Consider the following 55,649-nt stretch of genomic DNA (forward strand, 5'->3'; position numbering starts at 1 on the left):
ATACCTGGGCCTCACATATTTGGAATTGCCACTTCCATTTTTACTTTTCTTGTTCCATTTTGTTTTTACCTAGTACTGTAGTTTTTATGTTGGTAGCAGCTGTTTCTGTTGTTAAAACCCTTGTTATTTTGTTGTTGATAAATATATATTGTTGATATTTTAACATAGGATAGGATGATTTTATCCTGAAAGGCAGAATCTGGTAATTGCGGGAAAGTTTAGCTATTGGCTCAAACAAGACAGCACGAAAAACTAATTTCTTTCCAAAAACAAACATAGGCCTGTTACAGACTGCCAAAATAAAGCTGCTTCGGGTTTCTTTGGAGGTATGCTATTTAAATGATGCATGCATCCTAAGAATCCGGAAGCTGCACCAAAGCTGCACTCCAGTGCTTAGGAATGGATTGTGGCTTTGGTGCGACCTCTGGACTCTTAGGACCCATGCATCATTTAAATAGCATACCTCCAAAGAGACCTGAAGCAGCTTTATTTTGGCAGTCTGTAACAGGCCATACTCTCCATTTCCACCATGCATGGTAGTTTACATGCACTACCCTTTACCAAAGAACAGAACACAGAATCTGACAAATATTTGTGCAGGTTTTATTACATGTACAAGAATTACCAGGCACAAAATCTAAAGTGCAGGCTCCTATGGAAGCACTGCTGCACACAGTACAAAACAAGGAAGACAGCCAGTAAGGTTCTTCAGAAGAATCAGGAATTCTTTCTTGTGTTTACACACTCAAGGCCCTGCACTATCCTGAGCTCAGGAATCATGTGGGCTTTGCGCCAGAGTGGAAAGGGCTACTGTGATCTTCCATCAAAGTTGTATCCCAGCATAGAGATGTAGCCAAAGGGACTAGGAGCTCAAGAAGGTTCAATACTTTGGTCTCTTCACCTCAACCCTGAAATTAGAGAAATGTACGAGACACAATATATGGACGAGCACACTAGAGAACACAAAATACAGGGTGCAAAGAATGCTAAGATCTCTTCAAAGTCAGACAAACATAAACACTGTTTTTAACTCTCTGAGTTGCACTCACAAATCACAGATAGTGACATGCACTTAAAGGCAAATATATCTGCCAACGCTAGAAGCACAGAATGTGTACAATAGTGTTTCATATATAAGTTTTTAGAGTCACGTGAAGAAGCCAAGAGAATAAAATATGGCATTGTTTACTCTCAAAGATAGTAGCTTGAAGTGTTCCTAGGTATTATCTATTCAGATAAAAACTTCATGGAGTCAATGGAACTGGTTGCATGTGAGATTTTAGCAATTTAAGGCAGCAAGAGTTTTCTTGGTAAATGCCAAGACACAAATATTTTATTTTGACTAACAATTTGAGAAGAGAATGCATTTGCTAGAATCCACATGCCACCATGGTATATAAATTAAAGGACCTGGTGTAAGCAACAGTCTTTATACTAGACTGACAAACTCAAGCTTGAATATACAAGTTAAATGGGAATCACAGCTTCCACCAAGACTCAGATATTGCCAGTAAAAAGCGTGTAGATAGGAAACAAACTAGGAACAAGTACTTTGGGCTAAAGTGTGTAAGGCAGGTACCTAAATGTTTTGAATGTTGAAAGCAGATGGAATAAAAGTAAATCCTAATTTAACTGTATCTGTATCGTAAAGAAAGTCCCTAATATTGCTTTAACTGTTCATTGGTGTATAGTCAACTATATATCTATACATTCAAAGATTTAAGCTACCATGTGACAAACTGCTTACCAGACAGAAAAAGAAATTTAATATAGGATGGCAATATTTTTCAACCAAGACTCATCCTTCAATTATGAAACGATAAAAATGTCTAGCTGCATAGTTTTGAAGACACACAAGAACATACTACACACTGCAAAGAACAGAATCAAAGGCATCTTTCAAACAACAACTTCTCAAGTAAAAGCAATTCTACTAACCCATCAGCCTCCATCTTCTTCCTTTTCTCAATTATCTGCAGAGAAAGTACAATTACTATATTGTAGATATAACAATTTCCTGTGTTAGGATAGCATTTACCCTCAATAAAGGAGTATGCAAACTGCACAGACTGAATAGACCAATTGGCTTTCTGCCACGTTTGGTCAGCATTCAATCCATTCCATTTCCAGAGGGAAAACAGAGTCTTTCTTGGCTATTTCAGAATTGGAGTCCTGATTGGCATATGGGTCAATCTAAGAATGTCCAAGACTAATTCAGAATCCTTGAGGGTTGTACAGAAATGCTAAGCAATTGGTTTATGTATTCTCCTTTAAATACCCCCCAAATAACTCTAGAAAATATCTGTGGAAAGTTCCAGAGAAAATTGCAATCCTTAGAAGATCACGGGGTTATAACTGAAGAATAGTTATTTTCAGGAAACTCACTGCACTGATCTTCTTCCACTGGCGATCCAATTCAGCCTTATCATTGGTCTCCTTGAAACGGCGTGTCTTACGGCCTTCAGACATCTTGATTCCATACTGGAATGCCGCTCTAGGATAATACAAACAGAAATATAGATGGGGAAACTGTACCTTTACATTTGGGCAGAGAGGAGTTGGATGCTCTCTCACAGTCAAGATCTGTGCACTCAGCTCTGGTATAGCAGGGCAGGCAGATAATCTGGGTGGGTCCCCAACCATAATGGATTGTAATACAAGTCACACCATAAACCAGCTAGCAAAGACACACACACTTTCAGGACAAGCTACACACTCACTTGGGCAAAGCCTCTTTGTTATTCATATATTCGCTGTATTCTTCTTGTGTGTCAAAGTCCCAACGACCAAGGGGTCCTTTTTTGTTTCCCTTGAGGAGAAAAAGAACAGGGAAAAGCTTGGTGTACCCATGCATTAAAATGGTCTGAACTATACACTTTATACTGCACATCTTGTGTTTTAATGCTCATTATCTCTACTGAATAATTGAACATCCAAATTTATCTGGAAGTATTAAAACTCATCATGTGAAACAGAAAGGTTTGCTCTTAATATTATTTTTAATTTATTTTTAATTTTAAAGTTGAGAGGGTCTTTAAAAATGTCAATCCCATACATGCAGTCTGAAATGAGGCTGATAGCCACAAGCTGACAGACATTCTGTCACCTCATACTGATGCAAACCAGGCCAAGATTCCAGTGGGAACTGGGAGCAATATGATATCTCCAATGACCCAGGACTTATACCCTGAGAAACTAGAGAAATCATGCCAAGGAAATATTTTCCCACAGTAAAAATGGTTATGTTGAAGCTGTAAACAATTGAAAATATACCTGATCCATTTTGCTATAGTCTACTTCTTCATCACTATCCACAGCCATGTCATCCATTCTAGAAAGAAAACAAACACTTGAGAGCTCTCATTCTTCTACCCCAGTTCTGGAGGCAGTAGAATACAGGCAGCCACCACTGACAGTAGGCTTATCTAATCACAAATACTACAAGCTGATTTAGTATCAAGTAATGATAAATAATGATAGTAATGATAAGAATACACAAGGAAGAAGAACTGTTCATAAAGACACCATAAGGAACAACTGAGGGATTTCAGCAGAACTTCCCAAAACAACTCCAAATCTTTGATATTTTTAGACCACTATGGAACACATCAAGGCCAGTATGATGCATAAAGGTTATCTGGATATAATGAGGATACAGCTAATCTACGGCCTGTTACAGACTGCCAAAATAAAGCTGCTTCAGGTATCTTTGGAGGTATGCTATTTAAATGATGCTTGGGTCCTAAGAATCCGGAAGCTGCACCAAAGCTGCACTCCAGTGCTTAGGAATGGAGTGTGGCTTTGGCGCGACCTCCGGACTCTTAGGACCCATGCATCATTTAAATAGCATACCTCCAAAGAGACCCGAAGCAGCTTTATTTTGGCAGTCTGTAACAGGCCTATATTACATTGTGAATATAGGGCCCTAAATGAGGCTATTAGCCAGTATATAATGAGGGCTTCAAACTGCCACTGGAAACTCAAAAAGGCACATTTAACTTCCCTCCCTGCTACTCACAATCTTCTGCTAAAACAAGACTTGCTGGGGCAAGTGAAGACTTCCTCTGACTATGTTCTATATCTATAATTTATGGCAGAAGAATATCTTTGGTAAACCAATGTATGAGTTTTCTGTACTAAAACTCCTTCAAACAAACTTTAAAGTCCACAAGCCCACTACCTAGCCTACTTGCATTTCTTAAAATAGAAGGGCTCAAATCTAGAGAATGTTTTCTATGCTATAGGAATGTTTACCTGTCTTGAACTAGGTGAATAATTATATACAGCTTTATTTCAGTCATTCAGATGCTACAGTTCAATGCTTTCAGCCTACCAAGAGGCCTTTTGGTAAGAACAATAGAATCTGAAGTAACAACAGAAAGGTAAACATCTACTTTGTTATGTTATGTGTATAGCAAGCATTTCAGAAGCTATTTAACACTTATTTTTGTTGTAAGCTAAGAAGCACTGCTGATATAAATGTTCCGTGATCTGCAATTTATGCTCCAGTTGAAGAGCAAGCCAAAACCTCTGCTAATTCTATACTTTCAATCCGTCCGGTTAAGCCTAGAAGACTGGAAAACTGATATTTGTAATCCAATAATTCCAGCATGCTTCCCTAATCCAAAATTCAAACACAAGTGAATAACAATTTGATTAATGCAGATAATCTTCTTACTTTAGAGCAGCAGAAGGAAAGCTATCCCACCATGACACTACCTTTGTTTACTGGTGCAACTGCATGCTCCTATGAGGCAAGAGGCTATGCTGATAGTAACAGTTAAGACTCTCCCATGTCAGACACAGGCTTTTTGCTGAGGAGCTAACTAAATGGGTCAAACAACTATAGGGCAACAGCAGTGTGTATGTGTGTGAGTGATACTGGCAGAGGATCTCTCACAGACAATGGTAGTGGCACCATACCTTATACTTGTTAGTACTATGAAGAATGCACAGTAAATCTAATTTGAATGTCTTTTACCACACTTTATGATAAGACAATCCAAAATTATACAAGGATAGATGAGAGTCCCAGCAGCAAGGCAATCAACAATCTACTGGGGTTTAGTAGAGGACATGAGTACACTGTGGCTAACAAAGCAGCAGGACTCAAGCTGAAAGTACATTCAACTATTGACATGCTCAGAAGTGAAAGGAAAGTCTGAAGCTGCACAACACATTTTATAGGAACCCAGAATGTGAAAATGAGTCATGGGAAGCTAGACATAGCAAAACAAGAAATGGAATGTATAAAAGTTTAAATACTTTGCGTGAGTCAGCTGAAGTGGACAGAAATGGAACACTTTGAGTTAGACTATTACACACTGTGTTTTACTCAAGAAATGAAAATCTAAGGAGAAATGGAGTGGCATTAAAAGTGAAAAGTGATGTAGCAAAATAAGTCAAAGGATATAATGCAAAGTAAGATTTCAAGAAAAGCCCATTAATATATTCATAGTTCAAGTTATTCTCCAAGCACTGAGGCAAAAGCAGAAGAAATTGAAATATTCTCCAGAGATGTACAAGAGGAAATATCACACACCAAACAAGACCTCTTGTTAATCAAAGGTGATTGTAAATCAGGCTTGTAAATTAAATTATATGGAGTCTACTTTTGTTCTGTACAATATGACTATTACTCAAAATGGCAGTGGCTACTAACTGTTTCCACACAACCACCTAAAAGGGATGGGTCACTGAAAATCAGGTTAAGGCAAATTATTATTCAGCTCTGAGTGATCTACAACCTACCCATTCACCCACCCATTATAAGCAATACAGCACTCTTACGTTGCAGGGTAGCATTCAGCATAGCTGTTCGACATTCCAAAGAAGTCACCCAGTTGCTTTTTGTCTTCGGCCTTTTTTAATGTGCAAGATGTTAAGGAAAACAAATTACGTTACTAGGAACTAAACCCACCTAACCAAAGTGGCTGCTCTTTCAAAATAATTAGACTGCATGCATTTACATGGAGTGGCAGAGGAACACTGTGTTAACTTCAACCACTAACAAGCCATTATTAACTAGCTAATGGCTCATACATTTGATGGGAAAAGATGAAGCTTTCTCTCCCAGGCGGCCATATCCTTCAAGTACAAAATATGTCTCTTCTCAGTGTAGGTATGTATGTATACCCTCTCAACATGCAAAACAAGTATCCTCTTCAAATCAATGTCTGAAACTAGAGTGGGAGAAAGCTTTCCTTCTGAAGAGGAGACAACCAGAGCTTCACCAAATAGACTGGTTCAGCTGATACACCCAATACAAACTCACAGGCTTAGTGCACGCATATAAAGGATATGATTCTGTCCCGTCCCAGCCACCTGCGCCAGCAAACTTCTCATTGATTGATTTAATTAATTCTTTGGCTGAGCCAGGTCCTGGAAACAAGATATAAAAACAAATTCATCATTGTTCTTACTGAAAAGCAATTCTCCTCGCTTGTGCAATGTTCAAAACAGACTAAAACAGGTACTTAAAAATAATTTATGATTATTAATTTAATTTCACTTTATTACTCAAATATCAGTGCTATAAGCTACTGGCCTGTGGTATACTGTATATACTCATCTATAGGTTGAGAAATTTATGCCCCAAAATTGACCCTAAAATTTTGGGTAGACTTATATAAGGATCTGTACATCAGTAGTGCTTAGAAAGGTCCTAAAGCAAGCAAACCTGATGCCCTAATCTCCATTGAACACCGATTCCTTTCCCCACCAGTCCTTTTTGCAAGCCTTTATTTCCTATCAGAAAAACTCCCCATTTAAATGCACTTGCTTCTCTCTCTGGTCTGTTTTGCAAGCCCTGGCTTCCTATGGGGAAAACTCCCCATTTAAATCCACTTGCTTCTCTCTCTGGTCCGTTTTACAAACTCTGGCTTCCTATGGGAAAAACTCCCCATTTAAATCCACTTGCTTCTCTCTCTGGTCCCTTTTGCAAGACCTGGCTTCTTATGGAAAAAAACTCTTCACTTAAATCCACTTGCTTCTGTCTCCAGTCCATTTTGAAAGTCCTGGCTTCCCATGGAAACAACTCTCCATTTAGAATCACTTGCTTCCTTTCTCAATCCGATGTTAAAACCTCTCCTCCAGCACCTAGGAATCGGATGGGAGAGGTCCGGAGAAGGAGGGACGGAAATGGTATTTCCCCCTTTCCATTCTTCCTTATAGCCTCCTAATTTTTACCCTAGACTTATCCACAGGTCATATCAAAACCAAGGATTTTGACCATGAAACCTTCCCTCGACTTATACGTGAGGTCGACTTGTACACAAGTACATACGGTAAATACATTATCCTCTTGTCCACCTCAACAGCTAACAACAAAGCAGAAGACAGTGCTTGACTCATGTAATATTCCTCCGCCACCATTCAGTGAGGCAATAGTCCGGTAACTAGAAAAGTAACTTTAAATGTAAGTTACAACTGTTATGTAAACTAACATTTTTGTTACTAAGTAAGATAATTAAATATAAATAACTAATTATATGCAATGACTCCAAGCTCTGCCTAAATTACTCTGCTGAAATGAGCACTAAATGGAACACATTATACTCAACTCAGTTCTATTGCTTAAAACAAAATTTTAGGGCTCAAATAATATTACATTTGAGCATATTTCTTTTTTCCCCAGGCAAATGTTGATGCTTCTAGTAAAAAAGCAAAGGTGATTCCATAAAACTGAAGCCTGCCACACCTACTCTATGGGCTAAAATATTTAATAATATGGTATATCAGAACTGTGTAACATAGAGTTTTGAAAATAGTAAGTGCTAAGTATAGCCTAAGAAACCTTAATATATCAATTAAGAAATACTGAACCCTCATCTTCAAGTCAGGGCTAGTCAAATAATTTTGTGCCCAAATTGGTTTAAATTCTAGGCAATATGATTAGCAATGAGTCCTGCTGGCTGCAACTAGGATTTTAAATCAACGATAGAAGCAGAACTTACCTTTATCAATGTCAACAGGCTAAAAAGGGGGAAAAGAAAGAAAAACACATTACCACAAGACCAACAAGAAAGATTGGCGCTTTCCCAGCTTTTGTAGTTTTTTCCCCATTATAAAAAAACCCTGAAATGTTCTCCTTAAGGCTTAGTAACTGGCAATGAGAGCTTTAAGCTGAAATACACTAGATGTTTTTAGTGCCAATCTATTCCCTTTGGTCTCAGCCACCAACAGAACGTGGCTCCCCAGGAATGTGTGAGTGTGGCCCTCACAATTCTCCCACTTTTTAGCCAACTACAGCCCTAGAAGACTTTAGAGGATGCAACTGGCGAATCTGAGCCACAGTAATTTCCTCCCAAACTGTTTTAGTTGTGGCGGGTGGAGGGTATTTCTTCTTTTTATGAAAAGCAGAAGGCGAACAAAAGTGGCCAATTTCACTCCTAAAGGGAATGGTTGTGGAACAGTGAGGGCCTGAAGTGGGGATGACTGTAGGTCTCCCAATGCCTGGAAGTTCCCATTTATGCAGCAATGACAAGACTGTACCACAGTTTCAAGGCTAAAGATACTTTCTTCTTACCTCATCATCAGGTTTGGGTTTCTCAAAGTAGCTGTGCCTCTTCTTCTCCTCCTCACGTTCACGTTCCCTCTCCCGATCTCGTTCACGATCTCGCTCATGCTCCCTGTCTCTCTCTCGTTCCCGCTCACGGTCACGTTCCCTATATCTCTCTCGCTCCTTCTCTCGAGGCACCTTTGCCGCAGTTGGCACATAATCTCCAATGTCCTCAAAAATACTATTTGTTAAACAGACACAAGTTTAAAAGTCGGTAGATGGAAATACATGAATTACATAAAAGAATTCTACAATGTTCCCTAAAAGCTTCACAAACATATATCATTCTTTTGTCAAACAGTTTCACCACCAATCCTGTCCTCGCACCAAGTAATGAGGTGCCTGATTCTTGCTAAAACAAAAAAGTGACTCCTGAACTCTGAAAAAAGGTAAACCAAGCTACAAACTCTGAAAGAGCCATAAGTCAAAACATATTTCTTTCCAAGATCTTGTGGAGGACCAACTAATAAGGTAGCAGAATCTTGGAAAGAGTCCCAAATGTAATGAGACCACTCTAGCTAAATCTCCAGAAAATAATTTGCTCCAAGAATATAGTTTACTTACTTCATATCTGCCTCTGGTGGTTTTTTCTCATCCAGTTTTCCTTTAAAAAAATATAGAGCAATCAGAGACATAGTTCTGTAGCCTTGTTATGTTGTTTTTGTTCTCTTAGGTGATAAAGGAAATACTATAAAGCCACACAAATTCCTGCAGATGTTTCTAGTTCTTGTACATCATGGTGTACAAAACTGCATATGCTTGACAGTTCAGAATGGCCTATCCCCCTTTGCTCTTACAGCTCTCTGCCTTTTCTTCAGTCTTTCAAATGAAGCAGATTAAATAGGACTTGAAATAATGTCCTATAACTCAGCAGGGAAAAAGGCCACAAGAACCCAAATTCTGGTGTCTCCTCATTACAATCTTATACAGTTTTTCTACATTTTCACGGAATTTTACTTTCTGATGCACTTAATTATGGAATGGGCTTTTTGGGAAGAAAAGGGGAAGAAAAATATGTATGTCTACATCAACCCTGAACACATGCTCACCTTTGTCTTTCTTCTTGAGCTTTTTGTTGCGAGTGCCTTGCCTTAAGTAGGAAAGAATCTGGGTCAGTTTGCTGATGACAATGTCATTTGTAGTCAATGTGGTCTGAGCCTAACAAGAAAAATCAAAAGAATAACACTTCTAGATCCTATTATTTGCATAGCATTTAACAAAACTGCTAACTCAGCAAAAGCAGTCAGGATGGTTACCTCCATTGTAGGGCAATCAGCTTTGCTTCTGATCAAGGTTGTAGGGATGTCTGTATCTGCATATTCATCATCAAGATCTACCACATAGGCCATTCTCCCTGGCAGGAACAGCTCATTTCGCTCATATGCCTTACCCTTGAACAGCATCCGGTATATGTTGCGACCTAGCAAGAAGATAGATTCAAACAGAGGCACCCAAAGACAGTAGGACATTTCAGTTAGTATTCTAATGAGTAGTTCTTCAAATCACATAAAACCAAAGCCACAGTATCCAAAGAATGCTTACTTCCACCCTCTGGTTACGTACCATAATATCACAACCTAGTCCTGGGTTAGCTGCACATATTAGCAAGCGTTTGAATAGTCTTACCTAAACGAGTCTTGAATTCAATTTTGTGTTCTGGATCTTCATCTTTTCTTTAAAAAAAGGAAACATAAAAACATAAGATTCTCTGCTATTTCCTCCTTTAGTCAAAATACTTACAGATCAGAATTCTACTTGTGAAAGAAACGCACTTAGTTTCTTTCTGAGGCTTTTCCATTAGTTCCTCTTCTTCCTTTTCTTTGCTGGCAATCTCAGCACGGACCTGAGAAAAGAGATTTTCTTCATAAGATCACTTAAAGACATAATGAGCAAAATGTCCCAACAAATCAGAAAGGCAATTACAGGAATACGAATAAAGAAAAGAAAAACCTTGCTACAGTTCTCATTAAAAAATAAATAAAAGATGTGTTTAAAAAGGTAGTATATTTCACATCTGTTAAAAAGATTATTCTCCAAACTTTAAAAATAATTTGTAAGATTCTAACTAGATAAGAAACCATCACAGATAAGCCAAACTATAAACAGTCTTTGTGAACAAAATGGAAGCTCCTAAATATAAGTCTTTCCTTCCTCATGATATGAAAAAACATGATCAGCAGCTAAATTGGCAGAGTGAGCATCAGCTTACTTGTTCTGTACAAAGTGGTCAACTTACAACCATATAATTTTAATAACTTGGGGGGGGGGGGGTGGAGACGCCGCCCCTTTCTGCCCCGGATGGAGTCTGCAGCAAACAAACGCTGCGGCCTCTGCAAGGCCTAAAAAGAACCTGCTCCTGGCAGGTTCTTTTTGTACCATGCGCCACTGGCACCCTCACGCACAACAATGAGGTCCATTCGACACTATTTGGGCACTGCACCATGCGGACATCATCGTTGTGTGCCATGTATGGACGTACGCACGCAACCATGGTGCCCGCGCGCCGATTGTAGGGCTGGGCACGTGCGGATCTCAGCCCTACAAAATCCTAATTTCGGCCCCAGACTGACACAAAGTGCCAGTCTTTACAGGGCCCAAGTCTCTAGTAAATAATGCACAATATCAAAGAATGGTAAAAGATATTCCGAGAGTGCTTTTACACGGTAGAAGTAATGCAGTTTGACACCATTTTAAGCGCTGTAACTTCATCCTATGGAATCCAGGGATTTTTAGTTTTACAAGGTCTTTAGCCTTCTCTGCCAAAGAGTGCTGGCACCTGACAAAAGTACAAATCCCAGGATTCTGTTATTAAACTAAAATCATTGGAACAAATGCAATCTGAAAAAATAGTTAATGATTGGTTTACATATAGACAAATAACAGAGCGGTTCAAAATGGATACCAGGAACACCGGAATAAGTGTGAAAAATGGATGAAATCAAATTTGATAGAAAAAAGAAACACATATCCAAATATTATAGGTTATTAAAAAGGAGAGACCTTGAAAATGAAACGATCAAACATACCATGATAAAATGGTTGCTGGATCTAGGGAAAGTTATAGAGTTGGAAAAATGGGAAAAAACCTGCTTGATCTCTAATAATTTCACACTCTGTCAAAACTATAAAGAAAACTTCCTAAAAATGCTGCATCGGTGGCACATTTTTCCTCATAAGATCAACTTGGTATATAAAAAACAAGATGCGGCATGTTGGGAATGTAACAAAAAAGATGCAAACTTCCTCCATTTGTGGTGGACGTGTAGGGAAATGGAAAGATATTGGGGAAAAATCCATCAAGCAATGTGTGAGATTCTAATTCAAAATATCCCCTTTGACCTATGCCTATTTTTGTTAAACATGACCTCGGATCTAAATACAGTAACAGAGAGGAAATTTAAACGTATTATCCTATATAGGGTAACGACAGCAAGGATTATTTTTGCTAAGTCATGGAAGAATTCAGCGGTACCCAATTTAGAAGATTGGCTCTCAAACCTTTATGATGCTATGGAGATGGACATATTGACAGCTTTGATGAAAGGAAGAACAAAAGAAAAAATTGAAAAGGATTGGTTATGTGTAATAAAATACAGAGAAAACAAGAAAACAAAATAAGAATGAGAAATGGAGATAAGGAGATTTATACTGCTCCTCTATCCTTCCTGTCCCTCCCTCCTCTGCTATATGTAATATATACAATATAAGAGTATAATTTTAATAGACTTGGTGTACTGCTATCCCGACTATAATTTTGCAACAATATAGAAATAGTCTCAATTTAAACCAGGGGTAGGCAACCTGCGGCCTGTGAGCCAGATGTGGCCCGGCGAGGTCTTGGGATTGGCCCCAGCCCGGTCCTGCCGCCGATTGCCGCTGGGGCCTTTGGCGTCTCGCGCAAGGGGCATGGTGGGGCAATTGTCTATAGATGCCTCAGAAACATGCATTTATCTTAACATTTTTTAAAAAATCAGCAAATTTTTCGCGTGTCCTCCATCTTTTATTTAAAAAGTGCCCTCCATTTGAAAATTTTGTCCTACATTTGTCCCGGTTTATTTATTTATTTATTTAAAAATTATTGAATTATTTGCTTTTTGGCTTCGGCCCCCCAGTTGTCTGAGGGACAGCAACCCGGCCCCCGGCTCAAAAGGGTTGCCTACCCCTGATTTAAACTCTTAATAAAATGTGTATAAAATAATATGATAAGCTTTTTAGGCTAATAGGAAGTATATTTGCATAAAACTTCATTAAATTATATGGGAAATTATTTAGAAGTTACAGGGGAAAGTTAGAGATTTTATCTCGGAAGTACTGAGAAATATTTAGTAAATATAATTCAAAAGGCATTACATGTTACTGCTACTATGGTATAGTGGCGATGTATGTTTTTGTATACGTGTTGGTACGTTTTAATGTTGTTATTTGTATATAGATGTCTTTTCTATGTTCAATTAAAAAAAAAAGTACAAATCCCAAGATTCTGTAGGATGGAGCCAAGCCATTAAAATGGCGTCAAACTGCTTTATTTCTACAGTGTAAATACATCCTTAGAAACAAGTAGAGCAGAAATCCATTCTTAAAGCAAGCAGAAATTAATCAAAAATCAAGGTGAATTAAGCACTGAACCTGTTATCACGGTGTTCTTGATTAAACAACAATTTTAATGTTTTGCCTGTTTCAAACAAGTTACAAACAGGTTCTGCAGGTCCATAAAATCTGAAAGAGACTGATATTACAAGCTTATGATGGAATAGTGCCACAGGTAATAGTAACTCAGATATAAGTGTTATTTATTAGTCAAGTATATTAGTCCATACAAATAGAGAAAATATTCCCTAAAGTGGATTGCTTTTGTGCTACTGCATTATCTGACTTACCTTTTGCAGCAAAGCAAAATCCAGACCCTTCACCAAGTGAGTGTGTTCCATGTCACCACCCAAGAACTTGGACTCCTGAATTAACTGTCGCCTCTTTTCTGCAGCTGACTTATCCCTAACATAACAAAAAAGAAACCATCAAATCAAAGTCTCATTGTATCTTAAGCAAAAAAGGCAGCTTTTATGACTGTACTCACGCCTCTGCAGTGGGTCCCACTGCCCTGTAGTTGGCAGTTGTGCTGATCAGCTCTGTTTCCTCATAGTCCTTGTTGACACCATCTCTTCTCTCCTTGGCACGATCCCTATATTTCTCAGCCAGTTCTCTTTCTCGCTCAATCTCTTGCTGGCGTAGCTTTGCATAATAGCTGGCATCAAAAAAAATTAGTTACTATTAAAACACAAAAGTTATGATATTGTATGAAAATTCCAATTTCCCTTAACACATATATCAATCATCACTGGTTTTCTGTGGAACTGTTACATCAGTTCCACTATTCATCAGTTCTTGTCCTACCTTGTCCATCTAGAAGGCCCAGAATATTTATAATCTGATTTGCCCGCATCTTAAACACACGAATCAAGACAATACTTCATCTAGCTCCATGTAATCTAAGAATGTGAAGAATTTACAGTGCTTCTGGAAAATTTTCTAGTCTAAGTCTTAACAAGCCTTCAGCTGGAGGGACATCCATAGGCACTATCTCTCCACATACCTTTACTGTTTATTCTTAAGTGACAGAATCAAGAATATGTACTTAGGAAGGGAGACAGGCACCAGACACAGCCCACTGATGGTAATGGTCACCATCTTGAATTGTGGCAAAAAATCTAAAGGGAACTCATGCACACACAGGAATCACATGGAAAGGGAACACAACCTGGGCATCAAGCATATCTTCTACAGGAAGAAGGCCACTGGTTCAATCTGTGGCATCAATATTTAATGGCCTTAATAGCATATGTACTCAGCAACCAATCCAGAGGCAGTGGTAACCTGCATTGGCTTTAAATTCCATAAGTATGTTGCCAATACTTCATGTACAATGATAGCAAAAAACCCCCAAAGGATCTCACAAGATCAAAAGGTATTGCTCTCTTTCAATCTCTGGATGAATAATTAATAAAGGCAAAACTGCAAACTCAGTACCAGGATAAAAGACAACTAGCCTAAGCCAGGAAAACAAGAATATTCAGGTATGACTGAAAATGCCCATCACCACATTCACAAACACATATAATGGCCCTTCCTCAAAAGAAGAGCAAAAAAGTGCATACATGAGTCTTCATGTAGCTTTTCACACGAAGACTGGATAACCAAAGTTAATAATCTTCCTGTAAAGAACAGGCAGCATCTCCTAGACAACTTTTTATTGGAAATTTTCTTCCATGTTAAGAAAAGCTTGGCTCTTTAGGAAAGCCCTCTCTCTTACCTTTTCTTCTTCCTCCTACGAGCAGCTGGATCTTCATCTTCATTGTACTCTCTTGGCATTCTAAAGAGGGCAAGAAAATCCAAACTCATGACAATAGCAGCTGTTAAAATGCAATACAAGAGAAAGCCAAGTTTCAAGGAAGAACTAACAATGATTTTGTACTAGGTAATATAATTCTTCATGAAACTGACTGATACTTCTTAAGAAATCCCACTCAAGGGGTGTGAAAGGTAGCTGTGAAAGTCTTCGGAACAAAAACTTTTCAAGATTGTAAAAGCTAGGTAAATTGTGATATGTGAAATCTCAATTAAAGTCTTGCCTCAGTCATAACCTCACTAAGTGGTTGTTAGCAATACAGTGCTCTCGCAGCCTCCTCAATTCAAATACTAAGGTAATACTATCTTATTTAGTTGCTGTAACGATTGTTCTGATAATGTAGATGAAATATTGTGAACATTCTAAAGCACCATATGAACACTAAGCATTACTACTCTTTCAAATTCAGTTTAATAGCTTCAATTACCATATGGTTCTCAATGTAGCACTTTCTTGTACATATATACAGTCTGAGATCCGCGACCTCAAAAGTTCACAGAGGGGTGACCTCTGCTATTAATGGGCCGCACACCTAGCGCATACACATGGGCATGCACCCATTCAAGTCTATGGGGCTTGAATATGCGCGAGCCTTCGTTTTCACGAGGGGGACCGATCCGCTGCGAAAACGGAGGGCCAACTGTATACATAAAATGAGACCATGCTAGAACCGGATATCAAATAAATATGCAAAATCTAGGGGATTGGTAGAGGAAAGGAGTTCTATTGTGTTCTTTTAAAATGACAGAAAATGCATGCTTACTCATGATGGCGAGATTTAGAAGGTGGTGCAGATGTTGGTGCTGCCCGTGGGGTCATAAGAAGCTTCCGGAAGTCTTCATTGGTCAGCTTAGATCTATGAGAAAAACAATAGTTTGATTGTAAGAAACACTTTACTCTTGCATTCAACACATACTACAACAAGGGTTGGTTAAGTGCAAACTGCTAGTGGTGTGGGATTCCCCAAACATCAATTTTATAGTTTACAAAGCTTCCTGCCAATACCATGAAGCCTCCTAAGTTTTGTCGAATTAGGAAGGGGTTGCCTTAAAACTGTGAAAAACTGCATGGAATTGTAGTTTGCCTTTTCCCCCTTCTCCAGAACATCTCAAGAGTTTTTGGGGGCTGGATTTCAGCTAAAAATACTAACTAAAAATGAACTATCATTACTCTCAATGCGCTCCAATGCAGCTCACAGTGGCTGCAGATGAAAATCCATTACTCCCCACCCCTAAGCTGTCTATCCCTGTACTACAAGATGTAATGTGTAACAAATCAAAATGTTATTTTATGAAATCCATATACTATATCACTAGTAATGGGACTGAAAAAGCTGTGGTACTGCTTCAAGAAACTTGAACTGAGTGGCTTTCTTGCACTGCTCCACACAGATGAAAATGCCACGGAAGGACATATCATTGCTCCAATATGAACTGTGTACTGGTTCATTTAGTTCTCTCAGCTCTACTCATGAATCCTTGCATAGTGCTCTATGGTTTTTCACCGGAGACAAATGTTGAGACTGCCAGAACCCTCTGTCCTTGACTTTCCACAGTGTAAGGTTAAGGGCAGTGCCCACCTCTAGCTCCAAGTCTGGAGCAAGAGAGAAGGATAGGGACCATCCCTGCAGGAGTGCTGGGATTCTGCAGCTCAATATGGCAGCAAGGATTATTTGGGCCTCTCCCCCAACTCTAAGAGAAAGGGAGGGTTTGGGATTCTGAACACGCTCCGTGATGAATGGCTCCACAGAGCCCTGGGAAGCTATAATGACCTCTTTGGAAACATTTAAAAAGAGATTGAAAACCGTACTCTTTTACCAAGCGATGTCTACATGACCAATAAGCCTGCCAACAATGATATTCCGTCTTACCCCTGGATGTTGGATGCTGTTGGATTGTTGTATTTTACTGATGTTTGCATAGATGTACCATTTTGTGTTTTTATAGTGTATTGTATTGCAGTGTATGTATTGATTTTACTAGTCTGTAACCCCGCTTCGATCCTTTGGGAGAGGCGTGGAAACGCAAATGAATTATTATTATGATGATATAATGTCAAATACCAAACACTTTGCCTACTTCGAAATACACTAAAGCGTCTCTACTTACTGGTGGAATGAGTGGGAATCCTCTATCTCATGGCCATCTGGGGCCAGAGGGTTGGAAAACGGCTCACCTAGAAAGGAGAGAGAGAAATGAGGACAAGCCAACACAATACGCATGTCACACTCAGAGGCATGTGTGAACAACACTGACCCAACTAAGGGATTTATTGAAGAGAAACTGAACATCCAGGAAGAATAACAGAGTAAGAGAGAGAGAGAAGCTAATGGTGGTTCTGGGGACACAGGGGATCACTAACAACCCTGTCATTGACTGCTCTGAATATCCAATGTTTACCAGCCCTCCCTTGCACTCAATGGAGAACCATAGCAGGTTACTGCTTGTGTTGAGGCATGCATTAGGGCCACATGATGAGGCAGCAGTGAAGCCCAACAGCAAGGCTAGCTTTCTGGGAGAGATAAATGGACTTCCCTTTCATAGGGCCAGGGCTACATTCCTTATAGGTCCACTTCTCCCATGCCCTCCTCATTCCGCAACCCCTATAGCCCCCCAAGGCATTTCACACTGACAAGCCAGAGAGCATACTTAGGGCATCTTTGACCGTTAAGTGCTCCGCTCTGGGCCCCACAACAAACTCCAGCTCCCAGAATTCCATAGCAAGGAGCCAGAAAAAGAGCTAAAGCGTTACCATGAGCCTTACAAGGCCTTGCTGCATCTACACTGGAGAAATAACCCACTTTGGCAGCACTTTAACGTTGTCTGGCTCTCTGCTATGGAATTCTGGGAGTTGGAGCTATGGAATCCCAGAATTCCATAGCAGAGAGCCAGACAACGTTAAAGCGCTGCCAAAGTGGGTTATTTCTCCAGTGTAGATGCAGCAAGGCCTTGTATATGCTCCGCTCTGGGCCCACAACAAACTCCAACTCCCAGAATTCCATAGCAGAGAGTCAGAAAGAGAGTTAAAGCGGTGCCAAACTGGGTTATTTCCCCTAAGGAGAGAAGGGCCGCACTTACTCTCTCGTTCCGGCATTTTGGCTCCTGTCGGCTCCCGTTCCGAAGAAGGAAAACAAACAACAACACTGCGGCCTAGGCCTTCCTTTTTCCCACAAGACACCGCGGCAGAAAAGGGGGCGTGGCCTTAAACCAGAGCCCTCGAACTTTTGAGGCGACAGGCGTTTTCTGTAGCCCCGCCTCCTGTCCGGGAGCGGTGTTCTGATTGGCCCCTAGATCCTAACCGCGTTCGATACTTTGCATAGCCCCGCCTCCCGCGGGGATTGGTTGAGGAACGCCCACATGCTCCGTGATTGACACTTGGGCTGAAGAGCTAAAATGGCGGCCGCCTCTGTAAGGGTCATTGGGAGCAGCCTGGGTCGGAACCTGAAGGAAGTGCGGCTCCACCTTTGCCAGCGCTCGCCGGGCAGCCAAGGAGTCAGGTAGGCGGGAGGAGAAGGGGCCCCTGTCCTCGCTTGAGGCGGCCTTTAAAGGTCCCAGCCTCGGTTAGAAGCAGGGAGGGGAGCTTCTTGGGCTTCAGTGCGGTGGAACTCTGGGATTTGTAGTTTTGCGAGAGTCAGCCTTCCTTGTCAGAGAGAGCTCTGGGGCGACAAAAGACTACAACTCCCATAATTCCATAGCACCCAGCCATGGGAATTAAAATGGTGCCAAACTGGATTATTTCTGCAGTGCAGATTAGTCCCTGCCTTCACTCCCCACCTTTTCCCTCTCAGTCTGAAAAACCTGAGAAGCACAATACCAAAAGCCTGACTCTTCTGTTCAAGGGCAGGGGAAACTGTGGCCCTCCAGATCTCACATGGCATTTCTGGGTTTACTTACAGTGGTACTTAGTGATTTATAGTATGCCTACCAGTTGATTTGAGATTTGTCTTGACAGCTGAGACGATGGGAATTGCAGTCCGACATCTGGAGGACCATCTATTCCACATCGCTACCCCACTTCCACGCCCCTCTCACCCACCCTGCACCCCAGACATGGCTGCAACAGCAGTTTGTGTTGATGCCAATGTGTTTGATGTGGTACCTCACTGCGAAGGGCCTTCACTGTGGCCAAATCCTCTGTTTGGAGGGAGAGTTAATGGGTGTCATTTTGTATTATTGTATTATTATTATTATTATTGTTATTATTCATATGACCAGGTTTGCCACAAAACCAAGCGCAAAGCGTGTGGCACTGCCATCCCGACACACACAAAGCCACACATGTAGCTTTCCGGATCCTGAGGTAGTTTTAACCAAGTACAGCAAAGAAGAAACATGCAGGAACTCAAAGGATCAGGTTGGATCATCAGAGGCCATGCTTCCCGCCTTCCTTCTCTCTTTTTGCTGGGAGGCACATGATCCATGCCCCCTTTTATACTCACAAGGCTGTGTGATAGGTTCAGTGGTTCCCAAACTTTGTTCCTCTAGATGTTTTGGACTTCCAGCTCCCAAAAGCCCCCAAATTGTCAGGTATTCTGGAAGCTGAAGTCAAAAATACCAGGACGACCAAAGTTTGGGAACTACCGGGTTAGGCTTTGTCTGATGAAGCCCAAGTCCATTGAGGTCAGTGGTTCCCAACCTTTGGCCCTCCATTTTTTGGACTTCATGTCCCATAATGCCTTACTACTGGCTAAACTGGCTGGGGCCTCTGGGAGGTGAAGTCTAAAACACCTGGAGGACCAAAGGTTGGGAACCACTGATTTAGGGGTAATGAGGTTCTCAATATGTTGCTCACAACCCCTTTGGGGGTCAAACGTCACCCAAGACCATCGGAAAACACATATTTCCAATGGTCTTAGGAACCAAGACACCACTCCTCTGTGGGTTTTTTGGGGGGGAGTCACCACAGTATGAGGAACTGTATTAAAGGGCATTACTTAGAGAACCACTGATCTAAATGTTCTTTCTCTAGCCATGCTAAATTACAGGATCTGATGGATCTGGAGATATGGGTCACAGTGAGATTCAGCTTCCCTCGCTCATAGACCCCTTTGACGTTAACATTGGATGTTCCTGCTGAATGGTGCATAAACTTGTACTTAAAATGTTGCACCTGCGATCACAACTAAATTGACTGTATCCCTTGGAACCCAAGAGTAACCTGGATGCAGCCTCATTGTTTCGTGGCAAGATTTGCTCAGAGTGTGTTTTTCCTTTGCCTCCCTCTGAGGCTGAGAGTGTGTGACTTACCCAAGATCACTCAGTGGGTTTCCATGGCACAGCAGGGATTTGAACCCTGGTCTCCAGAATCCTAGTCCACTGCTCAAACCATGCACCACACTGGCTCTTATGCTCTGTGCTGTGAGTGAATGATTGTCTTGCAGTCGACTAATATATCAGAAGAGAAACTTCAGGGAGCCAATTTGTGCTTCCATGGTGCTTAAAAGTTATGGCAAGTATAAACATTAAGGCTGGGGAGCAACACAGTGGTTTTCCATCTAGAAATAAAGACTTGGAACATGCAACACTCCTCACAGTCTTCAGTCTCGCTATTTCCAGGAATATACACTACAGGAGTGCTGTAGTGGTATTGGTGCTTAACCTGAATACAAATGCGCAGGTTTAAGGCAAAGTACATGAAGCAGTGGTTCCATGAAGCTGCAATTGCTAAAGGCAATTTTTGCTGCTTCAGTTCTAGTAAAAGGGAGCAGGAAACATTTTGGCCTGAACAGACAGGGCAAAATAAAGCTGTTTCGGGTCACTTTGGAGGTATGTTGTTTAAATGACACATGCATCTTAAGACACCAGAAGCTGTGCCAATGCTGTGTTTTAGTCCCTAGGACTGGAGTGTGGCTTTTGCATGGCTTTCGGCCTCTTAGGAGCATTTAAACAGCATACCTCCAAAGGGACCTGAAGCAGCTTTATTTTGGCCTGTCTGTTTGGGCCCGTTTGTCTTGGGGCCACATGTGACACTGCAAGTCTGTTTTTGTGGCCTTAACTCCTTCCAGAAGCTCTTAATTGGTTCTAGTGGAGGTTTGCAGGAATAGCAGTTCACATTTTAAAATATTTCAGGGTCTCCCTGTTCTGTTAAGCATTTGGAAATGTCTGTTTTTCAAAACAAATAAGTATATAGAGTATAATACTGCCTTGGTTTCTGTTCATGTATTGTCACTTAAGACTTAATGCTTTAGCACAGATCTTAAACCTTATTCAAGGGGACACTGACACTCTTCAGAAAGTATAGCATTCTTCAGTAGAAAATAGTAACTTTGGCCAAGTGTCCACAAAAATAATGTTCTGCTGAATGCTTCTAAAGTGTATTCTCACTTGATATAGGAAAACTTTAGAGCTATTAGGAGATCCCCCAAACCTTCAACAGCAGAAAAACTGATGTTAAAAGTGTTCTCTGCAGATGTAGTATATAGAAACCATTATGCTGGAGATATATCTTATTGAATTGCTCTGAAGGTCACAGGGCTAACAGCCTTATTTGTGCAAAGCTGCTGACTTGAAAGATCTTCACTCTGATACATGTTAGTATGTGGGGGCTTCTTTTTGCAGAGACTTCATTGAACAGCACTATGTCAGTTTAAAGAAGACAAATCCAGACTTCCCTATCCTGATCAGAGAATGCTCAGATGTGCAACCCAAACTGTGGGCTAGATATGGTGAGTTGGGAAGGGCTTGTCAATCTGCTATTGTAAATTCAGTGGCATCAATGGCATCAATGTTTGGGTATCTCACACTTGGCTTCCAAAATAACCAAAACTTAGAATTTTTAGGAACCTAGCAAAGATCCTAAACCTAATCTGCTACCAAAAAAAAAAATACCATATGTTTCTAGTTGTGTTGTCCTAGACTGGAATGGGGGTTGGGATCTTACCAGGCAGAGTAGTTAGACCACTGAGGTAGTCATTGAAATCTTTTCCCCCGCCTTTATCACCTTTGACTTTACACCAAATTGACTTCCAGGGTTTGTGTCAGCCAAGGAACCCTAAGTTTACCACAGTAAATGACTAGCCTAGTACCTCTACTAAGAGTGATTAAGATAGTATTGTCATGATGGCGTTTTTTCCTGAAGCCAGGATATTGTCTGTCTGCATTCTATCATATCAAAGTCCCTCCCTCACCCAATTCTTGTCTTTTTTCCCTCCCAGCATTTGGCAGAGAGAAGAGTGTGCCACTGAATAACCTAAATGTGGATCAAGTTGCCAAAGCTCTGGAAAATGTTGTGAACAGTAAGGCATAAAGATAACATGTAACCTCTGCAACTGAATTTAAATAAAGATGTAGATATGTATAATTTCTTTGTGTATAAAAGAATGTAACTTAACAGTACAAAACTGAAGTGTCTTATTTTGAAGATGATCTCTTGCAGGCTTATTCTTCCCGCTTTCTGCATTAATCTTTGTACAGCCAGTGCTTGGCTCCCTAGTAGATTAGTGAGTCACAGTACTGCACTAGAACTAGAATCCCACAAATCACCAGGTGTATATTTATTTCCTGCCAAGAATAGTCCTACTAGTCACAAACCAGCATAGCTCATCTGTATGTGCTACTGTTTCAAATTTTTAAACAAGTAAACTGTAGTTCTTCAGCTGAACCATCAAGGGAACAATCCTGGGGGAGAGCAGCTGGCTGGCTGATCGTCTGAATGAGGGCCTTGATCTGATCTTTGAACTGTAGGTCATTCTGATGCTGTTGTAATGCTTGCAGTCCTGACTGACCTACGAAGTCAGTGGTAGTCTGGGCCAAAAGAAAGAAACATAATGTTGAGTTTACAGGGGTATTTTGATTATTTGGGAAATGTATTACTACCAGGATTCACCGAATGCAAATTTCTACCTCTGGCCAGTGAAGGAACAGGAGATTCAGCAGTTCAAGAACTTGGCCTACCACTTGGGAATCAGTAAGGGCAAGCGCACCAATGAGGGAAGGAAGCACAGCCTTCTGGTGCAAAGTCTGGCAGTAGGCAACACCCTTAGCAGCCACATTGCATAGCACTGTTAGCACCTGAAAATAAAGTTGGAGTCAGAGAGTGATTAGTAAATTGCCCCTCTAGTTGATGTAGTAATATCTTCTGCATTCTTCGATGTCATTATCATACACTGCTTTTCTATATAACACTTTCATGAATATACTGCCCATACTTTCTTGGTGTTCTAAGCATATGTGGGAAATGGTGGTGGCTGCCAGAACAGAATATTACTCACCCTGGTTTTTTTGAGGTGCTGATCAGGCAACCCAAACAGAAATCTGGCACCCCTCTGACCCATGATCTGAGTATGACTATGAACTCAGACCTCTTCGGTTTTCCCTCAATTTCATGTTAAACATAAAAGTTCTTTAAAAGTTTAAGAGCTGGTGGAGTCTATGGTTGGTTGGTTTAATTTTTTGTTTTTTAGATGTAGAGATTGCTCAGTGGAGACTTTTTTTTAAAAAATGGTCTGGTCATCTGGGTAAAGGGTGGATGGACTTTATGCTTGTGGTACCTACCTTGCTTTTTTAAAACTATAACCCCTATGACCAATATCTGGAGCTAGATGGAAAAGACATTCATATAGAATTGAAGGATTCTGAACCCAAAAATTTGTTTTGAATACCAAAACTGAACTGATCTCGCTGTTCTTCCACACAAAAGTGCACCCATAATTGAGAAATGTAGCTAACAATGGACTAATTTTGTTTTTTCTTTTGTTAAATAGCTGTCAGTCAGAAATCCTTGCTGATGTAATACAAATCACCAAGAGGTTTGCCAGTAGATACATTGTGCCAGAGGTTTGCCAGTAGATACACCAACTCTAGATATGAGAAGATCCCAACTCAAATTAAGTTTTAATTTAAATTAAATAATTCTTATGATTATAAAAATGTTTTTGAGCACTTCCTAACCCCAGAAAACATATGAAGTTAGAGCACTGCTTCCACTGTTCACACATAAGGCATCTGCAAAAGCTTTTCTTTCTTGCCTTAAGTCCTCATGCCTGCCTCTCAGCTAGAAGTTAGATTCAGTGAAATGCCAGTTGCTCCTATTACATTTGTGTAAAATAAATACACCATCCCAGACTCTCAGGTTATTTTTAATGAGGGGAAATTCCATCCCTAACCCTGATCACCATTGTTACTCACCATCAAGCTCACCATCTGATGAGAATATAAGAGCTGCAGCAGAGATGGAAAGAGATCCGAGTTGAGCAGGGCAGAGCATGATATGGTGCTGTCAGCTTGAAAAAGCAATTTTAAAAAAATCAATGATCATCCCTTGTATTCTGTTTCACTGAGAACCAAAAAGGGAGCTGCCAAGAGGAGTCGTGTACAAGAGAAAGTTACATCGTATAAGCAGCAGTTGGCTGAACTAGGCTTGAATTTCTGAAACTAACTGAGGGCCCGAATAGACAGGCCAAAATAAAGCTGCTTCGGATCACTTTGAAAGTATGCTGTTTAAATGATGCATGCGTCTTAAGAGGCCAGAAGCCATGCTCCAGTCCTAAAGACTGGTGCAATGTTCTGGCACAGCTTCTGGCCTCTTAAGATGCATGTGTCATTTAAACAGCATGCCTCCAAAGTGACCCAAAGCAGCTTTATTTTGGTCTGTCTGTTCGGGCCCTGACTCTAAAAAGGGAGGGAAAGAAAACACTAAGCCCACTATATGGCAAATGACCCAGGTTTGTGTGTGTGTGTGTGTGTGGCAAGGATACTGGATCTTCAACAACACACATTTTCTTCCTGTTAATAGTCTAATAAATTCCTTGTAACTAAGTTATGCCTATTTATCACAATAAAGATGATTGCTATTTAGCTATTTGGAAGTGCATGATAGAGACAAAACAGGAATAAACAGCTGTAGCATTTGCTCCCTTATCCAGAGTGAGCCCCAAGAGGAAAGTTCAAGCAACATACCTGTGAGATTATTTATAAGCCATAGACACTCCTGAACAATGAACAGTTGTTCATGAAGGAAGAACTGTATAAAGACAGACAAAGCTCTCAGCAGGCGCTCTTCCTCTCCCAATAGTTGACTGCTATCAACCTCATCTTCTGCTAAAAGGTTGGCAACACATCGAACCACAGGACAGATAAACTGAAAGCAACAGAGAGAAAATAATATTCAAAAGAGAATCAGAGGTATAACCTGGCAACTCAAATGTATTTGATATTTACTTTACCACTTCCAGACCATCAGCAGAAGCTGTTGATATCATGGAGGCCAGTTCTAGCAACAGATGCACTAGCGATGGTATAATATTTTGGGAGATCAGCAGTGAGTTGTTCACTCGGCTGCAGAAAGAAGGAAAGCAATTACTCTATGTTAGCTCAGGTTCTATCTTGCTCTGCCCCATTAAAACATTGCCTCTAATGTTCACTTTTCAGAATATTAGACAGCTGAGTATGAGAGATGTAATAAATAAATCACAGAATCTCCAGACTGTAGAGATTCCAAAGATCCAACCACAATAGAGGGAGCCCACAGCTAAAGCACCAGGATAGATGGCCATCACACCTCTAAAAACCTCCAATGAAAGCGATTCCACCAAATGCAGCATGGTTCAGGGAACAGTAGCCATCTATAAAACCTACCTACAGACTTGCTTTGTAGCCTTGTTCTATTATCTAATAGCAAAGAAAAAAGGGCAAAAAGTTCAGCATTTGATGAAATAAGATTTAATCACTATTTACATGTGATAGACATATTTTGGAGCCCCTACTTTACAAATTAAAATCATTTTTTTAACATCCAACATCAAGGGAATGGATGCTCTGAAATACATCAATTGCATGTAAATAGTGGTTAAAATTTTATCCAGCACCAGGTTTTGTCGTCTTTTTTAAAATAAAAATGCTACCTTCATGTTGATATCTCCCCCTGACGCTGCTATAATCTAGAACAGGGGTTGGCAACCTACGGCCCACAGGCCGCATGTGGCCCGCCAAGCCATTGGGACCAGCCCCTGCTCGGTCCTGCTGCCGAGTGCCACCGCCAAAGGCCCCACGGGGCCTTTGGCCTCTCGTGGAAGTGCGTGGGGCCTTTGGCAGCAGGCAGGGGCAGCAAGGGCCTCTCGCGCAGCCGCACGGGGAGGAGGAAGGAAGAGGAGGAGGAGGGAGGAAGGTGGAGGAGGAGGAAGAAGAAGGAGAGGAGCAGGAGCAGGAGGAGGATGGTGATGGTGATATTGATATGAGCCAGCTTCAGAGGCACGGCCAATGTAAGTTGCTGTGATTTTTACAAACTCATGCGCAGTGAAGAAAAACCACAGTCCCTTGACCAAGTACACACTTCTGAGAAGTACATTTGAACCCGAGGGCAAATCACTTCTTGTGAGACCACCTTGACATGTTCAATATGCATAGCCATGTGAACCCATGTTCAGTGTGAAACCCAAAGAGTTTGGTTATGCAATAAGCCTCTGAAATATGCAAGAGATTGCCATGTTAAGTAAAGCCATGTTCAATGCTGAAATGTGCTGTTTGGAATGGGGGGGGGGGGGGTGGTTGGCCAGAAAGGGAAGTACATTTCTGCCATCTGTCTAGGAATAATGCCCAAATGTGCTCCATTTTGATCATGCCTAAGAAACATGCATTTATATTAACATTTTTTAAAAATCATCCATTTTTTTCGCATGTCCTCCGTTTTGAAAAAAAATGTGTCCTACATTTGAAAATGTTATCCTATATTATTTAAATTTTTTTTTGCTTCACCCCCCCCCCCCCCCGTTGTCTTGGGGACACCAACCCGGCCCCCGGCTCAAAAAGGTTGCCTACCCTTGATCTAGAAGTTGATTACCTTGCTTTACAATGAGAAAGAGTTAAACTAAGCCTTCCATTAGTTCCTTAAGTGTGAAACAATAGATGTGCCTTACATGTTGGAAGTAATGTCAAGGATAGGGCTGGCTATAAAGCTATAAATAGGAAAGTTAGCTGTAGACAAATAACCGTTTTGGACATTTCATGCTCCACAAAAACACATTTACCTGCTAATAATGTAGTGAAGACCCCATGCAAATTCCACTGCCGCTCCTATTCCTTCCTCCAGATTGGAACAAACCAAGCGAAGCATGTCTTTCGGGATAGTGGAATCTAGGATCAAGCTGAGTACAGGAAAAACAAATCTGTTTAGTTACTGAGAAAATCAAGAAAATAAGACTCATCACACCTTGAAGCAAACATCTGGCTTGGCTGGAATATCAGAAAACAATAATCTATTGTACTGGCCTCCTTCAGTGATAAGATCCTTGTCATATACAATTTCACAAGTATCTGACACAGAATCTTCTACTTTTGTTTTCGCTCTGCATTTCTTTTAGCTTAGGCCCAGGGCTCAAGTGATATACTTATACTGTGCCAGCAATTCCACCACCAGGTTCCTGTCTCTCCTCATGGAGGTCCAAACATAACAAGCCAGTGGCCAAACTGTTTGTGGGATTCCACAAATTGTAGGCTGAAAAAGTAACTTTTCCAAGCTCTGTGACAATTTATCCACATCCCAGCATATCTTTTGCCACACCTTTTCTTGTTACCTTAAAAGTCAAAAATAACAAAATGAAAATGAAAATGAGCAGTTGTTGTCTATTTGCATAATTAGAGAACTTGGACTGTTGGGAATAAAGTAAATAAAAAGTTCCTTACACCAGGCCAAACCGTTTGAATGTCTTGCTTTCATACTGTGACTGACCGGCTGTCCAGGGTCTCAGGCAAAGAGACTCTGGATCCTTTCTAGCTGGCACACCCAAGAACTGAATGCTGGGTGTTCTATATACCATGTTTATGACCCATGTTAAAAGATTACAAGTTTTATCTTACTAGAAAGTGTTTTGGAAATATCCCAGATAGCGGAAAGAAACAGCTATGTCTGAGGAAAAGGTGAGAAGCTGTCTTGCATCCAGAAAAGTTGCTAAGCAGCCTCTGCTTACAGCACAGGTTAAAGTTTTAGAAATTCAGAGATGTATTAGACTCACAATAGCATTCTCATTTATTACATTAATACTGCTGCAACTAGCCAGTGCGGTATAATAGTTTGAACACAGGACTATGACTCGAGACCAGGGCTCAAATCCCTGTTCAGCCATTAAAGCCCCTGGGTGACCTTGGACAAGTCACACTCTCTCATCCTCAGAGGAAGACAATGGCAAACCCCCTCTGAACAAATATTGCCAAGAAAATCCGATGATAGGTTCTCTTTAGGGTTGCCATAAACTGAAAAGAACTTGAAGGCATGTTACCCAAATTGCAAGGGTCCCAAGAGGGCCCCCACAATCAATATACAACAAGAGAATTAAATTAGCTCAAATGATAGCTGAGAGAGGGCTTCAGGTAACAAAACCTGGTGTCAGGCCTGTGTATAACAGTTCCAAAAAACTAAATCCCTGAATGCAAGGTCCAAATGTAGTTTTATTTAGCAAAATGGGAAATCAACTTTCACACAAAAACACATACTCACATACACATACAAGAGCTAATGTATAAAAGGTGTTAGCAGATAGTAATTTTCAGGATTGCAAAAGGTGATACCATACCAGTTCCAGAACAAAAGGTTTCAACCAGGGATTCTGTGAAGTGAAATGGTTCAGCAGCTCTCTATAGATCTAGCAATGCTGAGGAGTCAAGGGAGATATGACGGGGTGTCTGTCTGAACTCAACCAACACCAAATTGGAACTGCCCAAGTAGGTACATACATAGGGCAAGATCTATCCCGTGACAATTTTAGGACCTGAATGGATTTTCCAGGTAGGACAATGAGCAAGGAGGCTGAGAATCAGCTGACCACACAGATGTCCTTAGACAAAGGCATATTTCTTCTGAAGGGAGATACTCTTGAGCTTCTGTTTACTTGCCAACATAGATATCACAAGCACAATTGTTCCCATCATTGAGGGGCTTATGCAGATTTGTGAGGAGTCCTGGTGGCGCAGTGGTTAAATGCTTATACTGCAGCCACTCACAAACCATAAGGTTGCGAGTACAATACCAGCAAAAGGGCTCAAGCTCGACTCAGGCTTGCATCCTTCCGACACTAAAATGAGTACCCAGTTGTTGAGGGCAATTAGCTTAAGTGCACTAATAAGCGGTATAGAAATGTATTTGCTATTGCTATTTTGATCATTTGCAGATGCCTCTGGGTTATGGGCTCCCTTGCAAACAGCACATTTAAGACTAAGACTAAACCTCTTCACATCCCAGTAATCCTGTTCAACTTTGCCAGGATGCAGTGGAGGAATTAAAATCTTTTCCAGCCCAACGATCTTCAGAAGGATCACTGTAATGGGAGAAGGGTTAAGGTCCACCCCCACCCAGGTGATGCTGAACAATATTTCTGGAACCTGGGCCAAGTTAAAACTTTCTCCCACCCCAGCAATCACTGGGAGAAAGTAGAAGCTTTAACCATACTCTAATTCCATTCTTCCTCTTGGAAAAGTATGCGTACAAGGTAGGATGACTTTCTTGTACATTCTCTTCTTCAGTGCTCTTGATTCTGTCTGGAAGGCTGTCAGGAGAACAGCTCTACAGGGAAACAGCATATCTAAGAATGACTCTTCTCATGTGTAGTACAACAAAGGGGTGGAAATTAGTATCTTCAGCTAGCCATACAGATATCCTTAGAAGGCTACATTTAGGCCACAGTATCACCATCTAATCTATATGAAGACTCTGGTTGTGGTCATCCAAAGATTTGAGTGAGGTGCCAAGAATATCCTAATGATGCACTGCTCTCTTTCTTTCTGTCATCTGAAGCTGTGCAAGTAATGAATTGCTAACTCTGTGATAAATGGGCTAATTAAATGAATCTGAATCTTGGTAAATTAGAGGCATTCTGGGTAGGTGATTCTGAAATCTGAAAAATCAGTGCTTAACTAATTTTAGACAGGATTGCTCTCTGCTTTGGAGTCTCCTTGTACACAGTACTGATTTATACAACCACAATCTTAGACTAGTGCCCTCCTTTGTATAGATACCTGCTTCTGGGATGCAAAAGCAGACAAGAGTTGTGTAGTTCATACACATACATAGATCTACATATGAAAGATGATTTCACTTACGGTATAATCTCAGTGGGTGCTTCTCTTAATTGCAAGAGCTGTGACAGAACGTAGCCAACACCTTCCTGTATGGCCACATGAGGAGACTGAAAATAGGGTACAATACTTAGCATTCAATAGTTCAGAATTAAAACAGCTTGTAAAATTTATTTGTCTGGCCTACAACTTCCAAAATTCCTTAGCCAGCATAACCAGTGATGACATTAGCTGGGGGACTTCAGGAGTCAAAGGCTCCCATACAGGAAAGGTGCAAGTAAGGGAAAGCAGTGGACGTACATCAACAAAATCAACACAAACTGAGCTAGCAAAGTCAGTGTACAGAGAACTGTTTGCAATGCTATTTGAACAGTTACCAAGGTCACCAACATTTCCAACAAAATGGTGAAGCAGAAATGTGTTACACATCTTGTGAATAAACATATCAAGTCAAGGGAGATCTCCTAAATCCTAGTATATTCCTCCAAAAATATCTCAGATAGTTAGCATTTTAAGCAACAAGCTCAGTGATTCTAAGAAAAAATAATATCCACAATTACGGTAAGTGTACTCTTCGATTAGACAAGACTGGTATTCAGGATGCCTGGCAAAGACTATTTATCACTCACCTGGATACAAGATGCCAGTACTGGGATAATGCCCTGGGGTAGAAGTTGCTGCTTCACAGCCTTCATTTCAACAACCAAATTCCCCAGCGTATACAAACATAGTTCCTAAAATACATTGGGGGAAATATGTTCCACCATCACTGTTCTGCAACTGCAATGTTTTTATTATTTTATTTTGCATAATATTAGAAATATCTGTTTGCAATTCTAGAAGTGAGAATTATTCTCACTGGAGCAGAAAACAAAAAAGATGATTTCAGGAAACAAAAATGTAGCTGCCCAACAAAGACGATTATGGAGCTGTACAGACCGGCCAAAAGGACCGGCGTCAGGGTGGAGTGGGGGCATGGTGACTGCATGCTGCACGCCCTGACTTCAACCCCAAAGTGGCATCATGCCACCCACCCACCCAACCAGACGATGGGCGGCATCACAACATTTCTCCAGCGCAGCATTTAGACACACTGTGTCGAAGAAATGGAGAAGAACCGCATGGCGGTGGCAAGGGCGCCCCTTTTCCAGGCCAAAAAGAAGCGGCATTTTGAACACCTGATTGGAGCCACAGCGTGCAGCTGCTGTGGCCCTAATCCAGAGCTCAAAGGAGGAATGGCTTTGGGGTAGTCTGTTTCTTCCTATGTGCGCATGAATTAAACAACTGAAAGGATATGAATATGATCAACAATTCATGCTAAGCATTCATATATGTTTTCATTAAGCAATGCTGAAACATCAGTCAGAATCCATATAATTCTTAGCTGCCACCCCACAGTAAAAGACCTTCTTTGCAATCTAAGTTCACAATATCGTCTGCCATTACAGACAGACATCCCCCCCCCACCCCTTTCTGTAGCCCCTGCAGGATATGTTTGCAGCCCAGATGTGAAGGCAGCAGCAATTTCTTCCAATCCTTTTTTGTCAAGTCATCTGCAATTTCTTCCATATCTTTCTTTCTCACTTTCTGAGATCAAATGGCTTGTTCTATGACACATTGGCTTCCAAATGAAAAAGAACTCGCTTATCAGTTAGAGGCCTCCAAACTCAAACCTACAGACCCTGAATTATAGTAAGGTTGACAGCTATGTGCTATATTTCAACTTAGGCTAGTTTTAAAAGACTCACTAGAGCATGTTGAAGAGACCATATTTTCAAAGTTTCTTGCTCTGAATCAAATATGGACAATGGGATATGTTTCCGCCATTTCTGGCTTAACAGAAGAACAACCAATCAAGTACAGGCTTGGATCTTACCATGAGGGGTATGCTGTGCCCAGAGAGGTAGGTCAGGAGATAGGAGGTTGCTGGCAAGCATGCCTCAGCCACATCAGGGTCACTGGAGTGCGAGAGTTCATGTAGACAATGAGCTGCATCCATCTGCAGATCTGTCAGACTGCTGGTGAAGAGGCCAATCAGCACACGCATACTGCCTGCCATCCTACCAAATTAAAACAAGCTATTGATGCTGTTTCTTTCTGCTTTCACACTTTGCTGCATCACTGAAGGAAAACAAATGTGGTGTTCAAACTATTCTAATATCCAGGTTACTGAGAATCTGCTTGATCCAGGAGATCAGCCTATTCCAGCTGAATGGAATTTATTGACCTTGAACCAAAAAATGTCGACTTATTCCAGTATATTATTCCAAAGTGAAAATTGTTTGAAGCTTCTTGAACCCAGGTTAGAGCAAAGCACACATTCTCTTTTCCACCTGTTTCTCTTAAGATTTAGGTTACTGATTCAGAACTTGATTTTGATTTTTAAAACACTGAGGAGAAAATATATACACTGTCTTCTGCCCTGGACAGTAATGAAAACATAAATCTAATATCTGTCAGATTTTTTTTCCCTTTGGAGAGATATTCATATTTCAATAAGCTACTCTTCTCAGGAAGGAAAGAAGGTATAACAGGACTGAAGCTTGATGTTCTGGTGGCAATCTCAGAAGCTGTTGAATTTGTTCACTGTTGAATTTGTTCACTGTAACAACTGACCTTAAATCCTGTATACACAAAATGTTTCATGTAAACTGTGAGTATCCCTTATGCATGTGAGAATTTTTGTTGGTTCTGGATACTGCAGTAGGCAGCAACCACCTCTAAGTGTTCAAACTTCAAGAAATATATTAATTGTAAAAAATACCAGTAAAATATTTTGTACCAAAGCTGATATCATTGTCTTACTGACCTGTACTAAAACCAAAATGAAACAACTTTAGTCACAACTGAGCACAAACAAGGTTAAAAGTGTGCAGGCTTGGAAGCAAAACCTCCTTGCAATTATGAATATCAGAAGTTAACTGGAGATGCCAGCCACAGATGCTGGCGAAACATCAGGAAGAAACGCTTCTAGAACATGGCCACATACCCCGAAAAACCCATAAAAAACCCACAAAAATCATGGATGCCGGCCATGAAAGCCATCACCTTCAGTTAACTGGATTTTTTTTTCTTCTAGCCATTTGTTGCATTTCACTCCTGCCTCTTTGTTATTTTTCTGTCCTCCCTTCTGTTAGGGCAAACTGTTCTGCTTCACCTTGCAACACTATAAAGTTCACTTCAAAGGAGACAAGCCCAGATGATTTTCCACAATACTGGGCTGCATTATCCTTATCATGACATGTAAATATGCATACTGAAGGTTAAGGCAAAGGGGGGGTCAGCCTATATTACAAGAAAAAAATGGTAATTTTGGAAGCAACAGACAGAATGAATGGAAAAATTCTCTAAAGTAAGCAAGACATCTATTCGGAGACATCTGTCACAAACCTGGCTACCTAATAAATGTGGACCTATCTCTACTTAGATGGAATTATTCCTGCACTAAGCAAAAGGGTACTACACTTAAACTGTTTTAATAAAGGCTAGCATGTTCCCTGGACAGGCATCACTAAGGGAATGCAAATTAGGTAACCTGATGAATTTCTGCTGAGTTTCTCTATGCTGCAATCCTTGTCGAAGACGGCGAAGTGATCTTGCCCGGGCTTCTGTTCCTCTCTGGATGTTTCTCAGCAGTTCTGAAACCTGGCCATGAACAATAATGAATAAATGACAACTCCTGAATCGAAAACAAAAATATAGAAATGATTATTTTCTCTGGAATGCAGGGCTGAAACTATCTTGACATTTCAGGAAGTGATCTGAAAGTACTGTATATAATTGTCAGAACCAGTGTATTAGGTTAAGTTATAACTGATTAACAATATATATCAGAACCAGTAATAGAGGTTCTGCCTTAAAGGCGTTAAGGGGGAGATGGGAAGTAGAGTTGAAAAATGTTAGGTTAGCTGTAGCTTAGACTGGAGGGAGAGCATAGAGGGGGGTTAGTGGAATGTTAATGGAATGTTAGTGATAAGGACTTGAGGGCTGTCTTGCATTAACTAGCCTGGGAGAGAAGTAGTAACTATGGTGATGTGTGTGTGTATGTGCTATTTGGGCTGAGTAAGGAGGGGTTGGATTAGGGAGGGGCAATGGGCTTTAAAGTGCGGGAAATTTTCTTTATGCTTTAGATTTTGCAAGAACATGTCAATGGATTGTTTCTGCCTTAGTTCTTCAATAAACTTCTTTCCTTTTGAATGAGTTTTCTTTGTGGAACGCAGGTCTGACATTCACAGATCTCACAGTTTGCAAAATCTCACCAAAGACCAATGGAGCTCCAGGGACAGGAGCAACCCCTGGAAGACACACCAGTGAAAGACCCCGACCAGACCCAGTTACCTGCTATAGAAGAGCAGCTGGGGGCAAAACCCAAGAAAGGGAAATTGCTGGGGACCACCGTGGGAGAACTCTGGTTCCCACCGCCTGAGAGGGAGAGGGATTGCCACAGAGCTGGCCGACTGACTGCCCGGGATCAAGAAGTAGGAGAATCATTGGATGTGCGGCCACGAAAAGAAGATGTTCTGGAGGACCTGCACAGAATGAAGGAGGACATCCGAGAACTTAAGATCATGATGGCATGGGTGGTGTCCAAACTGAGGGACCCTGAGGATGAAGCCACAGCGAAAGGCCTGGGAACAGTGGCCGCAGCACCAGCCCACATTCCACCAGACCCAGAGGAGGAATCCAAAGGAGGAGGTCGGGAGACAGCTGCAGCGGCCCCAGGTCACATCCCACCCATGCCAGCCAGGCCTGCAGAACCGGTGAGAGATCGGAGGGAAGGGTGGGCAGAAGCCAAAGTCTTAAGGGAGCTGCTGGCCAGCAAGCTAGAAGCCAAGTTCAATGGCGATCCGGAGCAGCTGCCCTTTTTCTTGGTCCAGGTTGCGGGACATATGCGAAGCCGGGGAGCTTACTTCCCCAATGAGGCAGAGAAGGTGTGGTGTGTGGCTGGGCGACTGGAGGGGCAAGCAGCTCAATGGTTGGTGCAACTTTATGACAGTGGAGCACCGGAACTACAGGACTTGGCAGCGTTCATGACCGCCCTCCGAGTCCGATTCGAAGACCCCTTCAGAGTAGACCGGGCCAAGACCAAATTCATGACCCTCCAGCAAGGCAGTCAGTCCGTGGTGGAATATGTGATGGAATTCAGAAGCGTGGCAGATCGTATACCTGACTATCCAGAGGCCATGAAGGCCAGACAGTTCCAAGATGGTTTGAATCTAGAGTTGTTGGAGTGGATCCTGAATCGAGCCAATCCAGGAAGCCTGAGGGAGTGGGTCCAATGGGCTGGAGAAGCTGAAGTAACCAAAGAGCGGGTGAGGATGGCGAAACAACGCGCAGCCTACCAACAAGCCAAGACCAGCAACAAGACGTCAAGCTCCAGCGCCACCTCCAAACCCGCTGCAGAGTCCGAGAAACAACGCAGGATGCAGCTGGGACTCTGCCTAGGCTGTGGGAAGAAGGGACACTTGATCGCAGGTTGTCCAGAGCGTTCCAGTCCAAAGGGATCCCCTAAAGCCGAGCCAGGCTCCTCCGGTCAGAGGGGTGGAGGAAAAGCCAGGCAGGCCACCCAGCTGGCTCCAACCACCCCTCAATGAAGAGACTGCAGCCTGGATAGCAACCCAGGAGTGGAAGGACTGAAAGTGCTTGCTGAAACCAGTGGGGCCACAGACTAAGTGGAACAAGGAAGAACCTACACCGTTGCCTTTATTGATTGATGGAGAACAGCATTACGAGATTATAAAAATTCTGGACTCTAAAGTTAACCAGGGACAATTGGAATATTTGGTTCAATGGAAACATTTCCCTATTGAAATGGCAGAATGGGTGAAAGCTGTTCATTTTAAAGCTGACAAATTGGTGCAAGAATTTCATTTGGCTTAACCTAACAAGCCTAAGGGAGGGACATAGGCTTTGGGAGGTGTTAGAATCCTGGTTGTATTCTATCAGATATATTCTTTGGGGTTTAGTTGTGGGGATGATGGGGGGTTGGGATATGCTTTGGGCTAGGGCGAGCTTAGATAGCGCTTGGTAGAGTTAGGCAGTGCCAGGTGGTGGTTATCAATTGGCCTTGAGACTCTTGTTCTCAGAGGCTTGGTATGCAGTGAGAGCTTGGTGGGATGATCAGAAGAGGGGGGGAGAGATGGGGACTGGAGGACTGTGAGAGAGAGGTGGAGATTGTCTGTTCGCGGGCTTTTGGCAGGGGGGTGGAGCAGGCGAGCTGGGGTTTAGGTACTGCTTTTGCTGGGCATGGGCAGTCTCAGCTAAGAAGCTGAATGATGTGGAATTGCTGATTCTGGAGCTATCAATAAAGTGCTGTTGATTCTTAATCAAGCTGACAGGTTGATTGTCCTGGGTTCTGATCCCGCATTCCGACAGGAGGGCAGACTGTCAGAACCAGTGTATTAGGTTCAGTTATAATTGATTAACAGTATATATCAGAACCAGTAATAGAGGTTCTGTCTTAAAGGCGTTAAGGGGTGGGGGGTGGAAAGTAGAATGAAAATGTTAGGTTAGCTGTAGCTTACGCTGGAGGGATAGCATAGAGGGGGGGGGGGGTTAGTGGAATGTTAATGGAATGTTAGTGATAAGGATTTGAGGACTGTCTTGTATTCAAAGTTAACTGGCCTGGGAGAGAAGTGGTAACTATGGTGATGTGTGTGTGTGTATGTGCAATTTGGACTGAGTAAGAAGGGGTAGGGAGGGGCAATGGGCTTTAAAGTGAGGGAAATTTTCTTTATGCTTTAGATTTTGCAAAAACGTGCCAATTGATTGTTTCTGCCTTAGTTCTTCAATAAACTTCTTTCCTTTTGAATGAGTTTTCTTTGTGGAACCCAGGTCTGACATTCACAGATCTCACAAAAATTCATCTTTGAAGTTAAGCCCATCTACATCTGACATTACTTGGTTGGTAGGTTCCTTGTGAATTTATTTTATTTATTTGGAAGCACTTTACCTTGAAAGACTGCTCTTACTATGAAACAGACATGGTTCCCTACCCTCATCTCTTAGACTGAGGGTCCTTGACACTTGTCAGTTAAATTTGGAGTCTGTCTGGGGTCACCTTTATCAACCTCTGGTCACCTTAGTGGCCAAGTCATGATGATGGTTAAACCAGGCAGAGCAAGTTAACATCAATATTCCACTTAAGCATTCCCCTTAGAAATACAGATATGGAAATGTCTGGGTTCTTAACTTCATTGTTACCTTACATTGTGTGTAAAGAATCATGCATATAATGGCATTAAAGGATATGACTATTAGGATGTTACACTTTCATAGAAACCTTTATGAGGATTGAACCTTGGTCTCTCTGGGAAGATGTTTATTCACAAGTCTTCTCTTCTTACATACAATTGTGGAAGCATTTCTTGTATTTATTTATATTTCAGAGCATCTAGCTTCTAGCATTTAACCCACACTGTAGCCAGGAGCTAGTAATCCTGACTGATACAGACATACTCTCTCCCTGATCTAATTGCCTACATTAGTTCTTATGCCATTTAACTTACATTCCACAGGCTAAACTGTACTAGGGTAAATTCTGTCCTTTAAAGTTATATGAGCAGGCTGAGAAGCTGGCAACTGCAACAACTACACATATCACTGAAACAAAGCCTTGGAGTATAGAAAGGTCTTTGTTGGGTGCCAAAAGATATAGATCCACTCTCTGCCAGACCAGAGTTGGCTCATATCCAGGTAAGCCTCCTTGGGAAGGTTGTTCTAGAGAAATTGCTAGTGGCCATTCACTTAATCTGCAGAGGCAGGACTACCCACAGGAGGGAAACATACTTAACATACAGCCAAGTTCATCTGTAAGAAAGCTTGCCTTCAGATACCTGTCTCAACCACATTGGCCTTTAGAAGGAAACAGCAAGAACAAGCTTGGAGATGGTCTGGTTCAAAGCTGATAAAAAGAAAACCACTGTAGTTCCCTAAACAAAAACAGATTTACAATAATACAATATAGGATGAATGGTAGAGTAGAGAGTAGGAAGGAAGACCCCAGGAATTATATAGTCTCTGTTTGACATTCCATGTTATGACATTCTATTCTGAAGTCAAAGGCTTTCATGGTCAGCATCCATAGTCTTTTGTGGGTTTTTCGGGCTATGTGGCCATGTTCCAGAAGAGTTTCTTCCATTCTGTTTGAGCCTTGGACACAGTGGTGCAGACATTTTGAATTACTGTAAGGATGTAGCTGATGAAATCTTCAAGGAGGAAACAGAGATTATAATTCCCAGGGTCTTCAATCCTACTCTCTACTGTACTATTCATCTTATCATCATTCCTTATCTACTTTATGGAATGTTTATTATTCAGGCACTTGGCATTTTTCCATCAGTGGGGGATTTTCTCTCTGAGAATCAAAATTTGATGTGAAAGCCTCAGAACCTCCCTGTGATATTTGGAAAAAAATTGGCATGTTAGCTGGGAACCTTTCCCAATGGATCCTATGGGGCGTTAGCTATATGCACACTACATCTATGTTATATTATATCATGGTTTATGCCACTTGTTCCTGTCATATATAATGGATGAATATGGTTATAAATTCTTTGATATGATTTCACTGTGATCTTGTTATAATCTAATGTAACATTATACTAACATGTTTTATGCTATATTGTACATCTGTTTTTGTTGCTGGCATAGAGTTGATCTATTTTAAAACTGGTATGATATGCTCCCATCTATTGGTCCCAGTTACTAACCTGGTAGCTTCATTTTGGACTAACCACAGGCCTTCAAAGGCGTTTGCACCTACAAACATTTTTGTAATTTATTCGGAAATTTGCCACAGCTTGATTAACTAGGGATAGATCCTATCAGGAAGACACTACAGCTGGTGTATAATGGGAGATTATTGCCATGTTCTGATATCCAGTGACCAATCTGGATTTAGCAGCATCCCCATACTTTAAATCTGATCCATTAGGGCAGCGGTTCTTAACTGTGGATCAGGGAATCCACAGATGGGCTGCAGGGTCAAAGGGCCTGTGAAAAATGTGCAAAAAATTACATGGTACTTCAACATACCAGGTGCATAAAAACCGATGCTTTAAAAACATGCATTTAAAATCAAGGCTTTTTTAAAAAATAAAAATTGTAAATACTAATTTTCTCTTAAATGAAATGTAGAGTAATATTAATAATTAAAATATAAGAATATTGGTCCTAACACTAATTAATTGGCGGGCATGTAAAACTAAGCAAGGCACTATTTAAAAAGATGTTCATTATTTATTATACATAGCCTCATATATTTCAAGCTTATGCAATCCTCCCTCCTCTCGTCTTTATTTTATTTTTATTGGATTTTTAAAAGTATGATTGCAAAGAAAAAGGAGGAAAAAATTAACAAGGGAAGAAAAGGTATGTAGATATGCACATGGGCTAGACCAGTGATGGAGAACCCTTTAGAGACTGGGTGCCCAAACTGCAACCCAAAACCCACTCATTTATTGCAAAGTGCTGCGTCCCTTTGGATTTCTAGTGACAAACTCTAGTGAACTCTGTGTTGGGATGATGGTGCATGTGCCCACAGAGAGGGCTCTGAGTGCCACCTCTGGCACGCGTGCCATAGGTTTGCCACCACTGGGCTAGACCATATGTATTAGTATAAGCAGACCATCTTTCCAAAAAAACATATTCAGAAATAGTTAAAACAGTAATATCTCTTGATAATTGAATGATAAAATTGTGGATGTTTTTTTCCAACTTAAGAGTGTTAAGTCTTGTAACAAAAGTATGCAGGATCCCACCATGTTGGTCATCAGTTAGACTCCAACCACTGACAGATAATTTTAATTTACACAGTTGTGGGAGTGGGAATGAGAGTGGGATCAAATTTAATAGGATCTAGAAAGATGCAAACAGACCCAAAAAGATTCATGATGTGCATCTTTCTAGATCGTATTACATCGCATCCCATTCCCCCAACTGCATAAATATGATCTGTATCCTGAGGTCTGGATACCACTCTGTGCTGCATCTGAAGAAGTGAGTGTATATCCATGAAAGGGCCTGCTAAAATAAAAACCAGTTAGTCTTAAATTCCTTCTCCCCCACCATTTCCTCTCTTTTGTGCTGCAAGAGGCTAACATGGCTACTTCTGTAAAAGAATATAGGTGTGTGTGCGTGCATGTGTGTGTGTATACAAACACAAAATATTTTTGCAATAAAGTACCAATACACTGTAATACATCCAAGCCAAAAGGGGTGACCACTGAATATGCCCACATCACATGATGAGGTAATATTGCAGTTCATCTATCAGTTACCCACAGGTGTTCTATGGCAGTAGGTACAATTGTATCCCTACCTCTTCTTCAGTGAAAGGAGCTGCTGTCTCAACATCTGTTCCAACTTGCCCTTCATCACTCAAGGTATCATCACGTAAAAGACGCTTACTGATCAACTGCTGCAACCTTCGTGCACTTCTCAGGGCTGTAATGAAAGAGCATTCTGTTATTGGGATACCCTTGCCCACAGTGAGAGCAGAGAAGTGAGAAACTATATTTTATACAAACGTGGGACTGCTGCACAGAGGAAAATATGCACAAATCTGTCAGAACCTGTAAAGTCACAGTCTTTTTGGCAGTCCAGGGTATCAACAGAACTCTTCTCCAATATAACATTTCAACGGACTTTCTTCATATTAGCTTTCTTCACTCTCCAGCTTTCACAACCATACATAGAAACGGGAAATACAATAGCATGGACAATCCTGACTTTAATATTTAAAGACATATCTTTACACTTCACCATAAAGAAATGCCAAGGTATAACTAATTAGCTGCAATTAATTAGCAAGAGATGTGTTTGGATTTGTTTGCACCAGAAGTTGTGTGCATATAATATCTTCCTAATTTATAAAACCTATCAGAGATTTATGCCATAAATAATAAATTAAAATACATGTTTCATATAATTTATTTATTGAAATAAATATCGTAAGCACTTGAGAGGTCACCACCCCACACCATTAAAAAAAAGTCCATGACATTTCCTAGTTCAGACACCTTAATTGTCGAACCCTTCACTTAATGCCAAAATTACAGAGTCCCCTTCGCATGCTTAAAATTACATAGCTTTTTCAGAACCATCAAATGCAATTAACAATAACTGCAACAAAAACTCTTTGTTTTACATGGGTTAACAACTTTCCAATTTCATTCAAACTCAAAACTGCTAGGAAGTAGCAGCTGTTAAGGTTATTTCTTTAACAGAGATGCTTATTATTATTATTATTAACCTTTATTTATAAAGCACTGTAAATTTACACAGCACTGTACATACAATCTTTTTAATTAGACAGTTCCTTTACTACTGCCCATATCTAATGGCATCTCAGAATGATACTGTATTCTTTGCTGTGGTTAGTTTCAACCATCACTGTTGTGGAGCTAAATAATTTTCAAGGGTACAACCAAGTCCCTAACTTATTTGTTGACTAAAACATGGAATCCAGATAATTTAATCTTGTATACAAATGAAGCTGCCATTCAGTATTATATATACACAATACCATCCAAACCAAATGAGATTTGGAAGGGATAGTTTCAATTGCAAAGACTCCAAATGTGTAAATCAGTGTCTGAGGAGAAAAGTGTAAAAAAAAATCATCTACAAAATTACCATCTAGTCCTGATTAGTTTCTCCACAGTCAATCAGAATCCAGGTATTTGTTTTTGAAGAGAATCATCTTTCAGAATGCCCAGAGCCAATGAACATACTTCAAGAGACCAACAGACACAGGAAAAAATAAAAATAACCTCCAGTACATTGCTTGGCTGTGGCAACCTAAATGACAGGGGAAAAAGTAGCTGCCACCACTAGCAGGCTTTTTATGAGATTAAACTGGCTGTGCATGTTGGAACTGCAAGTTGTATGTGTGTCTCTGAGACCTCTAAATTATTCATCAATTACTATTTCTTTAAACTGAAGCCCTGGCTGCTATTGAACTGATCATGAGCTGTTTCTTTTTTTTACAGTAGTATTCTACAGACACAAGTGATAGCTTTTGGGGGGGGGGGGGAGGTTCAATTCCATGGAAAGTTTCCTCCTCCACACCTATTTTTTAATTCTGCTTTTCACTAATCTTGAAATTACTCTGTTCGCCTTTTTGAGTATAATGGGTTCCCAGTAAAGCAGAAAAATGTGGGGTCAAAGGAATACTTTATGCTATTCTTGTCTGGATCTTTGCCAGACCCCACTCTCTGGTTAGTATTTCTGATCTTTAAGTAACATGTCCAAGTTTGTATTTTCTGTGTAAATGCATTGTTGGTGGAAGTTGGAGCAGGAGAGGGTAATTGTAAGCAATACTATTGCAATTGTATTTGGGTCAGATGTCCACCTCTTGTTTTATCTCAGTCCAGATTTACCTAAACTTCTTTTCTCAGGACTGACAGAAGAGTTTTAAATCCAACTTCTCAGAAGGAAACCTCACACAAACCTGATTCATGTTCTCTCCTCCAGGTCCGCAGTTCCTCAACGTTGCAGCCATACTTTCGGTAACAATTTCTCCTCCAGCTCCTTATCCCAGGTGAGGTGACAGCTCTTCCTGCTTCAGAATCTGGGAGTTTTCCAAGAGAATGCATAACTAATACTCCAAGGCCTATGCTGCCCTGATCTGGTTTGCACAGCAACAGCAAAATTTAGTGGGATCTTCCAAAGCGGGGCACTTCTGTGGGCAGCCAGCCAGCCACAATTGTCATCTCCAACAGGTGTATTGGTACTAACACATTTTAATGTAATACAGCTCCTAGCATCTGTTAATTTCTTGGTCCATCGAGTTCAGCAAGAGGAGAGGACATCATCAGTGGTCAATGTCAGTAGCTCCTGGGGAGAGAAAAAATTGGGGTAACTGTAAAAAGATGTACCACTAGTACCTTATCACTAGGCAGATGTATAGCGCCTTATAGCCTGGGACCACCCTCAACAGCAAAGTACATTTATGATGATGATGTTGTACCTTGAAGTTGTCTCTGACTTATGGTGACCCTAGGTGAACCTATCATGGGGTTTTCTTGGCAAGTTTCTTCAGAGGGGGTTTGCTGAGAGAGTGTGGCTGAGAGAGTGTGACTTGCCCAAGATCACCATTCCATGGTGATGACCTATGTCTTCTAAAAAGAAAAACCTTTCAGGGACCCACCACCTTTCTCCTCCTTTTTATCTTCCCTCACTCCAGTGCTTGCCACCCATTTCATGAGGCAGCAGCAGCAGCACCTTTTCTTCCATTGCTTTTCTTTAAATTTTCAGAAAAGACTGGGCGGGTGGCAAAGGAAGCTGCCACTGCACCCAGAGTTTTGATTTCTCCAAGGAGCCTCCACAGGAGGGGTGAAGAATATGTATCCTTTGAGATAGTGCTGGCCTTCAGCCCCAGCCAGCAGTGTCAATGGTGAGGGATAATACAGTGGACCCTTGGCATTGGTTTACAATGTGTAAGCTAACTGCCCCCAACAAGGTGGGCATTCATTTCAGTGACCCCAGAAGGATGCCAGGCTGAGTCAACCCTGAGCCCCTGGCTAGTATTGAACTCACAACCTTGTGGTCTGCGGGTGAGTGGCTGCACGACAGGCATTTAACCACCACCAGTTTAGCAACATCTGTAAGATCACATGTTTGCCATCATTGCTCTAAACCGCTTTCTCCATGATTGGGGCCCAGAGGAGGAGAAATCCGGACGGCAGGCAGAGCTGCTTCCAAGCTCTATCTACACTGCAGAAATAATGCAGTTTGACACTGCTTTAAAGACACTTAGCCTTCTCTGTCAGAGAGCTCTGGTGCCACAACAAACTACCAATCCCAGGATTCCACAGGACTGAGCCATAGCAGTTGAAGTGGCGTCAAACTCAATTCTTATGGCTACAAATTCTTACGGTATCCGCACCGCAGAAATAATCAGGTTTGACACCACTTTAACCACCATAACTGAATGCTATGGAATCCTGGGGTTTGTAGTTTGTTGTGGCACCAGAGCTCTCTGACATAGAAGGCTCAATGTTTCACAAAATTCCCAGAATTCCATAGCACTGAGCCATGGCAATTAAAGTGATGTCAAAACTGGATTATTTCTGTAGAGCAGACGCATGTTAAAACAGGTGGATAAGACATAAGGAGATTTTGTGCCACTGAAACACTCATTAGCCTTATCACTGCTGCTTTAACTCTGTTGCCTTTCCCACATCTCTCCCACATCTCCCACAGGCAGCCATTTTCAGAGTCTGGGACCCTCAGCCTGGCACTTGGGATGCCTGGGTTGGGGGGAAGCCCCTTTCCCCTTCCTGATCCCTTCTGCTCTTTTGCCAGCCAGAGGGGAGCTAAACCCTCCTAGTCTGCCTCCCTGGAAGACAAACCTACCAGAGCCGACGGGGACTCTATAATTTCCTAAGTCTATGGTTGACTTCGTAGGACAGAGAACCCGGAAGTTGGAGGAAGAACGTGGAGGCCTCTTCCGCTGCGCAGGCGCACTGAGCGGGCAAAGATTCCTTCCCAGAGTGAAGGAGGGGGCAGCGAGCTGTCTCTTTCCCCTCCTTCCCTCTGACGTTTTAGGTATCCTAGCAACCGAGTAGCGTTTCCTGGGCCTCTGCGGCTGACAGTCCTAAGCCCGCCTTTACTGTCTGCGCATGCGCGTTAGGCTCCCCTCCTCCTTCATTGTTTGCCTGACGGTTTATGGAGGCCCCAGGAAAGCCATATTAGGGCAGTGGTCCCCAAACTGTACCTTTTAAGAGAGTTTTGGACTCCAGCTCCCAGTATCCCAGGCTATTGGCCCACATGGCTGAGGCTTCTGGGAAATGAAGTCCAAAATCTCTTAAAGAGCACAGTTTGGGGTACTATAATACTATATATCAATGGTCCCCAACTGTGTCCTTTTAAGGGATTTTGGACTCCAGCTCCCAGAATCCCTGGCTATTAGCCAACATGGCTGAGGCTTCTGGGAGATGAAGTCCAAAATCTCTTAAAGGGCCCAGTTTGGGGCCCATTGCCATAGGGCTTCTCAGACTTTTTAACCTCTCCAACCCTGTTCACATACATCCCCTTGATGTACTACAGTAGTCCCTCCACATACGCTGGATTAAGGGTGAAGGGCCCCCTTGCGAATGTGGAAAAAACACAAATAAAAAAACATTGACCTGAAAGGAGACCTCTCTAGGAATCTCCATATATAATAATAATAATAATAATAATAATAGTGTCACTATATTCTGCTTTGGTCAAGCCCCACCTGGAATATTGTGTCCAGTTCTGGGCACCACAATTCAAAAAGGACATTGAGAAACTGGAGCGTGTCCAAAGGAGGGTGACCAAAATGGCGAAGGGTTTGGAAACCATGTCCTATGAGGAAAGACTCAGGGAGCTGGGGAGGTTTAGCCTGGAGAAGAGACGGTTAAGGGGTGATATGATAGCCCTGTTTAAGTATTTGAAGGGGTGTCACATTGTGGATGGAGCAAGCTTGTTTTCTGCTGCTCCAGAGAACAGGACCTGGGACAAATCAAGCCTGAATTCTCCCTAGAAGCCAAGATGACTAAACTGAGACTGTCATACTTTGGATATATCATGAGAAGACATGACTAATTAGAAAAGACAATAATGATTGGCAAGGTGGAAGGTAGTAGGAAAAGAGGAAGGCCACATTCCAGATGGATAGACTCAGTGAAGGAAGCCCCACTGCTGAGTTTGCGAGACCTGAGCTCAGCGGTTGATGTCAGGGTGTTTGTGTATTTTCTTTGTGCACATGTCTGCTGAATGTAATTATTTGTTGCACGTGCTTCTCTGCCCGTGACAAAAGGTGATGTTACAACCGGCTAAGGTCAGCAGTGATGGCTGCAGTCCCTTTCAGCAAGAAAACCAGAAGATGGGCAGAGGAGAAGGAGTAGTTTTGCAGATGCATTGACAGCCATGACATCACAGTGGATGTGGAAAAACAACAGTGTATGTTTGTGGTGTGGTGAGGCACACATAAACAAAAAAATCAACTGTAACTGAGTTAAACTTAAATTTCTTCCTTTATTATGAAAAGAATAATGTGCCTCTAATGCTGGGGGAAAGTACTGCTTTGTTTGGATGGATGCATCTGTTATGTGAATTGAACACAACAAGAAGAGTAAATTGGCAGTAAATTAAATGAGCAAGAGCTACAATCCCCTGCAAGTTCAGGAGTGAAAGTTAACCCATGGACTTGTGGCTATTGCCATTAATGAACCTGAGGTTTTGGAGATAATTTGGTGTTTCAGAGGCCCTTATCACACAGAGGGTTTTGCAGCTCTGATCCGAAGCTACTGCGGGTCCAACGATGCGAATTCATGTTAAAACGTGATTTATTATCATACGTGATTGCTTTCTATGAGGAGTACTTCCCGACCAGATCCAAAGCCAATCCAAAGTGACTCCTGATTTTTGTGAATTCGGTAACAAGCGAATTCACAAAAATTGTTTCCAAGCTCACTTCGATTTCAATCCGAATTGGTTTGGTGTGGAATGCAACTTTGCTTCTGTCCTGGTACACCACCACCCCCTAACCACCAAGGTTCCACATTTCCCATGATGCTGCGCTGAATTGCCTTGCATTCGAATTGACTCTACTTCCCCTTCAATTCGAATTGGCTCTGGATTTGAGTTCCAGCCTCACGTGTGATAAGGGCCAGAGGAGCTGATCTGTACTTGGGATGTGGGCACAACAGATGCGAAGACCACAAGGCCTGGTTAATATCCAGCAACATTGTAAAGACTTCAAAGACAAAGAGAGGTATTTCTTTAGAAATAGGCAGCGCTTAGGCTGCTTGTAAGACTCCTGCCCAGTTTTGTCATTATCCCATTTACCAAAACACAAGAAGAAAAAAAGAGGGCGGTGAAGAGGAATTCCCCAGGCAGTGCATACATTGTTTTCAAGCACAATTACACTTCTGGAAGCCTCTAGAATCACAATTACGCTTGAAAACAGGGTGCACACTCGTTGGAGGATATCACACGACTGAAATTGGAAGTATAATCCAGTGTCATCCTGAATGGAATCATGAATATTCACGTTATTATGCGAAAGGTTACCACACACGATCACTGGCACTCTGAACGCACTCCGAACGCAATCATGTGTCAGTCCACAGTTAAGTAAATTCAGTGAACTAGCGAAGTCACAAACCCTATTCCTAGGCAACTTCGCACTCAGTGTGCTGTTGTTTGGTGTGATGTGCATGTCTCCTTTGGTCCTGGTCCCCCCCCCAAATCTGAAGGGGGGGTTCCCATGAAACCACGCTACAATTCTGCTTCAATTTTGCTTCCGCTTGTCCTTCAGCATTGCTGGGGGGGGGGGGGGGGGCCTGCTGCCTGCTAATTAAGAGGCATGGACTGGGAGCTATTGGATAACCATTATATTCACGTTTTAACGTGACAAGAGTGAATATATGCTCATTTTAACATGAATAGAGTATGTTCTTTCAACCATTCTTCCCGCCCCCCCCCCCTCCCTCCAACCTCTTTTGTAAATTGTGGGGTTCCCTGGTTCCTCTCTCTCACTCACCTAAATATACTATATTCATCTATAGTCATCTGGAGTCTCACTGCGCATGCGCAAGGGTGCCAATTTGCAATTAAGAACCCACCAATGTGATGGTTTACTTCACATAGAATCTGGGTTGCGTTTGGGGAGGCCATTACAGCGAATTTAAGGTGTGATAAGTAATCACGTAATTGCGTGAATTTTCGAATTGACCTCGCTATCTTCTCTTTCGAAATTGAGAGCTCCCACCCCGTTTGATAAACTCCTTTGTCTTAAAGGGGAATGCAGGAGGGAGTGGGATCTTGCTGCCAGGATGCTAATGAATTGATAGATTTAGTAGCTGGCATGTGAACCTAGTTTACTCTGAGGATTGAAAAAGCTGGCTTGTTTTGGTCTTTTCAGCCAAATTTTACATAGTAAGATATTTGGAAATTCAGGTACCCAGGTAAATTTTAACTGAAAGAAGTAACTGAAACAATGGACCCCAATATGCATTTATATCTTCCCATACTGGAATCAGATAGCAACTTCAAATTACGGTTGTAATTTTAATTTTAAAAGTGTTTGGAGCTTATAATTAGTGGCTCTGGAGTCATGCAAAGGAACTCTCCATGAGGAATGAAGAATGTATTTAAAACAAAGGGTCGCATATATGCTGACTCTGCTCATGGGCAGTCTGTGCCTACTTTATGAAGAAAACGTTCCTGCATTTTGCTGGAGTTTGGATACTCCACCGCATAGTTCCACTCCAGCAAGTGCAACAGTACTGTACTTAAAAACAAGGCACACACCTTTGTGGGATTTAATGATTCCTCATTTATCTGGCAACTGGGTATTTCCCAGAATTTAATGTCTTATCCCTCACTTTTTTCTTAACTTTGTGAAGCAACGCTAGACCTGTAATTGCTGTGCTGCCTGAAAGCCAGCATGGATTTCGAAGGCAGAAAGTCACTTGGTTGGATCTGTCTGGTTTTTCTGCATAGCAATGGCTATAATGCCAACACATACCCAATTCTACCTAGAAGGTAATCTGATTTTCAGGCAACCGTTACAGGACAGATAAAATCAGAAAAAACAAATTTTGTGGTTAGACCAATTGTAACATGGATCATTGCCACCAGCCTGTGCCTGGAAAAGGCAGTGCCATTTGTGCTGAATACAGTGTTTTGAAGCTCAAAAGGGGAAGCAATCCCAGAAAATGGGATGTTTTTATTTGTTCCTCAGTATTGCCAGATTCTGAGTTCTTTGTTATATAATAGTGTTTCAACCAAATCCTTCAACGTGGAAACTCTTTAAAGGCTACAAAATGAGAAGTAAAAAGGGATCATTTATTTTCTGATCCTGAGTGAAAGAACTATAAGCAGAGTGGAAAGAACGGGAAAAACTGAGACAGGTAATATGTATTCTTCTGCTTTTTTCCAGAAAGAAGGGACTCTATAGTAAAATAATATATGATATCTGATACACTGATAAAGTGTGATGTGGCAGCAATTTTAGGCTGCATCAATAAAAGTATAGTGTTTAGAGTATAGTGTTTAGAGTGTTTAGAGGGAAGTAATAGTGCCACTCTGTTCTGCTTTGGTCAGGCCTCATCTACAATACTGTGTCCAGTTCTGAGCACCACAATTTAAAAAGGAAGATGAGAAGCTGGAGCACATCCAGAGAAGGATTTGTGGAAATCACACAAAATCACAGAAGGTACAGGTATTAATTATTAGATATTGCTCTGCCTGTAACCCAATATAAATCTTTATTCTTATCCTACCATTATCCTTTAGCCTGCAAATCATGCTGTGCCTAAACATGCTATAGCGTTTGTACTTGGTGAATTTGTATTTAATTTGCCATGCATTATTTTTAATGTCGTTCATAGGGTTTTTTTAGTTGGGAGGGAGGATTAATATGTTATTTTCTTATAAACAAATCTCTTTTTTCAGACTTTGCATCATGCATGCAACTTGGGCCTTTGTGTTTTTTCTTCTCTTTGGCTTCAACCTCCCCAAAGCAAGAGGCAACTGTTACTTGGAAAAGTCCCAAGAGCACTGTGTATGTTCACTGCTTGAGAGGATAAACATCCAAACCCTGTTACATTGCCTCCAAGCCACCACATATGAGCTCCGAGGAGGAAATCTGGAACAATTTGCAGTCTTCTCTATAATACATACAAGCCCAGAATTAATACAATACATATTGGGAGGAGTGAAAGTATGCAAGCTGATCTTTACAGATCTCATTGTGCCAGAGGTTCTTTTGCCAACAGCCATGCAGTTTGCTGCCTCCTTTCCTCAGGTCTCTGAACTGGAGTTTATAAACTGCACTTTCATTAAATCTGCTGACAAGCTTGACACAGATGGATTTGATCTAAAGGTTTCTTCTTTGCATTTCCACAAAGTCATGGCTGCCCCTTTGGATGACAGAGTAGATACATCCAGCTTGAGAAGATGGCTGGAGACCCTAGAAAACCTGTCAGTAACTGAGTCAGAAGTCACATCTATCCCATGCAAAATCAGCACAGTGTTGAGAGCGTTGCGCTTCTTGGATCTTTCAGGAAACCATTTCCAGGACCAGGGCATAGAGAAATCATTTTGCAAAGGTACTTTCCCTCAGCTCCAGGTGTTAAAACTACATGGCAACAATCTGACCTCTTATGAGACAGTGTGCCAGACTCTGGCTCATCTCAACCAGCTCACTCACTTGGACCTCAGTCAGAATGACTTCATGCCTGAACTCGTCTCCTCTCCTTGCTTGTGGCCACCATCTCTACGTGTTTTCAACTTGTCCAGCACAGGATTTGAACACATGGGCAGGTCTCTGCCCCCTGACATTGAGATACTAGATCTGAGTGCCAATCACATTTTTACCCTAGACCTCTCCATCCCTGGGCTGAAAGAGCTCTACCTGTCCCACAACAGGCTGCAGTCCATCCCCTCAGTCAAGGGGCTTCCAAGTCTAGAAGTGCTCAGTTTAGATCACAACCAGCTCTCGCAGCTTCCTACTGAAGGCCTTCTGCATTTGAAAAACCTGCACAGCTTAAAAGCCGGACACAATCTCTACAATTGTTCTTGCCGCCGGACTATCAAGGAAATCCAGGACTTGGCCACCAGCAAGGCCTTGCTGCCCGATTGGCCTCATGACTACATATGCAGCTCCCCTCTGGATTACCAGGACTATGTCCTGAATGAAGTGCCTCTCTCCTCACTGCAGTGCAGCAGGGCAGCCATGCTCAGGCAGGGCTCAGGGGCCACTTTGCTGACATGCCTTCACTTGGTCCTTTCTTTGCTCTCATTGCCAGCATATAGAACCCAACCTACTGTGCTGTAAATCAAGCAGCTAAGTAGAATGCCTGGATGAGAATGGTTGAAGCTTTGGAGGGAAATAGCAAACTTAATAAGAGTGTTTGGTTGCCTCGGAATATTCTGTGTTGATATTTATAACTATCACTGCCGATGTGCTTTCAGCTGAAATAGAAAGAAGTTTGTTTTGAAAAAAAAAATGCATTGCTTTGTAGACGTAATCAGTCTTCACACTACCCAGAATAATTTTTCTTAATACTCTAGCTATAGCTCATGAAAATCTATGCAGTAATAACTTTGGAAACTGTTCCGCCACTAAAATCTCACAGGGCTTTATTCTTCCTATAGAATGGCAGTGAGGAAAGGATACTGGGGAATACCTTTGACCACTGACTTTTCACAGGCAAGAACAAATTGCTTTTAGAAGTAATTTTTCAAGCTGTGTTCCAGCATTATCAACTGCATTCACAAACTATGGATAGGCTCAAAAAGGATCAATGAAAGCAAATTTTCTTTATTCCCTGCATTTCATTTTGTTTTAAGTGCAGGATTTCAATATATGATATTACAGTCACCCAGGCATATCCTTCCTATGTCAAATGGATTGATCAAAAACCCCTAACCCTGATGTCTTGGTGCTTAGTTGGCTTCATGGCTAACATCCCCATAGATTATATGCATACCCAGAGACATTAAATGAAATTGCAGTGGAGATCTAGGTGCAAAAATGTATTAATCAACATTAATTTTCCTGTCTCCTTTCTTTTAATTTCTGGTACTCTGCTGTTTTAAAATTAAAAACACACACAAGTGAAATGTCTGTTATTTGGAATTGTGGATCTTTTTGCATACATATTCTCCAAAGAGTCAAATTTCAAACAACCAATTGGAAATTTTTGGATGCTGCCTCTTTCTATAGGTATGGTCCTACAGTAGATGCTAGTTGCTTTGTTAAGTTTTCAGAGGGCAGGCAGACAAAATAGGCAACAGAAATATTCCAAATAAAGGAAAGCATTTCTATCGTCTGTGTTTCATTCCTTTCATCAAAACTGTAATGGGAGGAAACCAACTTAAACTCTACAATATTTTGAGGCAAACATATGATGGAAGATGTTCTATTTGGTCTTCAGAGTTTTGTTCTTTGAAATATGGTTTGGCTCTTAACAAGTGGAACCACAATTAATCAAGAGCATGACTGTCCCTTGGTCCATATCTAGGCTTGTAGATATGAGGCATCAAGGCCTGGATACCCCAAATGTCCCCCTGGCCTCCCCTCTGAGACAAAGATTGACTTGCCATTGATTTCATGGGGCTGCACTTTCTTGCCTGCACATATATTTTTTTCATGTTGGAGATGTGGAGCCTATTTAATTCTCTCAAGCTGGAAGTTTTTTACAGCTCTGGCATTGGGAAGATGCTCAAGGAGGGCTGGAAAGAGACAGCTCTTCGTGCAAGAGGAAATGCAGAGGACTTGCAGGGAGGAAGAAGCATTCCATTTAGCTATCTATTTAGCCTTGATTGTATGTACAGTGCGCCTGTGCCATAGGCAAGCACACTGGTAGAATACTAACAGGATTCTACTGTCAGAGTTAGCAGCCAGAATCCCAGACAATCAATCAGTCAGTTTGATTATATAATCAACAGCACTTTATTGATAGATCCAGAATCAAACACGTGCCTCACTCAGCTTCTTAGCTGAGACTAACCACACCTCCCCACAGACAAAGTAACAGAATTCCCCAAAGCCAAAATCCCCTCCCATGCAGAAGCCCGCCAAGCAAAGCGCCTCCTGGTTCCCACAGAACTGAAACCACATTCCCCCCTCAGAGAGCCAGGCCCTCAAGGCCACCCGATAAGACACCTGGCCCTGCTATGCACTAGACATCACTATCTACATTCCTAACTGCAGCTAAAGCCCCATCATCCCCAACTACTATATCTCAACACTAAACACTATCTGGTAGAATACTAACAGGATTCTAACACACACTATATGCGGCTTCCAGCATAAGCAGAAGCCGTGCGGGGAGAAAACAATGGTGCACGCTGCTGCACTGCCACATGCACGCACCCCATTGTTTCCAATGGGACGCAAGCATACACAGATTTTCCCTTATGCAGGGGGATCCAAAATGGGTCCCCCTCATAAGGGGAGGGTCTACTGTATTATTACCTGGATCATCCACATTTCTGGGGTCTTTTCTTCTTTTCTCCTTTCTAAAGGACACTGTGACCTCTCAAGAACATGCTGTCTCCAGAAATAAAATATGAAAATATGGGGACTCCAAATGCAACACGGAATATGCAGGCTGTAGTAACACACACACACTTTTATCATTTGCATATCCTGCAAATCTGGAATAGAGGAATGCTCCTCCCAGCTGCAAGGGTCACGTTTAGAATAGCAAAGCCTAAAGGCCTGATCCCACATTTTAGGACTTTAGCCCTTTCTCTGAGACTAGAAGAGAGGGAGGTAAATAGACCAGGAACAGGAATGAGGTAGAAGCAATTTACCTAAGGACCATCCCATCCTTTGCCCTTCTCTATCCAATCAGACATTTTAACTATGCCACTTTTCTTTTTCATTTTTACAATTTTAAGGATGAAGTAGGCATTATTTTAATATGGATTTCCACTCCCCAGCCCCCATGACCAATAGGACTAACAGTGCTTTTTGTATCACAGAAAAGAGGATCAGAGCCACCTCTACTATTAAGCAATGAAAGTCAGGTTTCTAGGACAAGAGCATCCCAGGACCTGAGATTTCAGGACCAATGTCCAAACCGCCCCAGTCATGTTATGGGCTGGTTTCTGGAGGTGTCATTAAGCATGATACATTAAGCATCAACCACAGCTGCTCAGAGCATGTCATTGAAATGTTAAAAGCCCAACAAATGAGAATATATTTCTCTAATTTGAAACACGTTTTCATTTGTTACCCTTCCTATTTTTTTTCCAAGCTCTGTATTGCAAATACAGATCTCCCCCAGATGTTTTAATACTTACTCACACATGGCTTATAACAACACATAGTCTGGCCAAAGAAAGCTTTTAAAACTTTGCCTTGAACAATAATAATATTTCTGTCCAGAAAAAAAAGTCAATTCCCCCACCCACCCAAATGACCTCTAAGGATCATGAGGGAATTTTTCTCGTGTTTTTTATTCTTCCCAGCCATTTTAGGTCAGGATTTGACTTTTTACAAAAGGAAATTACTCAGAAGCCACTGTTTAAAAATTCGGGGAAACAAAAACAGTCCTGGAAGCCATATGCAACTCATAGGATGCACTTTGCCTATCCTGGGTTATACCCTACATCACATTCTGCCAATACAAAGACTCTGACAATACCATATCTCTCCGATCTGGGGACAGAAGATTACTCTGGGATCCCAAGGCTCCCCAGCTAGCAGATACATTGAATATGGAGTATTGCAATGGACCTTTCCACACAGGGCACAGAAGTAGGGTCAGTTCGCATTGGCCGATGCGTATTCGCGTTATATGGCATTGGTGTTCCACACCTGTGAGCTCAGAATATGTATTGACCAATGCGATATAACATGAATACGCTTTGGCCAATGTGTATTCATGGCTGGGTTCCGAACTGAAGGCAGCCGGCTCCTCCGTTTTGCGAGTGCGCAAAATTAGTGGATCGGCGGGATCCATATTGATAGCCAGTGCGAAACCTCTGCTGCTTTGGCTGATGTGTACATCCAATCCGCTGGTTCTCCTGAAGACCAATGGGTTACAAATTTCCCATGATGCTGCACTGGAATTTCCCTCTTCTCCTTCCATTGGCCCTTTCCCCTTTCAGGACAACCGCCGGGGCTGGGGAGCGATTTTTCCACTGAACAAGATAAAGCAGAAACCTTTTGTGTCGGGGGGGAACATGTATATGTATATGTGTATATATATGTATATGTATGTATACACACACACACACACACACACACACAAAGATGTGTGTGTAAGCATATACATGCAGCATTACACTTTTGGCTGCTCCACAGTTTTTGTGTGTGTGTGTATATGCATGTGTGTGTATATGTATATGTATGTATACACACACACACACACACACACAGCTGTGTGTGTACACATATAAATACAGCTTCACACTTTTGGCAGTACCACTATGTGTATATGTGTGTATATCTGTGTCTTTGAGACAGTGTTTTTTGAATTCTGGTTTATTGTGACAAATAAACATTTGTTGGTTAATTATGGTGTCAGGACACTCCCTCCGCCGTTAACCTTAGCTTGCTAGTCTCAACCCATTTGTATGATTCGCAGAGACCACGAAGAAGAAGGACAGGTTGCTTACCTGTAACAGTATTTCTTCGAGTGGTCATCTGCGAATACATACAAATCCCGCCCATCCTCCCCTCGGTGTCCTGCTCTAAATTGGCTCACTCCTTGTCGCCTACACGGCGGAAAAATGGCGGAACTGGGGAAAGAGCGGGAAACCAGGGGCTTTATAAGGGATGGGCGGAGCTACCGCCAAAAAGTTTCTATATGTTGCAAAGAGTACTTTGCCCAGTGATTCTAGAAGTTTCCGAAGGCACTGCGCAGGCGCAGTACAACCCATTTGTATGATTCGCAGAGACCACGAAGAAGAAATATATATATATATATATATATATATATATATATATATATATATAACACTCATACAGACAAATGTGTGTGTACACATAAAAAAGGCATCACACTTTTGGCTGTACCACTATGTGTATATATATAAGTATGTATGTATATATATAAGTATGTATGTATGTATTTATGTGTGTGTATATACACACACACACACACACACACATATATAAAGATGGTGCATACCCCTTTCGTAAGTTGCTAAAGGCAGCAATTCTCGCGATATTACGTGCTAAACA

General features: G+C 41.6%; 4 protein-coding genes across 8 annotated transcripts; 2 read left to right on the top strand and 2 right to left on the bottom strand.

The window, feature by feature from the left end:
* Positions 1-582: 582 nt before the first annotated feature.
* Positions 583-18,153, bottom strand: IK (IK cytokine). The gene is made up of 20 exons (XM_089516258.1): positions 18,041-18,153; positions 17,072-17,138; positions 15,727-15,819; positions 14,868-14,927; positions 13,635-13,802; positions 13,438-13,552; positions 10,333-10,403; positions 10,187-10,233; positions 9,817-9,980; positions 9,610-9,718; positions 9,125-9,164; positions 8,528-8,741; positions 7,956-7,974; positions 6,301-6,381; positions 5,791-5,869; positions 3,274-3,331; positions 2,721-2,809; positions 2,386-2,494; positions 1,939-1,973; positions 583-908 (listed from the first exon to the last, which is right to left on the bottom strand). Exons 1-20 carry the CDS (start codon positions 18,054-18,056, stop codon positions 881-883), a joined length of 1,662 nt encoding a protein of 553 aa, XP_089372384.1. The 5' UTR covers positions 18,057-18,153; the 3' UTR covers positions 583-880.
* A 91-nt stretch (positions 18,154-18,244) lies between these two features.
* Positions 18,245-22,287, top strand: NDUFA2 (NADH:ubiquinone oxidoreductase subunit A2). Its single transcript, XM_089516264.1, has 3 exons — positions 18,245-18,459; positions 21,521-21,627; positions 22,117-22,287. Exons 1-3 carry the CDS (start codon positions 18,356-18,358, stop codon positions 22,206-22,208), a joined length of 303 nt encoding a protein of 100 aa, XP_089372390.1. The 5' UTR covers positions 18,245-18,355; the 3' UTR covers positions 22,209-22,287.
* A 139-nt stretch (positions 22,288-22,426) lies between these two features.
* On the bottom strand, positions 22,427-45,210 carry TMCO6 (transmembrane and coiled-coil domains 6). 4 transcript variants are annotated; one of them, XM_089516261.1, is made up of 13 exons: positions 45,192-45,210; positions 42,420-42,805; positions 40,287-40,411; positions 33,501-33,610; positions 31,842-32,025; positions 30,595-30,699; positions 29,990-30,075; positions 26,926-27,042; positions 25,126-25,237; positions 24,860-25,040; positions 24,089-24,183; positions 22,805-22,972; positions 22,427-22,705 (listed from the first exon to the last, which is right to left on the bottom strand). In XM_089516261.1, exons 2-13 carry the CDS (start codon positions 42,562-42,564, stop codon positions 22,523-22,525), a joined length of 1,611 nt encoding a protein of 536 aa, XP_089372387.1. In that variant the 5' UTR covers positions 42,565-42,805; positions 45,192-45,210; the 3' UTR covers positions 22,427-22,522. The 4 variants fall into 4 exon arrangements, with proteins under 4 accessions (XP_089372387.1, XP_089372385.1, XP_089372388.1 ...); XM_089516259.1 differs by lacking the exon at positions 45,192-45,210 and adding an exon at positions 44,327-44,504; XM_089516262.1 differs by lacking the exons at positions 22,805-22,972; positions 45,192-45,210 and adding an exon at positions 44,327-44,504.
* A 3,554-nt stretch (positions 45,211-48,764) lies between these two features.
* LOC149316785 (toll-like receptor 2) lies at positions 48,765-50,850 on the top strand. 2 transcript variants are annotated; one of them, XM_089518756.1, is made up of 3 exons: positions 48,765-48,855; positions 49,049-49,160; positions 49,400-50,850. In XM_089518756.1, the coding sequence occupies exons 2-3, from the start codon at positions 49,102-49,104 to the stop codon at positions 50,781-50,783; spliced, it is 1,443 nt and encodes a 480-aa protein (XP_089374882.1). In that variant the 5' UTR covers positions 48,765-48,855; positions 49,049-49,101; the 3' UTR covers positions 50,784-50,850. The 2 variants fall into 2 exon arrangements, with proteins under 2 accessions (XP_089374882.1, XP_089374884.1); XM_089518758.1 differs by lacking the exon at positions 49,049-49,160.
* The last annotated feature ends 4,799 nt before the right edge of the window (positions 50,851-55,649 follow it).

The sequence above is a fragment of the Sceloporus occidentalis genome, unplaced genomic scaffold (genome assembly GCF_023333645.1).
Source record: "Sceloporus occidentalis isolate IW3139 unplaced genomic scaffold, rSceOcc1.0.p SCAF_3, whole genome shotgun sequence".
In the NCBI taxonomy this organism is placed as follows: domain Eukaryota; kingdom Metazoa; phylum Chordata; class Lepidosauria; order Squamata; family Phrynosomatidae; genus Sceloporus; species Sceloporus occidentalis.

Excerpts from the sequence above, each read along its gene's own strand:
- LOC149316785 (XM_089518756.1), top strand. The coding sequence starts at position 49,102 with ATGAGAAGCTGGAGCACATCCAGAGAAGGATTTGTGGAAATCACACAA. Across the intron at positions 49,161-49,399 it reads ATCACACAAAATCACAGAAG|ACTTTGCATCATGCATGCAA; the intron begins GTACAGGTATTA and ends CTCTTTTTTCAG.
- TMCO6 (XM_089516261.1), bottom strand. The coding sequence starts at position 42,564 with ATGCATTCTCTTGGAAAACTCCCAGATTCTGAAGCAGGAAGAGCTGTC. Across the intron at positions 27,043-29,989 it reads GCACCCACTGAGATTATACC|CTTGATCCTAGATTCCACTA; the intron begins GTAAGTGAAATC and ends TCCTGTACTCAG. Across the intron at positions 22,706-22,804 it reads TGTTCCTTCACTGGCCAGAG|ACTACCACTGACTTCGTAGG; the intron begins GTAGAAATTTGC and ends CTTTTGGCCCAG.
- NDUFA2 (XM_089516264.1), top strand. The coding sequence starts at position 18,356 with ATGGCGGCCGCCTCTGTAAGGGTCATTGGGAGCAGCCTGGGTCGGAAC. Across the intron at positions 18,460-21,520 it reads CCGGGCAGCCAAGGAGTCAG|AGACTTCATTGAACAGCACT; the intron begins GTAGGCGGGAGG and ends TTCTTTTTGCAG. Across the intron at positions 21,628-22,116 it reads CAAACTGTGGGCTAGATATG|CATTTGGCAGAGAGAAGAGT; the intron begins GTGAGTTGGGAA and ends TTTCCCTCCCAG.
- IK (XM_089516258.1), bottom strand. Across the intron at positions 5,870-6,300 it reads CTGGGACGGGACAGAATCAT|TAAAAAAGGCCGAAGACAAA; the intron begins ATCCTTTATATG and ends CATCTTGCACAT. Across the intron at positions 1,974-2,385 it reads AGTGGAAGAAGATCAGTGCA|ATAATTGAGAAAAGGAAGAA; the intron begins GTGAGTTTCCTG and ends CTTTCTCTGCAG.